Here is a 67356-nt window from a genome sequence, read left to right on the forward strand (position 1 = left end):
AAACCCCCCAGTTCCTGCCATCAGATCTTGTTTGAGAGATGGCAGCTCATAAAAAGGTATTGGGATAGAAAGTGGTTAAAATATCTGGGGGAAGAAATAACTCAAATTTAGAGGAAAAGGTTGAGCTTCTCCAGGACAATGAGGAAAGAAGGTACTAGACTTCCAGGGAGTAATGAAAAAAGAAAAAGAAAGAAAGTGAAAAGACAACTCACAGAATGGGAGAAAAATATTTGCAAATCATATATATGTTAAGGGACTTATATCAAAAATATATAAATTCTTACAACTTAATACTAAAACAAATAATCCAATTAAAAATTGACAGAGGAGCCTTCCAATTTCTAGTCTGGCATATAAGGAGAAGTCACCACTCCATCTTAACAAGTAAAAAGCTGAACAAACTAAAAAAATCAACAACTCTTCTAGATCTGTCAGTGAGGTAACAAGGCAAACACTGCCCCCAAAATTGCAAAGACAAACAGGCAGATACAGAGAATCACAACTTGCCAGAACAGAAACCCATGAGCAGAAACCTCCATGGGAACCAGTACTGGGGTAGAAAATTCTGAACTACTGATGAAATGCTGGAGTATCAGAGTCGACAAGCCTGAGAGATTAAAAAAAAAGCCAGGGAGACCCAGTCATGGGGAACCCCCAACTCTCAGGATTCCAGTAGGAGGAGGAGAAAGTAATCATTTTGAAATATGCTAGACCATTCTGTTCTACCCTTAAGAGAAACTACTTCACCAGAGCCTAATCTATTGCGGTCTCATCAGAGCCTAACCAACTTAGAGGAAGGGAAATACCCAACTCTTGCCCCCTCTAAACACCCTGTACCATCTAAGTGGGGAGAAAAAAACTGAGAGACACATAAAGTTCACAGCCCAGGGAAACAGGCTCACTAAAAGACAAAGACTTAATCAGAGGATCATAAAACACTTCTCCTCCCACCATACCTTACCAGTACATTACTACAGTCCTATTTACCAAAGTTCCTTTTACCTCATACACCATGTCTGGCTTCCAGTGAAAAATTACAGGGCATGCCAAAAGGCAAAATACAGTTTGAAGTGAAAGAGCAAACATCAGAACCAGACTCAGACATACCAGATGCTAGAATTATCAGGCCATGAATTTAAAACAACTATGATAAATATGCTAGGGGCTGTAATGGAAAAAGCAGATAATGTGCAAGAACAGATGAGTAATTTAAGCAGAGAGATGAAAATTCTAAGAAAGAATCAAAAAGATTTTCTAGAGATCAAAAACACTGTAACAGAAATTAAGAATGCCTTTGACAGGCTCATTAGTAGACTGCACATGGCTGAGGAAAGGATCTCTGAGCTTGAGGATATATCAATAGAATCCTCCAGAAATAAAAAGCAGACAAAAAAAGACTTTAAAAAAAAAAAGGAAAAGACTATCTAAGAACTGTGGGTCAACAAAAATAAAAGTGTAATATATGCATAATGGGAATACCAGAAGGAGAAGAAATAAAAAAAGGAACAGAAGAAATTTTTCTTATTCTAAATTGCTCTTAAATACCAGTTTGCTCAAATAGCAACAGTGTATTCAATTATGTATGCTTGTGTGTGTGTGTGTGTTTATAATGAAGCAAAATGAGTGACAGCAATGATACAAAGAATGGGAGGGAGGAATTAGGATTATTTTGTTATTATAAGGCACTCATGCTACCTGTGAAGCAGTATACAGTCATCCCTAGGTATCCACAGGGGATTGTTTCCAGGAGCCCCCAATCCATGGATGCTCAAGTCCCTTATATAAAATGGCATAGTACAGTTGCCCCTCCATATCTGCGGGTTTCACATCTGTAGATTCAACCAACCGCAGATGGAAATTTCAATATGCAGTTAGTTGAATCCACAGATGCAAAACCCGTGAATACAGAGGGCTAACTGTATATTTATTGGAAAAAAATCTGCATATAAGTGGACGTGTGCATGTTGTTCAAAGGTCTACTGTAGTGTTATTTGAAAAGTAGACTTGGACTAGCTATAAATGTATATGGAAAACTCTAGGGCAACTACTAAAAAGGGAAAAAAAAGTATAATTGACATACTAAGAAAGGAGACAAAAAGGAACCATAAAAAATGTTCAGTTAAAACCACAGAAGACAGAAAAAGAATGGAAGATGAAAATGGGAACAAAGAACAAGGGCAGCAAGCAGAAAACACTAATGAGTATGATAAATATTATCACTATGAATGTTAATGGTCTAAATGTACCAATTAAAAGACAGAGGTTGTCAGAGTGAATAAAAAAACAAGACCCAGCTATATGCTGTCTACAAGAAGCCCATTTTAAATATAGACACACATAGATTAAAAGTAAATGGATGGAATAAAATACACTATGCTAACACTAACCAAAAAAAAAAAAAAAAAGAAGTAGTAGCTATACTAATTTCATACAGAGTGGACTCTGAAGCAAGAAAAGTTATCTGGGATAAAGAAGAGCATTACATAATGATAAAAGGGTCACTTCTCCAGGAAGACTTAACAATCCTTAATGTATAGACAACCTAACAACAGAGCATCAAATTATGAGGCAAAAACTAATAGCATTGTAAAGAGAAATAGATAAATCCAATATCTTGGTTGGAGACTTCAACATCCCTCTGTCAGGAATGGACAGATCCAGCAGACACAAAATCAGTGAGGATCTAGTTGAACTCAACAATACCATCAATCAACTGGATATAACTGACATCTATAGACTACTTCATACAACAACAGCAGAATACACATTCTTCTCAAGCTCACATGGACCATGCACCAGGATAAAACACACCTTAACAATTTAAAGAACAGAATTTAAAAGAATAGAAATCATACAATTTCTGCTGTCAGGCCACAGTAGAATGAAACCAGAAATCATAACAGAAAGATGACTGAAAAAATCCCAAAATATATGGAGATTAAACAACACACTTCTAAATAACACAGGGGTCAAAGGAGAAATCTCAAGAGAAATTTAAAAATATTTTGACTAGATGAAAATGAAAACATAACTTGGGGATTTCCCTGGTGGTCCAGAGGTAAAGAATCCACCTTACAATGCAGGGGACGCAGGTTCGATCCCTGGTCAGGGAACTAAGGTCCCACATGCTGCGGGGCAACTAAGCCCACGTGCCACAACTACTGAGCTCGTGCGCCTCAACTAGAGAGGCCACGTGCTGCAAACTACAGAGCCCACAGACTCTGGAACCTGCACGCCACAACTACAGAGACCATGTGCCCTGGAGCCTGCATGCCACGACTAGAGAAGAGAAAACCCACACGCCACAACTAGAGAGAAGCCCATGTGCCACAACGAAAGATCCTGCGTACCTCAATGAAGATCCTGTGTGCCGTGACTAAGACCTAACACAGCCAAAAATAAATTAAATAAATAAATAAATAATAAATAAATCTTAAAAAAAAAGAAAACATAACATATCAAAATGTGTGGGATACCACAAAAGCAGTGCTTAGAGAGAAAGTCATAGCATCAAATGCATGAAAGAAGAACAATCTAAAATCAGTAATCTAAGTTTCCACCTTAGGAAACTAGAAAAAGAAGAGCAAATTAAATTCTAAGTAAGCAGAAGAAAAGAAATAATAAGAATTAGAGCAGAAATCAATGAAACTGAAAATAGAAATCAGTAGAGAAAAATCAATGAAACTAAAAGCTGTTTCTTTGAAAAGATCAATATACTAAATTATACATTGGATTGTACACTTTAAATGGGTGACTTCTGTGGTGTGTGAATTATACCTCAATAAAGCTATTTTTAAAAATCAGATCAAAACTATAGAAACAGTAAAAAGACCAGTGGTTGCCAGGGGTTAGGAGAGAGGGATAAATAGGAAGAACACAGAAGATTTTTAGGGTGGTGGAACTATTCTGTATGATACTATAATGGTGGCTATATGTCATCATACACATTTGTCAAAACCCACTGAATGTACAATACCAGGAATGAACCCTAATATAAACTATGGACTTTGGGTGATAATAATGTGTCATTGCAGGTTCATTGATTATAAGAGATGCACCACTCTGGTGCAGAATGTTGATTGTGGGGGAGGCTGTGCATGCATGGGGTCAGGAGGTACACAGGAACTCAGTACTTTTAGCTCAGTTTTGCTGTGAACATAAAACTGCTCTAAAAATAAAGGATATTTAAAAAGAAAAAAAAATTTTTAAATCAGAGACTCTTCAAATAGAACATGAAATAACAACACAAAAAGTCCTGTACCTTTATACTTTCTCTTGCATGGCTCCTTTTTAGGCCTAGCAAAACTAGGTCCATAAAAAGCACAGTCCATGTCCTCCTTTGCTATCTAGACTGAGAAGCCTAACTCCTCCTCCTTAACTTGAACAGGCTGGCCAGAGAGCCTCATTAGGACCTCTGTTTTAGACTCCCTGTGACACTTCAACTCCAGGCATTCTGTTTCACTCTACCCAGACAAGTGACCTAACGAGTTCAATCCAAAAGGTGATCTGTACTAACTATGGAGAAATCTTTACCTTTTATACTCTTACCATCTTCTCTGTTTTCAACTAGCATGGTCTATCTACCTGACCTGTCCTTCATTTTGCCATCTTCCCCAAAATTCAAGATCTAAGTCAAACAAACAAAAATATTAAAAACACTAATGACAAATCTAACTAAAAATACTAATGTTAAAAGCACTGTTCTGGAAGGAAAGTGTAGAAGACCTAATTTGTTACAAACTCAGGAAACAAAGGAAGCTACCCTCCTTCAAACTGGCCTAATTAGCACCCACTAGCCTGATCTCCAAGATGTTCTGACCCTGAAACTTCTTGCTGCAAACTGTTCTGACAAGAAATAACTGATTGCATGCCTACCTATGAAAAATCATTTATCACAGTATTGAACTTCCATCTCATATACTCTCCCTTCCAATGCCTGATAATGGTGACTGTATATTGAGCTCTACATATGTGCTAGGCATCATGTTTATGCTTTATATATTTTTTCATTTAATTTGTACAATAACCATATAAGTATAAATAATCTATTTGATAGGTAAAGAAACTGAAGTTTGAGAAGGTTAACTAATTTTCCCATGATCACACAGCTAGTAAGTGAAAGAGCTGGGATTCATTCTCTTAACTATTAAATATTAAAGAAATCTTTAAAATATGATTATCATCTATATAGAGCTAATGTTTCTTTAGAAAAAGATACTTCATAACTGAATCACTTTACTGTACACCTGAAACTAACACAACATTGTAAATCAACTGTAGTCCAATATAAAATAAAAATTTTAAAAAACAAACAAAAAACTAAAATATTGGTATAAAAAGAAAGAAAGAAAAAGATACTTCATTAAAATTAAACTTCTATCCATCTTAACTTCAAAGCATGCTTCCTTCTTATTTAACCTTGCCTTCATAGGTATTTTTATTGCAGTTCAATCTAGGTTTCTTCATTCTTGAAGTCAAGCCAGGTCTCAAAACAGACGTAATTCTCCCAGCGTTTTTTTCATGAATACCACTCTAGTGAACTTGTACATAACCCCCAGGGTCATCTCCACCTGTTTTGCTGCTTATGGCCCAAGGCTTAACTGCTACTCTAGGGCCTAAGATTCATATCTAGATTTTTCCATACTCCCCTCCTTTGCTTTTTTTCTTGCTTGTTCTTTTCAGAGAACAAGGAATTAGTCCATAGGGACTACTCACCTGGCTAGACCAGAATGACATAGATTGCCTCATGAACTGGAATTCTGACAGCCCAAGAGCTCAATATCCCAGGTCACAAATGATGAAGAGGACTGTACAGGCAATCGCTTTTTTGTGATCTCTTTTCTGATGGCTACTGGAATGACAAAAAAAAAGAAATATTACATCTATAAGAGTAACCATTAAACTCTTTCATATTATTACAGAGTAGAATCAATATAACAAGTCCCAAGCATAATCATAAATAATTTTTCTGCTGTTATCAACCAATGCCAAATATACAGTATTAATATGAAAACAGCTATAAGGCTTCTTGCCAGCTAACCAACTCCCCTCCTCCATCCCATTGCCAGCAATTATGCACCTCAGTATCCAATTATTTCAATGTTCTTTCAGTTCATAACAAACGATAGCTAGAATTGAAAATACACCAGATTATCATCACAGCAGTTAATCTTCTTAAAGTTTTAATAGCTGGAGCTCTACATCTACAATTCAGTCTCATTTTTGCTTTACATTTTCTCTTCTCCTACGCTCCTATGTTTCTTATACATAGACACAATCACATCAAATAGAGTTAGTCAGGGCAACTGAGATCAAAACCCTCACACTAAAGCAGATCCTACACAGTCTTCTATATATAGTGAATTACATATGGTTCTGGAAAAGAATAGATTATTCCAAAAAGTCAATACAGTTTTTTTTACATCTTTATTGGAGTATAATTGTTTTACAATGGTGTGTTAGTTTCTGCTTTATAACAAAGTGAATCAGTTATACATATACATATATCCCCATATCTCTTCCTTCTTGCGTCTCCCTCCCTCCTACCCTCCTTATCCCACCTGTCTAGGTGGTCACAAAGCATCGAGCTGATCTCCCTGTGCTATGCGGCTGCTTCCCACTAGCTATCAGTTTTACATTTGGTAGTGTATATATGTCCATGCCACTCTCTCACTTTGTCCCAGCTTACCCTTCCCCATCCCCATGTCCTCAAGTCCATTCTCTAGTAGGTCTGCGTCTTTATTCCCATCTTGCCCCTAGGTTCTTCATGACCAATTTTTTTTTTTTAGATTCCATATATATGTGTTAGCATACGGTATTTGTTTTTCTCTTTCTGACTTACTTCACTCTGTATGACAGACTCTAGGTCCATCCACCTCACTACAAATAACTCCATTTCGTTTCTTTTTATGGCTGAGTAGTATTCCATTGTATATATGTGCCACATCTTCTTTACCCATTCATCTGTTGATGGACACTTAGGTTGCTTCCATGTCCTGGCTATTGTAAATACAGCTGCAATGAACATTGTGGTACATGACTCTCAAAAAGTCAATACATTTTTAAAGCTCCATTTTTTTTTTTGATAGATGGCAAACTTTTTTTTAAAAAACTTATTTATTTTTGGCTGTGCTGAGTCTTCATTGCTGCGCATGGGGTTTCTCTAGTTGCGGTGAGTGGGGGCTTCTCTTGTTGCAGAGCACAGGCTCTCTGCTCGCAGGCTCAGTAGTTGTGGCACGTAGGCTTAGTGACTCCACAGTATGTGGGATCTTCCTGGACCAGGGCTCAAAACCATGTTCCCTGCATTGGCTGGTGTATTCTTAACCACTGCGCCACCAGGGAAGCCCTACAGCTTCAATTTTCTAATTACAAAAGACCCAAACTCATCAGTCTACTGGATATATTCCTATCAAAATTATGATTTACAGTCACCATCAATTCCAATGGTGGCATTAATAACTTATCAAACGTACACCAGTTCACATTTGTCACAAAGTATTCCAAAGCTGTCAAATTGTTTCCCAGCTACCAATACCAGTTCCAGAATTTCCCTAAGATCTAAACAAAATAATTTCAAAAAGTTTCCTTAGTGTACCATCTAACTAATATTTTTAAAAATAACCCTAGTTATATTCTAGATTCAAACTAACCACATAGATTCCAATATTATCTTCTAATATACTCCTAATTACACCTATGCTTAAGCAAAAAAAAGAACTATCCACCATTTCCTAAAACCTTCTTGCTTTTGGTCTTGTTCATCCATTCAGCCTCCATCTCTTCTCCTTAACTCTGGGTAACGAAAATTCTGTTTCCCTTGCAAAGTTCATAATTGGAAGCTATTCATTTTCCTTTATTCATCCCTCCACATAAGTCAAGACCAAGTTAGCATCTTCTCATGTCTTGTTCACTGGATCCCCAAAGTATTATTTTACCATATTCTCTCAACAGCCCTTCTTTCTTCAAAATTTATACTACTCAGTTTTATCATCCTGTTAATGTTAAATGTCAACTTCCAGATCTCTCCCTGACATTCACTGAGGACTTTGGTACCAACTGTTTTCTTTCCCCTTTTCATCCTGAAAGCCTTCACTATCCCCCCTTGATGATCTAACATCCAAACTTTGCAGCTCTGACATATCCTATTTTAATTTCTTCAGCTCAATTCCATTTCAGTCATCCATTTCTGTAGTGACACCTGGAATGGCTCTACCTCCAAAACCAGAGTCCACACTCAGAACTACCGGTTTTTCTACCTGTCCTACATCTTACGCTATTTGAATTTACCCTTCAACTTTCCCAAGGCCTTTGATTCATCAACCCTCTTACCTATTCTCCAAGGCCTCAATGTCCCTTTGGACTTCACTTCCTTCTCTACCTAGGAAAGATTCCATGGACAGTGGGACTTCAATGACAGTAACCAGCACTCTCAATTCTCCTATCCCCTTGATTTTCCACCATACCTATCCTGCCAATCCCCACCCACAAATCAACCCAACTATCTCTATTTGCTATTCCTGTTTATAGATTACAAACTACTACTGAGTAAAATCCTCTACTCCTGACCACTAGTTTTCCCTCCACCCAAGTGATCTTCCATTGCTATCAGAATGATTTTATAAAACATAAATTAAGCAGGACTTCAGGAATGGCAGAATGAGGGGCTCAGCTAATTGTCTCCCCCCAAAACAATGATACAACTGTACAGATTTGTCAAAAACAACCATTTCAGGATTCTGGAAATAGACCAAAATTAAATAATAAATTAAGAAGTATTTAAGAAAACCTATTGAACCTTGGGTAAGAACAGTGGGAATCTATGCTGTTTTAGCCTGAGGCTGTTCACATTCCCACCTCCCTCTCCAGCTCTACTGGAGCTGATTTTACAAGGGTAGGCCAAGTCAAGCCATAAAAACCAACAACTTGGCTGCTGGAGGGGAATTACTTGTATAGGAATGAGCTCAAAAAAAGTTCTATGCCCAGAGGTGTTGAAAACAATAGCAAACTCCTTAGATCAGAGAAAATGAACATCACAGTTACCTGAGATTACAACATCGGCTGGGGCAAGCAACAGAACAGCAGGCCTGCTGAAAGTGTAGCAGAGAGATCCAGAGAACAAGACAGCCCTAGAAGGGCTTGATAAGCTCACTCATATCCCTGGGGTCTAGAAGGCTATACATATGTACATGGCTGCACTCAAGCTCAAGGTACTGGAGAGGGTCCTAGTTATCTACATTTCCCTATCTGAATGTGAAGCCTTACACAGGTACAGAGGAGACATGAGAAGGCCTAGCAGAAAGTAAAAATCAGGGAAGAGTTGTAAACTCCCTGAACTTCGACTATACTTCCCAACGTACACACAATTCCATCAACAAAGGGTGGAAGACAACACTGGCCCAAGGCATTTAGGGACAATCTCTAACAAATCACCGGCTGAACACTAAGCTATCCTGACCCAGGTATGACACCTAGGAAGTCAGGCTTATAAATAAAAAGAGTAGAAACATTAATAGGTTACAAACTGAAGAGGAGACAGAATCTACAGAATTAGTCGAGGCAAGTCACCACAGCAACCTCAGAGGAGGGGTGGGTAGGGATCAGAACCCGAAATTAACCTTTTGAGGAACTGCCAAGTGTTTTCCAAAGTGGCTACACCCACTAGGATGGCTATGATCAAAAAGATGGACAATAAACAAGTGTTGGCAAGGATGTGGAAAAAACTGGAACTCTCATACACTATTGCTGGGAATGTAAAATGGTGCAACTGCTTTGGAAAACAGTGTGACAGTTCCTCAAAAGGTTAAACTTAGAGTTACCTACCATATGTCCCAAACAACCCAAAATATCCAACAACTGATAAATGGATAAACAAAATATGGTATATTCATACAGTGGAATACTATTCAGACATAAAAGGAATAAAGTAAGTTCTGATACATGTTATAACACGGATGAACCTTGAAAACACTATGATAGGTGAAAGAAGCCAGACCAAAAGGTCATATATTGTATGACTCCACTTATATGAAATGTTCAGAGTGGACAAATTCATAGAGACAGAAAGTAGATTGTTGGTTGCCAGGGCCTGGGGGGAGGGGGAAAAAGGGAACTGACTGCTAACCAGTACAGAGTTTCTTTTTGGCGAGATGAAAATGTTCTGGAATTAGATGGTAGTGATGTTTGCACAACCTTGTGAATACACTAAAAACCACTGAGTTATATTCTTTGAAATGGTGAATTTTATGGTATGTGAATTACATCTTAATTTTTAAAAAAAAAAACTAATGCTAAGTGAAAGCAGCAAGATGCGAAAGGTTATATAGTGTATGATTCCAATTATATGAATTCTATAGAAAAGGCAAATCTATAGAGACAGAAAGTAGATTGGAGGTTGGCTAGGGGTGAGAAAGGGAATTGATGGGAAAAGGGTACAAAAGATCTTGTAGTCTGATGGAAATGTTCTAAAGTCAGATGTGGTCATAGTTGTACAATTATATAATTAACTAAAAATCATAGAATTGTATACTTCAGATAGGTGAATTTTATGGTATGTAAATTACACCTCAATAAAGCTATTGTTAAAAAAGAAAACATAAATAAACTAAGGCTCCTTAGAGAAATGGCAGGTCTCAGGCAGGAAATATACATGATAATCTTTGTGCCAAAAATCAAGCAAGCTATAGAAACCTAATGAGTAGTGTGGAAAGGATACAGGAGGTAACATTTTGGCAAGATATGGGTCAATTTGAGCATTAACAAGGATAATGAATGCAATCAATTGAAACCCACTGAATGTATTTTTAAAAACACCAACTCATAATGATAAAGAGAGAACAGACACATACAACTCATTGGATATCATTGAAAGTAAGTAACCAGGGCACAAAGCCTTTATTCTAAAAATTGGCAATAAAGTCCAAGATGAAGAATTAAGCATCTTTCCTGTCCTGTCTGTACAGGTTACTCGATAGCCATAACTGATGAGGGAAAGTTTATTTTCCGAAGAATTCCAGCTAACTAATGTAGAAGATAAAATTAGGAAATCACCATTTTGAAATTCCTAGTGAAATAATTAATTCTGGTAATGATCATCAATGGATTAAACCATTAGATGAAAGGTTAATGGGAAATATCATAAAGAAGGAATCAGACTGTCACCTGCTCATTAAAGATGGAGCAGACATGAGCTTCCAGATGTGATTCAAAGTGCATTACACACCAACTCCCGTGAAATATTCTTGACAAAAAAAAAATAATTGAACCTGAATATCATCAAGCCTCTAAAGCTAACTTCCATTATAGAAAAATATGGGGTATATAGAAGAATAAAGTAAATGACAGTGTAAGAAAGATAACAGACAAATCCAAAATGCAGGATTTTCTAGGACAACTGACCCACTTTCTGCAACAAGTCGATGGCTTGAAAAAGAAAAAGTGAGGTGCAGACTTCTCTAGATTAAGAGAGACTTAAGAAATAATAACCATCTTGCATAACTGAAACTTTGTACCCCTTTACCAACATTTCTCCCTTTAATGCCTACTCTCCTTGGTCGTGGTAAATATCTCCCAATGGATACCTATATCAAATCAAGTTGTACACCTTAAGTATATGCATTTTTTTTTTTTGGCCGTGCTGAGCGGCTTGCAGGATCTTAGTTCCCCAACCAGGGATCAAACACGGGTCCCCTGCAGTGGAAGCGCAGCGTCCTAACAACTGGACCACCAGGGAATTCCCTAAATATACGCAATTTTTATTTGTCAATGACACCTTGTCTTAGTCTGTTCATCCAGGCTGCTATAACAAAATACCATATACTTGGTAGCGTATAAACAACAGAAATTTATTTCTCACAGTTCTAGAGGCAGGGAAGTCCAAGATCAAAGTGCTGGCAGATTAAGTGTCTGGTAAGAGCCCGCTTCTTGTTCATAGACAACCCTCTTTTCGCTGTGTCCTCACACGGTGGAATGGGTGAGGGATCTCTCTGGAGTCTCTTTTATAAGGGCACTAATCCCATTCATGAGGGCTCTGTCCTCATGACCTAATCACCTCCCAAAGGCCCCATCTCCTAACACCATCACACTGTGGGTTAGGTTTCAACATATGAATTATGGGGGGCGGCACAAACATTTAATCTATAGCAATCTCAATAAGCTGATAAAAAGAGATAATAACCAATTGTAATATAAGAACATTGTTTGGATCTTTATATGAACAAACCAACCGTTAGAGAATCTTTTGAGATAATCTGAGAAATTTTATAATGGACAGGGTATTAGACACTATTAAGGAATTATTAATTTTGTAAGATAGCCTAACGACAGCATGGTTATATAAGAAAATGTTTGTACTTTTTAGACATGCCTACTGAATATGCACAGGTGAAATAACATGATGTCTGGGATTGGCTTTAAAATACTTCAGCAAATTTTAAGAAAGAAGGAAAGAGAAAGAAAAAAAGAGATAGCTGAAACAAGATCGGCAAAATCTTGATAATTATTGAATGTAGTTAATGGGTACATGAAGGTCCATTATACAATTTTCTTTACTTATGAGTACATGTGAAAACATTTAATAATTTTTTAAAGTCACAAATCTGACCATGTAACTTCCAAGTATAAAAACAACTTCAATAGTTCCCCAAGGTCCACAGAGATAAAGTTCAAATCTACAGCATGGTCTATAAAGCCCTCCATAATGTGGTCCCCAACCTCATCTCCTACCGCTCCCTAAATTCCAGCCACTAAACCTATTTCATACCTCCATGCCTTTGCATCTACTGTTTCTTCTGTCCTTTGTTATCACACTTCTTCCCAAACCTTTCTGACCTGAGGAGAGCTTTCTGATTCCAACACAGGTCTCTGTGAAGCCTTTCTTGACCTCCAATATTCAGTCTACTTTGGTTTTGAACCTTATTCTCCTATCACATAATGTCTGGGTTCTTATCTGTAGCCTTAGAGTCTTTGCTCAGGTTCGAACTCCTGTACCCAGGAACTCTTGCACCTAGTCCTTCCATGGCTCTCACTGGTCTGTTTCCCACTGACAGAGCTCAAAGTCACTGTCCTACAGCACAACATTTAAGGAAGCACTCACTCTCAGGGTCAAGCAAGTGTAGCATTGGCACTACAGGCACCTCATTTGCTTCACCCTCGTTCTGGCCCTGGTCCCTCCCCACACCTAAGTCCAAGCATTAAAGTCCTTCCTCTTATATTTTACCACTCTGGTCTCAGGTGCACTCCCTCACATTCACCTCTTTAACTCCCTTCTAATACTTGGCATATGGGAAAATGTGCCTCTCTCCATTTGTAAGCTGAAAATTTCCCCTGATTGTGGGCCCTGGTTGCTGAGTATAACAGAAGTGTTGGTATTACACCAGTCACAGAAATGGAAATAGCTTAAATCCTTAGTGAAATTAAACATAAGAACCAGTGCCATCAAATTCTAAAAGCTCTTGAAAATACTCAGCGGACCCCTTCAAATCACCATAAGTATGCATCTACATCTTCTTCCTCTAAGTGAAACTGCCTTTCTCTCAAGTACTAGCACTCAAGTTAAACTTCAAAAACTCATTCAATTTTCATTTGTTTAATAACTAATATTACAAAAATATTTTCTATTTTTCATTGCTTATGTGTAATGTTTAATTTACCGTGTGGATTAAGTAGGCTTTTATCTGCTATTCTGGAAACACAACCACTACTCAAAAATGGTTTCTCTGGTAAAATTGTCCAAAACTTCAAGTCACTAATTTAAATAAATGTTTAAAAATATAATCACAAAAGAATTAAACATTTACCTCCCCAATCATGTACAAACTGTATTTTAGTATACCAAATAGACCTAGTTGGTAAGGGAAAATTCTTTATGAAAGAATTCCACCTAACAGATGTAGAAAGAATGATAGAACTAGAAAAATCACCAGTTTGAAGCCCCTTATGAAATAACTGATTCAGATAATGATCACCACTGGATGCTAAAACTAATAGAAGACAAATAGGGAACTTTAGAGTGGGAGGATCAAGTGGTCACCAATCTGCACTCACTGCTCAATCACAGCATCACTAAAAGTGGAACAACCAGACACTGGAATAGTATGTGTGAAGGTTTGGATTCGAGAGCAAGAGAGCATGGAGTTGTCCAAGAATGGAAGAAGGAGTTTAGAATGACTGAGATAGAGTTTGAGATGGAAAGTTTTGATAAATGAAGCGGATGCAGGAGCAAGATGTAGGGCCTTGGAAGCTACTCAAAGAATTGTGGACTTTCTCTTATGGGGACTAGGAAGCCACGGAAGGGTTGTGTTTTAGAAAGTGTTCTCTGGCTACAGTGTGGAGAATGATTTGGGAGTAGGAAAGAGTGGGAGCAGGGAGATGAATTAAGAGACAGTTGCAGTAGTTCAGGTGAGAGGTGATGGTGGCCTGGACCAGAATAGTGGCAGTAGGAGTAGAGAGAAGTATATGGATTCAACAGCTATTTAGCAAATAGAACTAAAATGATTTAGTGGTAGAATAACTAGAGGGAGGATGGTATGAAGGTTTCAGGCTTAGGCGACTGAGTTGACAGTGGTGCCATTCTCTGAGATAAGGAACACAAGAGGAGGAACAGGTTTAGAAGGAGAGGGGAAGAACAAGCTCAATATGGGAAATGGTGAATTTGAGATGCCTATCCACATAGGCAGATGGATACACGGGGTCTGAAGCTCAGGAAAGAGGTCTGGGTTGGACATACACTTGTGTGAAGTGAGTGTATAGTAAGCAGTTGAAGCCATGGGAATGGATAAGATAACCCTATTTTTTTTAAAAAAAGTGGGAGTTCCCTGGTGGACTAGCGGTTAGGATTCCAGGCTTTCACTGCTGTGGCCTGGGTTCAATCCCTGGTTAGGGAACTGAGATCCCACAAGCTGCACGGTGCGGCCAAAAAACAAAACAAAACCACAAAGCATAACACATTGCCTGTGGCCTCATATCTTTAACCACTAGCAATTCCAGGCCAATGGCAGAAGAGAAGCCAGATGAATTGAAGAGCAAGAGGTGAGGAAATAAAAGGTGACTGAAGGTAAAGAAGGAGAGATGACAGGAACTGAAAGAGAATATGAATTTGTATAGCATTCATCCATGCTGCCCAATTAACCCTTTACTATATACTGTCCTATGTTATAAATATATAGTGTTATCTTCTTCAAGAAATGCCTTAAATGCATGTCTAGTCTTCCCAGTAAAACTATAAGCTCCTCATGGAGCTTTTTAAAATTTCTTTGCATCCCCCACTATACGTACAGAAGTCAAAGAGCTGTTTAAGGTCAGGAGGCTTGTTGCCAACGACAGAAGAATGACCTCCTAGGTAGGCAATATCTTTGTGGCATCTCAGTGGTCCAAGGTATGGTGCTTAGGAAGCCAAATTAGTCAATCCCACAATTAGCCAGATTATATGCCAAAGTGTTAATTTACAAAGGGAAGCAGAATTACTTTAAGAACCAGCACCAGGTCATCTGTACAGGACAGTCCCTCTAAGGGGGGCAGGCATATTCAGCAGTCCAGACCATATATTAAAAGGTGGATTGTGAGCACAATTTTAAAACAAAAGGAGTTTATATCCACAAAGGATATATACCCATCAAATTATAAGAGCCTGATAAAATACCCTTCTCTACTCAAGATATTTCTATAAAAAACCTACCTAGTATGCAGAAAACTATAAGACACTGATGAAAGAAATTAAAAATGATACAAAAAGATGGAGAGATATACCATGTTCTTGGATTGGAAGAAGCAACATTGTGAAAATGACTATACTACCCAAAGCAATCTACAGATTCAATGCAATCCCTATCAAACTACCAATGGCATTTTTCACAGAACTAGAACAAAAAATTTCACAATTTTTATGGAAACACAAAAGACCCAGAATAGCCAAAGCAATCTTGAGAAAGAAAAATGGAGCTGGAGGAATCAGGCTCCCGGACTTCAGACTATACTACAAAGCTACAGTAATCAAGACAGTATGGCACTGGCACAAAAACAGAAATATAGATCAACGGAACAGGATAGAAAGCCCAGAGATAAACCCACGCACATATAGTCAACTTATTTTTGATAAAGGAGGCAAGAATATACAATGGAGAAAAGACAGCCTCTTCAATAAGTGGCACTGGGAAAACTGGACAGCTACAGGTAAAAGAATGAAATTAGAACACTCCTTAACACCATACACAAAAATAAACTCAAAATGGATTAAAGACCTAAATGTAAGGCCAGACACTATCAAACTCTTAGAGGAAAACAAAGGCAGAACACTCTATGACAAAAATCACAGCAAGATCCTTTTCGACCTGCCTCCTAGAGAAATGGAAATAAAAAACAAAAATAAATAAATGGGACCTAATGAAACTTAAAAGCTTTTGCACAGCAAAGGAAGCCATAAACAAGATGAAAAGACAACCCTCAGAATGGGAGAAAATATTTGCAAATGAAGCAACTGACAAAGGATTAACCTCCAAAATTTACAAACACCTCATGCAACTCAATATCAAAAAGACAAACAACCCAATCCAAAAAGGGGCAGAAGACCTAAACAGACATTTCTCCAAAGAAGATATACAGATTGCCAACAAACACATGAAAGGATGCTCAACATCACTAATCATTAGAGAAATGCAAATCAAAACCACAATGAGGTATCACCTCACACCAGTCAGAATGGCTATCAATAAAAAATCTACAAACAGGGGCTTCCCTGGTGGCACATTGGTTGAGAGTCCGCCTGCCAATGTGGGGGACGCGGGTTCGAGCCCTGGTCTGGGAGGATCCCACATGCCGCCGAGCAGCTGGGCCCGTGAGCCACAATTACTGAGTCTGCACGTCTGGAGCCTGTGCTCCGCAACAAGAGAGGTTGCGATAGTGAAAGGACCGTGCACCGCGATGAAGAGTGGTCCCCGCTTGCCACAACTAGAGAGAGCCCTCGCACAGAAACGAAGACCCAACACAGCCAAAAATAAATAAATAAATAAATAATTAATTAAAAAAAAATTTAAAAAAATCTACAAACAATAAATGCTGGAGAGGGTGTGGAGAAAAGGGAACCCTCTTGCCCTGTTGGTGGGAATGTAAATTGATACAGCCACTAAGGAGAACAGTATGGAGGTCCCTTAAAAAACTAAAAATAGAACTACCATACGACTCAGCAATCCCACTACTGGGCATATACCCTGAGAAAACCATAATTCAAAAAGAGTCATGTACCACAAGGTTCACTGCAGCTCTATTTACTATAGCCAGGACATGGAAGCAACCTAAGTGTCCGTCGACAGATGAATGGATAAAGAAGATGTGGCACATATATATAATGGAATATTACTCAGCCATAAAAAGAAATGAAATTGAGTTATTTGTAGTGAGGTGGATGGACCTAGAGTCTGTCATAGAGAGTGAAGTAAGTCAGAAAGAGAAAAACAAATACCGTATGCTAACAAATATATACGGAATCTAAAAAAAAAAAGGTTCTGAAGAACCTAGGGGCAGGACAGGAATAAAGACGCAGACATAGAGAATGGACTTTAGGACACGGGGACGGGGAAGGGTAAGCTGGGACGAAGTGAGAGAGTGGCATGGACTTAAAAATACTACCAAATGTAAAATAGATAGCTAGTGGGAAGCAGCCACATAGCACAGGGAGATCAGCTCGGTGCTTTGTGACCATCTAGAGGGGTGGGATAGGGACGGTGGGAGGGAGACGCAAGAGGGAGGAGATATGGGGATATATGTATACGTATAGCTGTTTCACTTTGTTATAAAGCAGAAACTAACACACCATTGTAAAGTAATTATACTCCAATAAAGATGTTAAAAAAAAAAAGCCTACCTAACCAGAACGAGGGGCAAGAGAATTGGTGAAAGGACACTTATTCTTACCTGTAATGTTTTAATATTATTTACAGGAAGAAGTATTCACATATTATCGGTGTAGTTAAAAACAAATAACAGAAAGAACCCTCAGAAAAGGCTAAAGAAACAAAATATCACTCTTCTGCTTTCCAGGCTCCTTGCTGATAACCACCCTTCCCCTTCTATGCATGGATCACTATCTCAGATGGCCCAAGTTATAAGGCAGTTGAGTAAGTTAGGATTTCTTTGCATTATTACATTTCATTCTCTTCTTCCTAAGACTACACTCTGGTCTTTGATGGAAACTTGAAAGATACTCTAGTCTCATTAAAAGAAAACCTAGAAGCTCTCTCTAGGTAGGTTATTCCGTTAGATGTATGCTTTCAGATAGCTGCTTTTATCCTTCATATTTAATTTTAAGACAATGACCTTTCCCTATCCTTATTTGAAATTCTGAGAGCACCTTATAGAATAAGGCATATTTCCTCCTTTTTAATAAGGTGTATAAGTACTTGTTGACTGATTTAGCAGATTAAAAGAGAAGGGCACATTAATAGGAGGTTTTGTCAGTCAAATTTTTGAAGCTTGAACTAGATGACCCTTAAAGCTCCTTAGATTCAGTGAAGATTCTATGATTAAAGTAGAATAGTCTTGGCTCCCTGAAACATTTCTCTTTGCCTCTGTCACCAAGGAGGACAGAGAATGAGCCAGACCAGGTCAATTTCCACTCAAGAATAAGTTTGGACTATGTGAAAGGCCTCCATTTTACAGGAAATAAGCCTTCCTATGACCTTGAAGCACTGATCCTATGAAAAAAACTTAAAAATTGGACCTATTTTGTGTGCTGTGATAGGTCTGTTAGCTCAGATCCTATATACAACAGTAACTGAAGGTAGATGAACAGCAGTAACCCTTATTTGATGGATTGATTTCAACATGGGAGAAAGTCTCTAGTAAGGCTGAAAAGACTTGAGCTTCACCCTGCCCTTCTTGATATTTTTAAATAGTTACTTGTATGAACACACTAATGGCATACTAATCAAATTTGCAGATGATAGCTAGAAAGAAAGCTAGTACAACTGGATGACATTTGGGATTCAAAATAAGCTTGACAAGCAGGAATAATAGGCTAAATTTAACAAGGTGAAGAGAAAGAGATCAACTTAAAGACATGTACTGGGTCCTAAAACACAACTGTGCCAGTACCAAATGGATGAACACAGCAGCATAATTAGTCTTAGGGATTTCAACTAACTTCCTCAACATAAGTCAACAGAGTGATTGACGTGATTGCCAAGAAAAAAAAAAAGAAAAGAAAAAGGAAAAAGCTAAATTAATCTTGGCCTGCATGAGTAGTAGCATAGGGTTTAGAACAAAAAAAGTCATTGAACCACTCCTCTGTAGTGATCAGAACATTACTTGAAATAGTACGTTTCATTCTAGATGCCAATCTTTAAAGAGAGATATTAATGAACTGACATATGAAGAGAACAGAATAACCAGAATGATGAGTAAATCTTAAAATTCTGCCATGAGAATAATGGCAGTAAAGGAATTGCAGATGTTTAGCACAAAGAAGACAAGACTTAGTAGAGGAAACCAATGACCACTGTTTTCAAATGTAAAGGGCCGTCAAGTATCAGAGCTGACCAACAATGGAAGAGACTACCTCTGGGGCAGTATCCTCAAATAATGAAGTGTTCAAGCACAGACCTAGACAATCACTTGGTGGGAATATTGAGAGAGATTCAAAAGCCTAGGATAATTCCTAGGTCTCTCTGCTTTTAGCCAAAAGCCATGACACTTCAGTAGCAATAAATATACCTAGCACCCAGATCTTGGTTTCTAAATATCATTCCTCATTTAACTGAGCCAAAGCTCCTTGAAGAAATAGCTGATTCCAGGACTACAGCAGGGAAAATATAAGATAAGCCTGAAATATTCTTGTTGTCCCAGAAAGTAAGGAAGTGCTAAAGAATGGTGGGGACATGTAAATGGACACAGAAATCAGCTTGAAAGGGCTCCTACTGGCCAAGTCTGGGCCAATTTAAGCATCAAACTGAATAATGACAGTAAAAACATTATAACCCATGCAAAAAATAAGAATCCATGTGTCCATACTGATAATCAATCAATCAATCAATCAATACATGGGATAAAGGGAAAGCTCTTCGTTACAGTAGAATGCCAACTAATAAATGTAGAAATAGAGATGTATTTAGAAAACCACCATTTTTCAAACAACACAGTAGTAACTGATTCAGGCAAGAATCATCAATGAATGTTAAAAACTATTGGGTGAAAGTTTGATGAGGAACAAGACATTTATACAGTCTCAAATTATACCTCGACAAATTGGATATTAATTACAAAGGGAAAATAGTAAATTTACAATGGAGAAACCTGGCAGACTACACTTTAACCGAATAGCCAAACTTAACATCAGCGATCGTGGGACAAACTGACATCATGTACCTCCTGTTGTAATGCATTAAGAACATACCACTTCTGCTATATTCCTCTAAAAAAATGCATAACCTGAAGCTAATCATTAGGAAGCATAAGATAAACCCAAACTAAGGGACATTCTACAAAATAACTGGCCTGAACTCTTCAAAAATGGCAACATAATGAAAGAAAAAAAGACAGAGGAACCATTTTAGATTAAAGGAGACTAGGGATTTCCCTGGTGGTCCAGTGGTTAGGACTCGGTGCTTCCACTGCAGGGGGGCATGGGTCTGATTATACATTTATTTATTGTACATAACAGTTTGTACCTCTTAATCCCATACCCCTCTCCTGCCTCTCCCCCTTCCCTCTCCCCACTGGTAACCACTAGTTTGTTCTTTATATCTGTGAGTCTGTTTCTGTTTCATTATATTCATTTATTTGTTTATTCTTTTTTAAGGTCTCACATATAAGTGATAACATACAGTATTTGTCTATCTCTGACTTATTTCACTAAGCATAACAGCCGCCAGGTCCATCCATATTGTTGTAATGGCAAAATTTCATTCTTTCTTATGGCTGAGTAATATTCCATTATATATATATGTATGTATACACACACACACACACACGTCTTCTTTATCCATTCATTTCTTGATGGACACATAGGTTGCTTACATATCTTGGCTATTGTAAATAATGCTGCTATGAACAATGGGGTGCATGTATCTTTTCAAATTAGTGTTTTCGCTGTCTTTGGATATACACCCTGGAGTGGAATTGCTGGATCATATGGTAGTTCTATTTTTAGTTTTTTGAGGAACCTCCATACTGTTTCCATAGTGGCTGTACTGCATTCCCACCAACAGTGTACTACGGTTCCCTTTTCTCCACAGCCTTGCCAACATTTGTCATTTGTGGCCTTTTTGACGATAGCCATTCTAACAGGTGTGAGGTGATATCTCATTGTGGTTTTGATTTACATTTGTCTAATGATTAGCAATGTTGAGCATCTTTTCATGTGCCTGTTGGCCAACTGCATTTCCTCCTTGGAAAAATGTCTATTCAAGTCTTCTGCCCATTTTAAAATCAGGTTGTTTGTTTTTGATACTGAGTTGTATGAGCTGTTTATATATTTTGGATTATTAATCCCTTATTGGTCATACCACTTGCAAATACTTTCTCCCACTCAGTTGTGTTTTCATTTTATCAATGGTTTCCTTTGCTGTGCAAAAGCTTTTAAGTTTAATTACATCCCATATTTTATTTTTGCTTCTGTTTCCTTTGCCTTAGAAGACAGATCCATAAAAATATTGCTACTATTTATGTCAAAGAGTGTTCTGCCTGTGTTTTCTCCTAGGAGTTTTATGGTTTCCGGTTTTACATTTAGGCCTTTAATCCATTTTGAGTTTATTTTTGTATGAGGTGTGAGAAAATGTTCTAATTTCATTCTTTTACATATAGCTGTCCAGTTTTCCCAGCACCACTTACTAAAGAGATTGCCTTTTCCCCCATTATATATTCTTGCCTACCTTGTCATAGATTAATTGACCGTAAGTGTATGAGTTTACTTCTGTGCTCTCTATTTTATTCCATTGACCTGTGTCTATTTTTGTGCCAAGAAATCAGTGAGCATGATACCTCCAGCTTTGTTCTTTTTCTCAAGGTTGCTTTGGCTACTGGGCGGGGGTGGGGTCTTTTCTGATTTCCATATAAGTTTTAGGATTATTTATTCTGGTTCTGTGCAAAATGTCATGGATATTTTAATAGGGATTGCATTAAATCTGTACATTGCTTTGGGTAGTATGGCCATTTTAACAACGTTAATACTTCCAATCCATGAACATGGGATATCTTTCCATTTCTTTGTATCATTTTCAATTCCCTTCACCGGTGTTTTATAGTTTTCAGGGTATAGGTCTTTCACCTCCTTGGTTAAGTTTACTCCTAGGTATTTTATTCTTTGTGATGCAATTTTAAGCAGGATTGTTTTCTTGCTTTCTCTTGCTGATAGTTCATTATAACTGTATAGAAAAGCAACAGATTTCTGTATATTAATCTTGTATCCTGCAACTTTACTGAATTCATTTATTAGTTCTAGTAGTTTTCTGATGGAGACTTTAGAGTCTTCTATATATAGTATCATGTCATCTGTAAATAGTGAGAGTTTTACTTCTTCCCTCCCAATTTAAATGCCTTTTATTTCTTTGTCTTGTCTGATTGCTGTGGCTAGGACTTCCAGTACTATGTTAAATATATGTGGTGAGAGTGGGCATCCTTGTCTTTTTCCCAATTTAAGAGGAAAAGCTTTCAGTGTTTCACCATTGAGTGTGATGTTAGCTGTGGGTATTTCATATATGGCCTTTATTATGTTGAGATTTGTTCCCTCTATATCCACTTTGATGAGTTTTTATTATGAATGAATGTTGAATTTTGTCAAATGCTTTTTATGCATCTATTGAGATGATCATGTGATTTTTATCCTTCCTTTTGTTAATGTGGTGTATCACATTGATTGATTTGCGAATGTTGAACCATCCCTGCATCCCTGGAATAGATCCCACTTGTTCATGATGTATGATCCTTTTTATATATTGTTGAATTCAGTTTGCTTATATTTTGTTGAGGATTTTTGCATCTACATTCATCAGAGATACTGGCCTGTAATCTCTTCTTTTGTAGTGTCTTTGTCTGGTTTTGGTATCAGGGTAATGGTGGCCTCGTAAAATGAATTTGGGAGTGTTCCATCCTCTTCAGTTTTTCGGAAGAGTTTGAGAAGGATAGGATTCTTTACATGTTTGGTAGAACTCCCCTATGAAGTCATCCACTACTGGACTTTAGTTTGCTGGGATTCTTTTTAATTACTAATTCAATTAGTATACTGTACACTCTCCTCAGCAACAGCAGCCCTCACCCTAGTGGGGAGCTGTGCTGGAGCAAGAGAAGCCATAGTGGGTGCTTGGTGTGGGCCAGGGCACATGTTGGGGAGCTCGTGGGATACTGGCCAGAGTCCCAGGCAGTTTTGATCTGCTTCCTCTGCCTTGTTTTTTTTTTTTTTTTTTTTTTTAAAGATAAGTTTTTTTTTTTTTAATTTTTATTTATTTATTTATTATTTTTGGCTGTGTTGGGTCTTCGTTTCTGTGCAAGGGCTTTCTCTATTTGCGGCGAGTGGGGGCCACTCTTCATCGCGGTGCGCGGGCCTCTCACTGTCGCGGCCTCTCTTGTTGCGGAGCACAGGCTCCAGACGCGCAGGCTCAGTAGGTGTGGCGCACGGGTCCAGTTGCTCCGCGGCATGTGGGATCTTCCCAGACCAGGGCTCGAACCCGTGTCCCCTGCACTGGCAGGCAGATTCTCAACCACTGCACCACCAGGGAAGGCCCTCTGCCTTGTTTTGGGAGTACGCAAGTGTGTGCATGCTCTTCAGGGGCACAGTCTATGTTTCTTACAGCCCTCCTGTTAGTCCCACTAGTTTTCAAACCAGCTAAGAGGACTTGTCTTCCCAGTGTCTGACCCCAGGGCTGGGGTGCCCAATATGTGGTTTGAACTGCTCACTCCCCAGGGAGGATCTCTAAGTCCACATAATCCCTCTCCTCTTCTGTGTCCCCTCCAAGGTGCGCAGGTCCCGACCAGATCACTTCTCCTCCCTTTCTACGCAACTTCATTTGGATCTTTCTTTACAGCCTTGGTTGCAGCAGAGTCTTTCTGCCTCTCTCCAGTTTGTTTTCAGTGAGAACTGCTCCACAAGTAGATGTATTTTTGATGTGTTTATAGGGGTAGGTGAGCTCAGTGTCCTCATACTCCACCATTTTGATCTCTTACCCAAAGAGACAATAATCTTAAAGAATTTTTACAAGTCTTTTTTTAAAATAAATGTATTTATTTAATTATTATTATTTTTTATTTTTGGCTGTGTTGGGTCATCGTTGCTGCGCGGGCTTTCTCTAGTTGTGGTGATCGTGGGCTTCTCATTGCGATGGCTTCTCTTGTTGTGGAGCACTGGCTCTAGGCATGTGGGCTTCAGTAGTTGTGGCTCGTGGGCTCTAGAGCACAGGCTCAGTAGTTGTGGTGCACGGGCTTAGTTGCTCCGCAGCATGTGGGATCTTCCTGGACCAGGGCTCGAACCCGTGTCCCCTGCATTGGCAGACGGATTCTTAACCACTGTGCCACCAGGGAAGCCCTACAAGTCTTGAAAAAGTTATTAAGAGACTAAAAATAGTCTTTATGTAAAAGAAGGAACATGGTATTTTGTGTCACACAGGCTAGGATTCAAATCCTTGCTCTGCCACTTATTATTTGCATGACCTTGGGCTTAGCTTTTCTCAGCCTCAATTTCTTCATGTTGTAAAGACAATACCACTTACTTCTCTAGTTACACTTACACACACAGACACACACACACATCCCTCCCTAACTGACAAAGAGCTTTCACAAATCATTACGAATCAACATGAAAATGATGAACTCCTCCCAAAAGAAAAATGGGCAAAGAATAAGAACAGGCAATTCATGAAAAATTATATACAGATAATCAATAAATAGAGTTTGTGAAAAAATGTTTAACCTCACCATTAGTCAAAGACATGCCAATAAAAATGAAATATAATTTTTAACCTATGCGACTGGCAAGGAATAAAAACATTCATAAAATCCAGTGTTGATGAAAGTATGAGAAAATGTACTATTGGTGATAATGCAAACTGGTACAACATTTCTATAAGGCATTTGATAACATCCATTAAAACTGATCTAGAAACTTCTACACTGAAAGCTGTAAAACATTCTAACGAGAAATTTTTAAAGGCCTAAATAAATGGATATACCATGTTCCTAGACTGAATGACTCAATATTGTTAAGGTGCTAAACCTCCCAAAATTCATCTATAGATTTAATAAAATTGTAATCATAATCCCACCAGGTTTTAAAAATAGAAATTGACAAGCTGATTTTTAAATGTCCATGGAAATGCAAAAGACCTAAAATATCCAAAGGAATCTCGAAAAAGAATAACAAAAGTTGGAGGATCTATATTCCTGACTTTAAGACTTACTACAAAGCTACAATATTTGACAGACAAATAGGTCAATGGAACAGAATAGCGAGTCCTATACATATAAAGTAATTTGATTTTTGACAAAGCAATATTGAACTGGGGAAAGGAAGTCTTTCAACAAATGGTGCTGGAATAACTGGATATCAATACAGAGAAAATAAACCTCAACCCCAACCCTACACCATTCACAAAAAACTAACTGAATGTCAATTATACCTCAATAAAGCTAAAATTTTTAGAAAACTAATTGAAGATGGATCATGGAACTAGTCATAAAAGATGACTGTTAAAACTATAAAGTTTCTAGAAGAAAACTCAGGAAAGGATCTTTGAGACTTGGGGATAGACAAAGCTTTCTTAGAAAGGACACAGAAGGCAATAATCATAAAAGAAAAAAATTATAAATTAGATTTCACCAAATTAAAAAAACCTGTTCATCAAAAATCACCACACAAAAAAAATCACCACTAAGAAAATGAATAGGTAAGTGACAGACTAGGAGAAAATATTTGCAAAACATATACCTGACAAAGAACTTGTAACCAGAGTATAGAAAGAACTCCTATCTTAGAAAATGATGTCAAAATATATGGAATGTGTTGAAAGTCACAATCTAGGAGAAAGATAAATGGCATCTCTGTTTACTGGATGGTCTGTGGTCATAGCAACCAGACCTGTAGGTACAACAGGAGGAGGCGCCTTCCGCACAGTCTTAACAGGAGCTAAAGGAACCACTTCCACAGGCACTGCATGAGTATACTCGTTTCCCTACCTCCCTGCCAGCAACAGGTATAAAAACTTCATTTGTATGCATAGGTACAGGGAGTATATGGGAAATCTCTGCCCCTTCCCCTCAATTTTGTTGTGAACCTAAAAATTTCCCAAGAAATTAAAGTCTTAATTTAAAAATACAGAAAAAAGAACTCTTACAATTTAATAATTTAAAAAGTCAAGCAATCCAATTTGAAAAATGGAGAAAATATTTGAATAGACACTTCACAAAGAAAGATGTATGAATAGTCAATAAGCACGTGAAAAAGTGCTTGACATCACTAGTCATCAGAGAAACGCATATTAAAACTATAATGAGATACTACTACACACCAAAATGGCTAAAATTTAAAAGACTGACCATATCAAATGTTGGACAGGATGAAGAGCAAGTGGAATTCCTATACATTGTCAATATGAATATAAAATGGTACAACCACTTAAGAGAATTGTTCTAAAGTGTCTTATAAATTTAAATTTACATCTACCCTACAGTCTAGAAATGCCACTTCTAGATACTTACCAAAAACAAAAAACAAACAAACAAAAACAACAAAAGCATATGTTTACAAAAAGACTTGTACTAGAATGTTCATTGCAGCTTTAGTCATAATAGCTAAAAAACGTAAACAATTCAAATGTCCATCAATAATAGAAAGGACAAACTGTGGTATATTCATACAATGGAATGTCACTCAATAATGAAAAGGAGAAAACTTGATATGCACGATTAACATGGGAAAATCTCAGAAAAATTATGTTGAGCAAAAGAAGCATTACACAAAAACTGTTCCTTAGAAGCTATAGATTTTGGAGTAAATGTTGGTTAATAAATGCATTAATAAGTAATACATTTTACTTTAAAGAGAGAACCAGACAAGTACACAAAGATGCATGGGTAAGAATGTTCATCACAAGAGCTTATAATAGCAAGAAGACAATCTAAATGTCCATTAAGAGAAAGTTAAATAAAATTATGTTACATCCATACAATGCAATGCTACACAGCCACTTAAAATGATGATATAATCTATATTCATTGACACAGAAAGAAGTTCAGAACATACTGCTGAGTGCAAACAAAATGGATTACAAACAACATGAAAGAAAGAACAAGAAATTTCTCATCTATCATATTGGTAAGGATGAAAAATGATTGATAATACCCAATATTGACAAATATGTGAGAAAAACATATCAATACTTTCATATCCTATTGGTAAAGAGTGTAAAATGGTAGACTCTAGAAGGCTACATGACTGTAATTAAAATTCTAAATGTGCATACTATTTCACATAGCAATACATTTCTAAAACTTCATCCTACATAAATACTCACATAGGCACACAGATATGTGTACAAAGAATGTAGCAGTACTTGTAATAGTCAAACATTATAACAACCCAAATGTCTATCAGTGGATTTGGCTAAATAAAATGATGGTCCATATATACAATGGAACACTATGCAGCTATTAAAATTAATTAGTTGGCATTGAATCAGAAAGTGGAATGGTGGTTACCACAGGCTGGGGGTGGAGAGGAAAGAGAAGATAATTTTTTTTTGTATCAAAGGGTACAAACTTTCAGTTATAAGATAAATAAGTTCTGGAAACCTAATGTACAGCATGGTGACTGTAGTTAATAAAAATGTATTACATTGCTAAGAGAGTAGATCTCAAGTGTTCTCACCACACACACCAGAAAAAGATAACTATGGGAGGTATGTTAATTAGTTTGGTTGTGGTAGTCATATCACAATGTATACATTTATCAAAACATCACATTTTATACCTTAAATATATACAATTTTTAAAAATACATATGTATATACAATTTTTATTCATCTAAATAAACAAATAAAATATTTTTTAAATGAATGAATTAACACCCCAAATAGGCAAAGCAATCTTGAGAAAGAAGAACATAGTATCTCACTTCCCAATTTCAAACTATATCACAAAGCTAGAGTAATCAAAAGAGTATGGTACTGGCATAAAAACAGACACATAGATTAATGGAATAGAATAAATAGCCCAAAAATAAACCCACGCACTTACGGTCAATTAATCTATGACAAAGGAGACAAGAATATACAATGGAGAAAGGGCAGTCTCTTCAACAAATGGTGCTGGGAAAACTGGACAGCTACATGTAAAAGAATGAAATTAGAACATTCTCTAACACCATATACAAAAACAAACTCAAAATGGATTAAAGACCTAAATGTAAGATTGGATACTATAAAACTCCTAGAGGAAAACATAGGTGGTAAGTTCCTTGACTTGGGTCTTGGTGATGATTTTTTGTATTTGACATCAAAAGCAAAGGCAACAAAAACAAACATGTAGGACTACATCAAACTAAAAAGCTTCTGACAGCAAAGGAAACCATCAATAAAATGAAAAGACAACCTAATGAATGGGAGAACATATGTGCAACTCATATATCTGCTAAGGAGTAAATATTCAAAATATATAAAGAACTTATACACTCAACAGTAAAAAACAAACAAACAAACAAAACAGAAACCTGATTTAAAAATGAGCAGAGGGGGACTTCCCTGGTGGCGCAGTGGTTAAGAATCCCCCTGCCAATGCAGGGGACACCGGTTCAAGCCCTGGTCCGGGAAGATCCCACATGCCTAGGAGCAACTAAGCCCATGTGCCACAACTACTGAGCCTGCGCTCTAGAGCCTGCGAGACACAACTACTGAGCCTGCATGCCACAACTACTGAAGCCCACAAGCCTAGAGCCTGTGCTCCTCAACAAGAGAAGCCACCGCAATGAGAAAAGTCTGCACACCGCAATGAAGAGCAGCCCCCGCTCGCCGCAACTAGAGAAGGCCCACGCACAGCAACGAAGACCCAACACAGCCAAAAATTAATTAATTAATTAATTAATTTTTAAAAAATGAGCAGAGGATCTGAATAGATATTTTTTCAAAGATATACAAATGGCCAGAGGCACACAAAAAGATGCTCAACATCACTAATCATCAGGGAAATGCAAATCAAAACCACAATGAGATATCAACTCACAATTGTTAGAATGGCCATTATCAAAAAGACAAGAAATGGCAAGTGTTGGCAAGGATGTGGAGAAAAGGGAACACTTGTGCACCATTGGTGGGAATGTAAATTGGTGTAGCCACGAGGGAAAAGTTTGGAGGTTCCTCAAAAAATTAAAAATAGAACTACCATATGATCCAGCAATTCCACTTTTTGGTATTTTTCTGAAGAAAATGAAAACGCTGGACTTCCCTGGTGGCACAGTGGTTAAGAATCTGCCTGTCAATGCAGGGAACACAGGTTCGAGCCCTGGTCCGGGAAGATCCCACATGCCTCGGAGTAACTAAGCCCGTGCACCATAACTACTGAGCCTGCGCTCTAGAGCCCGCGAGCCACAACTACTGAGCCCGCACGCCCTAGAGCCCATGATCTGCAACAAAAGAAGCCACTGCAATGAGAAGCCCGTGCACCACAATGAAGAATAGCTCCCTCTCGCCACAACTAGAGAAAGCCCGCGTGTAGCAACAAAGACCCAACGCAGCCAAAAATAAAATAAAGATATATAAATAAAAAAGAAAATGAAAACACTAACTCAAAAAGGTATATGCACCCCCATATTCAGTGCAGCATTATTTACAATAGTCAAGATATGGAAACAACCTAAATGTCCATCAATGATGCGGAACGAGCCTGTATATCTGGTAGCTCTCTCTTGCTTTGCTTTTCCTTACCAGTATTCTGCCCCACATTTGCTTCTGTGATGGTTATATTGCCTAGCAAGCACACCCATGGTTGTGAAAATAGTATAGCAAAAAAGAAAAAAACTTGGTTATTGATGTACTAGATTTGTGTGTCTTTTAAACATACATAGTTTCCACCTTACATGGAATAATCAGGAAAAGTGCAAAAACTCAAAAGTGAAATAAAAAATAAATGCCCATCAATGGATAAATGGATAAATATGATGTGGGAAATATACACAGTGGAATATTATTCAGCCACAAAAAAGAATGAAATCTTGCCATCTGTGACAACATGGATGGACCTTGAAGGCATTATGCTAAGGGAAATAAGTCAGAAGAAAACAAATACCATATGATCTCACTTGTATGTGGAATCTAAAAACAAACAAACAAAAAACAAAACAAACGAAGCTCATAGACATGAGAGAACAAATTAGTGGTCGCCAGAGGTGGGGGGCAATATGAGTGAAGGGAGTCAAAAGGTACAAACATCCAGTTATAAAATAAATAAACCATGGAGATGTAATGTAAAGCATGGTGACTGTAATTAATAATACTGTATTGCATATTTGAAAGTTGCTAAGAGAGTAAATCTTTTTTTCAAAAAAATAATCAACAAGGACCTACTGTATAGCACAGGGAACTACACTCAATACTCTATAATAACCTATATGGAAAAAGAATCTGAAAAAGAATAGATATATGAATATGTATAACTAAATCACTTTGCTGTACACCTGAAACTAATATTGTAATTCAACTATACTCCAATATAAAATAAATTTTTTTTAAAAAAACGAAAAAAAGGGACTTCCCTGGTGGTGCAGTGGTTAAGAATCCGCCTGCCAATGCAGTGGACAAGGGTTCGAGCCCTGGTCCGGGAAGATCCCACATGCCTCGGAGCAACCAAGCCCATGTGCCACACTACTGAGCCTGAGCTCTAGAGCCCATGAGCTGCAACTATTGAGCCTGTGCAGCACAATTACTGAGCCCACGTGCTGCAACTACTGAAGCCCATGTGCCTAGAGCCTGTGCTCCGCAACAAGAGAAGCCACCGCAATGAGAAGCCCGTGCACCACAACGAAGAGTAGCCCCAGCTCACCGCAACTAGAGAAAGCCCATGTGAGCAATGAAGACCCAACGCAGGAAAAAAAAAAAAGAGAGTAAATCTTAAAAAGTTCTCACCACAAGAAAAAAAGTTTGTAGCTATGTATAGTGATGGATGTTAACTAGACTTATTTTGGTGATCATTTCTCAATATACACAAATGTTGAATCATTATGTTGTACACCTGAAACTATTATAATGTTATATGTCCATTTATACCTCAATAAAAAATTAAATTTGAATTTAAAAAACATGAATGCATTGATGCTGTATGTATAAAAAAACAAAAATGTCCAAAATATATTATGCAAAAAGGAAGTTGCAGAATGGTGTATAAAATATAGCATGCGGGGACTTCCCTGGTGGTCCAGCGGTTAAGAATCCACCTTCTAATTCAGGGGACATGGGTTCAATCCCTGGTGGGGGAACTAAGATCCTACGTGCTGCGGGGCAGCTAAGCCTGCACGCTCTAGAGCCCTCGCGCCACAACTAGAGAGCCAGTGTGCCGCAACTACTGAGTCTGCGTGCTCTGGAGCCTGGACACCACAACTAGAGAGCCTGCCTGCCACGCACTCTAGAGCCCATGAGCCACAACTAGAGAGAAGCCTGTGCACCACAACGAAAGATCCCGCATGCCACAACAAAGATCCTGTGTGCTGCAACTAAGACCCGATACAGCCAAATAAATAAATAAATATTAAAATAAAATAAAATATAGCGTGTACCCATTTATTATAAAAATCATCTAAAAGTATATGTGTAGATGAAACTCTGGAAGACTTACACTAAATTCTTAACAGGGGTTATCTCAGAGTGATAGAATTACCAGAGACTTATACTGTCTAGGTTGTAGGTTTATGTTATTAAGCAAATCTTTTATAATACATATTATGTTTAAAATAATAATAACACTTTTGAAAAATAAAGTGGAGGGGTTATGGATCTGAAGGGCAATTACAAAAGGATTAAGGTCGTGAGAAAGCTGGAACAAACCAAAGTCGAGGACAAAGAATGAGATAATGGAATTTTACATTTTCAGTAGAGTAATTCTGGGAAATGACCAAATCCAGGAGCAGGCGGAGAGATTTTTGTCACAGAAGTAGAGTGGAGAAGAACACTAGCTGTGGCCAGGGAACTGTGAAGCTAGGGTGTTGCTTGGCCAGTCCAATCTCGGAGCACTGTGATCAGCTAGCAGGTGAAGAGCTGGAGTTTGGGAAGAGGGGAGAATAAGAACCAGATGCCCGAGTTCTCAAAGAATATAAGGAAATATAAAAGAAGTTAATAAATGACTACATCAAGAAGGAATAAAGAATTCCCACCAGGAATTCCCTGGTGGTCCAGTGGTTGGGACTCCACGCTCTGACTGACAGGGGCCCGGGTTCAATCCCTGCTCAGGGAACTAAGATACCACAAGGTGTGGGACGTGACCAAAAAAAACAAAGAAGGAATAAAAAGTAATACTACCAGAAGGCATGAGCCTCAAAGGAGAAACTTTTAATCTGAGGGTTGAAAGCAATGGTCTGAAAACAGTGAAGAATAAGAATGATAACTTTTCCTGTGAAACAAATAAAAATGACTAATGACTAAAATGACTGAAAAAGATAAATAACTCTCCAGTAATGGTGAGGTGTAAGAATATGGGCACTCTCATGTATGGCTGGTAAGAATGTACATCAGAACAAACTTTCTGGATAAAATTTGGCAGTATTTATTGAATTTTTTAATTCTCATGCCATCTAATTCAGCAGTTCCAGTTCCATAAATCTATCCTACAAATACATTCACATGTACTCAAACATAGATGTAAGGATGTTCACTGTGGCATTGTAATAGCAAAAACAAAACAAAGCTGGAAATAACCTAAATGTTCATCAGTAAGGACACTGGTTAAACAAATAACGTGAGGCTTTTACTCAGGAGCTATAGCAATAAGGGAGGTATACCCTTGGGGAGAAGCAAGGCTTCAGTTAAAGCAACTGAAAAGAGAATTGGGGGAGGAAATTTAGTGTACACTTGAGTTTGTTTACAATGAAATCAGTTTTGCAGAAAACACCGTGCAAAGAATTGGCAAGAGAGGCAACAGTGGGTGGATGAACGGGGTAAGGGAAGGTGTGGAAGGGTAGCTGGAAGCTCGAAAAAGAGTGAACAAAAAGACAAATGATCAAGGAGGCTTGCAGGATAAACTGGCTTTCAGGTTAACGGGATCCTTCAGTGTAAGATGTCCTTAAACCACCCTTGAAAGTCCAGGAAACTCCTACTCATCCTTTAAGTCTTAGACCAAAGATTATTTTTTGATGAGGCTTTCCCTGATACCCTGTGGTAGAGATACAAAATCCTTCCCTCAAATCCTATAGCAGTTTATACAACCACTATTATAGGATTTATCACTTTTGATGAGGGATACTTAACATGAGGTTTATGAATGGCAGCAGGGAGAGTATCCATGTATCCCTTGAAACTTTATGCAAAATTCTGTATATATTTGTGCTTTTTTTCTTGGGAAAAAGTCTATAGTTTTTAAATCAAATTTTGAACAATTACTGTAATGTAACTTGTTCATCAAACATTTATTGAGCAACCTACTATATGCCAGGCACTATAAATACAGAGATGAAACAAAAAGTTTCCTACACTCAAAAAGTTCACAGATAAGAAAAAGAGAGAAGTAAACAAAGGATTACAAAATAGTATAAAACATAAATGAAGACCTAAATAAATGGAAAGATATACCACATTCCTGGTTGGGAAAACTCAATAACGTAAAGATATCAACTCCCCCTCAATTAAGCTGAAAATTCAATGTAATTGCAACTAAAATCTCAGCAAGATATTTTGTGGAATTTATTGGCTGATTCTAAAAATTCTCATGGAAGGAAAAATGAGCTAGATTAGTCAAGAAATATTTTAAATACAACAGAGGAAAACTTGCCCTATCAGGTATCAAAATTTGTGATAAAGCCTTAGCAGTAATTTTCATATTGATATTGATATTGACATTAATATTGGCATAAGAACAAACAAATACATCAGTAAAACAAAAAGATGGTCCAGAAACAGACTGATGTGTATAAGGGAATTTAGTATATGATAAAGGTGGCATTTCAAATCATTGGAGAAAGTCAATAAGTAGTGCTGGGACAATTAGCTACCTGTTTGGAAAAAAACTAAGTTATAGCAATATCTCACACCACTCACAAAAATAAATTCTAAACAGTTTAAAGAATAAAACCTAAAAAACAAACTCAGAAACAACCTATGTTGGACAAAAATTCCTTAGATATGAAACCAAAAACATGAGTCATAAAAGAAAAAATCAATATACTGACCTTCAACAAAATGATGAATTTCTGCTCTTCAGAAGATACTGCTAAGAGAATGAAAAGACAAGCTACAGACTGAGAGGAAATGTTTGCAAATCACATATCTGATAAAGGACTTGTACCAAAAAATATATAAGAACTCTCAAAACTCAATAATAAGAAAACAATCCAGTTTTTTTTTAAATGGGCAAAAGATTTGAACAGACATTATACCAAAGATGGGCAATATCATTAAGTCATCAGGAATATACAAATTAAGACCACAGTGAAAAACCATTACATAGGGCTTCCCTGGTGGCGCAGTGGTTGGGAGTCCACCTGCCAATGCAGGGGGCATGGGTTCGCGCCCTGGTCCAGGAAGATCCCGCATGCCGCGGAGCAGCTGGGCCCGTGTGCCACAACTACTGAGCCTGTGCTCTAGGGCCCGCGAGCCACAACTACTGAGCCCACGTGCCACAACTACTGAAGCCTGTGCGCCTGGAGCCCGTGCTCCACAACAAGAGAGGCCACCGCAATGAGGGGCCCGTGCACTGCAAGGAGGAGTGGCCCTGCTCGCCGCAACTGGAGAAGGCACGCGTGCAGCAACAGGGACCCAATGCAGCCAAAAATAAAATAAATAAATTTATTTTTTTTAAAAAAACAAAAAACCATTACATACCTATTAGAACATCTTAAAAAAAAAAACCCAAAAACTGACACTACCAAATGCTGGGGAACTAGAAGTAACTGGAACTCTTATACATTACTGAAAGGAATACAAAATTGTATAGCCAATTTGGAAAACAGTTTGGTAGTTTCTTACAAAGTTAAACATACACTGACTACACAACCTAGCAGTCCCACTCTTAGGCATTCACCAAAGTAAAATGAAAACTTGTGTTCACACAAAAACCTGATGCTAATGTTTACAGTGACTGCATTTGTAATCACCAAACGCTGGAAACAACCCAAACGTCCCTCAGCTGGGGAATGGAAAAACAAACTGTGGTATATCCATACATTGGAATCTACTTAGCAATAAAAAGGAACAAAGTACTGATGATACAAGGAATGACATGGATACAATTTAAAGGCAGTGTGTGGATTGGAATAAGCCAGTTTCAAAAGGTTATATTCGGGGCTTCCATGGTGGCGCAGTGGTTGAGAATCTGCCTGCCAATGCAGGGGACACGGGTTCGAGCCCTGGTCTGGGAAGATCCCACATGCCATGGAGCAACTGGGCCCGTGAGCCACAATTACTGAGCCTGCGCATCTGGAGCCTGTGCTCCGCAACAAGAGAGGCCACGATAGTGAGAGGCCCGCGCACCGCGATGAAGAGTGGCCCCCGTTTGCCACAACTAGAGAAAGCCCTCACACAGAAATGAAGACCCAACACAGCCAAAAAATAAATAAAAAATAAATAAATTTAAACAGCCCTGCCAATGATCTTAAAAAAAAAAAGGTTATATTCTGTATGATTTCATTTATATGACAGTTTTGAAAACGTAAAACTATAATGACAGAAAATAGGTAGTGAGTACTAGGAAGTAGGGAGAAGGAGTTTACCATAAAGGGGAACTGGGGAATTTTTTGAAGTGATGGATCTATTCCATATCTTGATTATGGTGGTTGTTACACAACTGTATGCATTTGTCAAAACATGCAGAAATGCACACTAAAAAGAGCGAATTTTACTGTACGTAAATTATACCTTAATTAAAAATGAAAAAAAAATAATCCTAGCACACACATGCATACACAAACATACACACTTAGAAATGTATGAGAACAAAGGAACAAGGAGATTTTGGGGGGTGATGGACATGTTCGTTGTGGTGATAGTTTAAGGGCGTGTACATATGTCAAAACTCATCAAATTATATCCTTTATGTACAGTTTATTGTACATCAATCATACCTCAGTAAAGCTGTTTAAAAAAGGAGGAAGATATGTATGAGAAGAAAATATAAGTGACTATGTTTAAAACCTTGGAATAGGGACAGCCTTCTTTTTTTTTTTTTTTTAACATCTTTATTGAAGTATAATTGCCTTACCATGGTGTGTTAGCTTCTGCTTTATAACAAAGTGAATCAGTTATACATATACAATATGTTCCCATTTCTCTTCCCTCTTGCATCTCCCTCCCTCCCACCCTCCCCATCCCATCCCTCTAGGTGGTCACAAAGCACCGAGCTGATCTCCCTGTGCTATGCGGCTGCTTCCCACTAGTTATCTATTTTACATTTGGTAGTGTATATATGTCCATGACACTCTCTTACCCTGTCACATCTCACCCCACCCCCTCCCCATATCCTCAAGTCCATTCTCTAGTAGGTCTGTGTCTTTATTCCCGTCTTGCCACTAGGTTCTTCATGGCCTTTTTTTTTTTTTCCCTTAGATTCCGTATATATGTGTTAGCATACTGTATTTGTTTTTCTCTTTCTGACTTACTTCACTCTGTATGACAGACTCTAACTCCATCCACCTCATTACAAATACCTCCATTTCATTTCTTTTTATGGCTGAGTAATATTCCATTGTATATATGTGCCACATCTTCTTTATCCATTCATCTGTCGATGGACAGTTAGATTGCTTCCATGTCCTGGCTATTGTAAATAGAGCTGCAATGAACATTTTGGTACATGACTCTTTTTGACCTATGGTTTTCTCAGGGTATATGCCCAGTAGTGGGATTGCTGGGTCGTATGGTAGTTCTATTTGTAGTTTTTTAAGGAACCTCCATACTGTTCTCCATAGTGGCTGTATCAATTTACATTCCCACCAACAGTGCAAGAGTGTTCCCTTTCCTCCACACCCTCTCCAGCATTTATTGTTTCTAGATTTTTTGATGATGGCCATTCTGACCGGTGTGAGATGATATCTCATTGTAGTTTTGATTTGCATTTCTCTAATGATTAATGATGTTGAGCATTCTTTCATGTGTCTGTAGGCCATCTGTATATCTTCTTTGGAGAAATGTCTATTTAGGTCTTCGGCCCATTTTTGGATTGGGTTGTTCGTTTTTTTGTTATTGAGCTGCATGAGCTGCTTGTAAATCTTGGAGATTAATCCTTTGTCAGTTGCTTCATTTGCAAATATTTTCTCCCATTCTGATGGTTGTCTTTTGGTCTTGTTTATGGTTTCCTTTGCTGTGCAAAAGCTTTTAAGTTTCATTAGGTCCCATTTGTTTATTTGTGTTCTTATTTCCATTTCTCTGGGAGCTGGGTCAAAAAGAATCTTGCTGTGATGTATGTCATAGAGTGTTCTGCCTATGTTTTCCTCTAAGAGTTTGATAGTGTCTGCCCTTACACTTAGGTCTTTAATCCATTTTGAGTTTATTTTTGTGCATGGTGTCAGGGAGTGTTCTAATTTCATACTTTTACATGTACCTGTCCAATTTTCCCAGCACCACTTATTGAAGAGGCTGTCTTTTCTCCACTGTATATGCTTGCCTCCTTTATCAAAAATAAGGTGCCCATATGTGTGTGGGTTTATCTCTGGGCTTTCTATCCTGTTCCATTGATCTATATTTCTGTTTGTGTGCCAGTACCAAACTGTCTTGATTACTGAAGCTTTGTAATATAGTCTGAAGTCAGGGAGCCTGATTCCCCCAGCTCCATTTTTCGTTCTCAAGATTGCTTTGGCTATTCGGGGTCTTTTGTGTTTCCATACAAATTGTGAAATTTTTTGTTCTAGTTCTGTGAAAAATGCCAGTGGTAGTTTGATAGGGATTGCATTGAATCTGTAGATTGCTTTGGGTAGTAGAGTCATTTTCACAATGTTGATTCTTCCAATCCAGGAACATGGTATATCTCTCCATCTATTTGTATCATCTTTAATTTCTTTCATCAGTGTCTTATAATTTTCTGCATACAGGTCTTTTGTCTCCTTAGGTAGGTTTATTCCTAGATATTTTATTCTTTTTGTTGCAATGGTAAATGGGAGTGTTTTCTTAATTTCACTTTCAGATTTTTCGTCATTAGTGTATAGAAATGAAAGAGATTTCTGTGCATTAATTTTGTATCCTGCTACTTTACCAAATTCATTGATTAGCTCTAGGAGTTTTCTGGTAGCATCTTTAGGATTCTCTATGTATAGTATCATGTCATCTGCAAATAGTGACAGCTTTACTTCTTCTTTTCCGATTTGGATTCCTTTTATTTCTTTGTCTTCTCTGATTGCTGTGGCTAACACTTCCAAAACTATGTTGAATAATAGTGGTGAGAGTGGGCAACCTTGTCTTGTTCCTGATCTTAGTGGAAATGGTTTCAGTTTTTCACCACTGAGGACAATGTTGGCTGTGGGTTTGTCATATATGGCCTTTACTATGTTGAGGAAAGTTCCCTCTATGCCTACTTTCTGCAGGGCTTTTATCATAAATGGGTGTTGAATTTTGGGACAGCCTTCTTAAACAGACAAAAAAAGCAAAAGCTATAAAGGAAAAGAATGATATATATTTGACTACATCAAAATTTAAAGTTTCTATTCTAAAGACGTAAAAAATAAATACAAAAGAAGGGTAGATTGGGGGAAATGTTTGCAACATATATAGACAACAGATAACTAATATCCCCAAAATAAAGAACTCCTGGGACTTCCCTGGTGGCGCAGTGGTTAAGAATCCGCCTGCCAATGCAGGGGACACGGGTTCGAGCCCTGGTCCAGGAAGATCCCACATGTCGTGGAGCAACTAAGCCCATGCACCACAACTACTGAGCCTGCGCTCTAGAGCCCACGAGCCACAACTACTGAAGCCCAAGTGCCTAGAGCCTAAGCCACCGCAATGAGAAGCTGACACACTGCAACAAAGAGTACACCTGCTCACCACAACTAGAGAAAGCACGTGCACAGCAATGAAGCCTCAACGCAGCCAAAAATAAATAAATAAAGTAAATAAATTTTTAAAAAAATTTTTAAAAGTTAAAAAAAAGAACTCCTACAAATCAATAAGAAAAAACAACTCAATAGAAACATGAGCAAAAGATATAACAAGCAAATAATAAAAGAGGAAATACAAATATTAATAAACATATGAAAGGAAGATATATAATTTGGTTAATAATCAGAACTATGAATCAAAACATCAGTTTTTGCCTTACAGATTTTTAAGTTTAAAAAGATTGATATCAATTGCTGGCAGGGGTATGGGGAAATAGGTGCTCTCATACACTGTTGTTGGAAATATTCAGCCTTTTGGTGAGCAATTTTGTACTATCTATTAAAATGTAAAACGTGCATACCCTCCAACCCAGTAATTCTATTCTTCATTACCTACCCTAGAGAAACACTTGCATATGTCCACAAAAAGATAAATTAGGAGTTTGGGATTAACATATACACAATACAATATATAAAATAAACAACAAGGACCTACTGTATAGCACAGGGAACTACACTCAATATCTTGTACTAACCTATAACGGAAAAGAATCTGAAAAATTATATACATATATATGTATGTATATACATATATATGTATAATATATGTATTATACATATATGTATGTATATACATACATATATGTATGCATATACATACATGTATGTATATGTATTATACACGTATATGTATGTATGTATAACTGAATCACTTTACTGTGCACTTGAAACTAACACTTTACAAATTAACTATACTTCAATAAAAAAATGTTTTTTAAAGCCTTAAAAATGCAATATGCTTTGACTCACCAATAGCAGTTCTAGGAACTAATTCTAACAAAATAATCAGAGATGCAAAAAAAAAAAAAAAAAAAAAAAGATCAGGCTTCCCTGGCGGCGCAGTGGTTAAGAATCTGCCTGCCAATGTGGGAGTCACGGGTTCGAGCCCTGGTCCGGGAAGATCCCACATGCCACGGAGCAACTAAGCCCGTGCGCCACAACTACTGAGCCTCCGCTCTAGAGACCGCGAGCCACAACTACGGAGCCCATGTGCCGCAACTACTGAAGCCCACGCACCTAGAGCCCAGTGCTCCGCAACAAGACAAGCCACCGCAATGAGAAGTCCGCACACCGCAACAAAGAGTAGCCCCCGCTTGCCGCAACTAGAGAAAGCCTGTGCGCAGCAACAAAGACCCAACGCAGCCAAAAATATAAATTAATTAATTAATTAATTTAAAAAAAAAGATCAACACACAGGGTGTTTATTACAGTATTGTTTATAATAACAAAAAATTCAAGTGTACATCAATAGGAGACCATGAGATAAATTTTAGACATGGATAGAAAAAAGATTGACATCTACATAATGACATGTTGTGTTGCTATTTCTTTTATTTGTATTTTCTTATTTTCTGCAATAAAGATGTGTTACACTTCCATAAGAAAACAATATAAAAATTTTAGTAGTAAAATTTTTTAAAAAGAGTTAATGGGAAAAACCCCAGAAAACTAGAAACTATCTCTCAGTGATTCTCAAACTGCATGTGGTAAAGGACCAGTAACACCTGTAACTTACGTAATATTGCACATCAACTATATTTCAATTTAAAAAATGAAAATAATTATTAAATGGTAAATTTTATGTTATGTTTATTTTACCACAATTAAAAAAAGAGAAGTGGGAAATTGCTACATGCATACTATAGAATACTATGCAGCATGTCTTGTATCAGAACCACTGATTTACCTCATTCCCTTAGGTATATTGCCAAGTGAAAAATCAAGCTGTGGAACAGTGTGGAGTATATCACTTATACAGGAAAAAATAAACAAAAAATATATTTCAAGTTTTAAATACACAGAAGATGATCTGGAAGAACAAACACCAACCTGGTAACATGGGTTTCCTCTGGGACAGGGACCTGCATTGCGGGGGCTGGAAAGAAGAACTATCTATAATGTTTGACTTAATAAAAATATATTCATGTATTACTTGAAGAATCAAAATGCTTTTCATAAAAAATTAAAAGAATAGGTCAACTACAGAAAATATATAGTATGGTAAGGAAAAAAGGCACAGGTGCTGTGGGGATACAGAGAGACCTAAGTTCCCAGCCTGGGAAAACCAAGGAAGGCCTCCAAAAGGAAGCTGAAAGGAAAGCCTGAAATGAGCCTTGAAAGATGAGTAGAAACTAGCCAAGAAAAATGTGAATGGGAACAAAAAGATGGAAAAGGTATTATAAGCAGAGGGAATTGTATGTGTGAAGGCATGGAGGCATGAAAGAACTATAGCTTTCTCTGGGAACTGGAAATAGTTCATCAGGCTTGAAGCATAGAATCTATGTAGATGAATATAGGATTTGGCTTTTACACTGAGAACAATAGGGAATTTTTAAAGCTTACTGGAATCACCTACCTGTTTTAGAAAGATCACTCTAGGGCTTCCCTGGTGGCGCAGTGGTTGAGAGTCTGCGTGCTAATGCAGGGAACACGGGTTCGAGCCCAGGTCTGGGAAAATCCCACATGCCGCAGAGCAACTGGGCCCGTGAGCCACAGCTGCTGAGCCTGCGCGTCTGGAGCCTGTGCTCCGCAACGGGAGAGGCCGCGATAGTGAAGAGGCCCGTGCACCGCGATGAGGAGTGGCCCCCACTTGCCGCAACTAGAGGAAGCCCTCGCACAGAAACGAAGACCCAACACAGCCAAAAATAAATATATAAATAAATAAATAAATAAAATATTTTTTAAAAAAGATCACTCTAGGTGCTGTGCAGAAAATAGATTGGACAGTAGTTGTAGACACAAAAAGGCCACTTTTAAAGCTACTTTAGCAATCCAGAAGAGAAATGATAAAAGGGAGTGGGAGTTGATGAAGGGGGGCAGGCAAGGAGCAACAAAGTGTTATTTAATATTGGACATTTTAAGTTTGAGAAGGATTTCCAAGTGGATATGTTCAGTAGGAAGTTGGATTATACAGGTCTGGAACTTGAGAGAGAGGTCTGATTAGAACCACACATTCGGGAATCAGGTTACTGAAACCATGAGAATTCAGTCCCTTCTATATCATTAAACCTTACCCTCTCAACTGGGTCCTTTCCATCATCATTTATAAGTAGACACAAGTCACTCACCTTTAAGAGGGGAAAAAAATCCTTTCTCAACTCCATCCTGCCATTCTCTACTGCTTCATAAAAAATTTTTGAAAACTTTTTTTATGTATAATTTTTTAACTTTATTAATTTTAATGATTTTTTTTTCTTTTTTTTTTGGCCACACCGCACGGCATTCAGGATCTTAGTTCCCTGACCAGGGATAGAACCCGTGCCCCCTGCAATGGAGGCACGGAGTCTTAACCACTGGACCACCTGGCAAGTCCCTGAAAACTCTTAAATGAGCTCTGTACTCAATGCTCTTCCCACTTCCCATCACTCCACAGAAATAGCTATTGCAAAGGTCACTAAATCTAACAGATGCTTTTCAGTCCTCATCTTACTTTACTCTCTCAGCAGCATTTAATACAGTATTAAATGTAACCCCTTCCTTCCTTCCTTCCTTCCTTTCTTCCTTCCTTCCTTCCTTCCAATAATACTCTATTCCCTTGGCTTTCATGACAACTCACCCTCCTGGTTTTCCTCCTACATCTCTTCCCATTCCTCAGCTTCCTTTGTGAGCTTCTCCCTTCTACCTCGTACTTCCTCTATAATCCAACCAAAGGCAGATAGAATATGACTGGGAAATTATTATGGAAGGGTTACAAATTCTGTTGCATATAATCCTGCAAGCCTAAAAGATGCTTCTCTACCCACTATGAATCAATATCAAATGAATAAACATAGCCTTCTGCTGAAGTAACCCACTGTGGTAGGCTAAATAGCCAAAGATGTCCATGTCCTAATCCCCAAAACCTGTGAATATTTTACCTTACATGGCAAAAGAGACTTTGCAGAAGAAAAAAGACTTTGATGATGTGATTAAGTTAAAGATTTCAGTGATTTAAGTTAAAGTTAGGGAAATTATCCTGGTGGCCTCTACATAATCACAAGGGTCCCTATAAGTGAAAGAAGGAGGCAGGAGAGTCAGAGAAGGAGATGAAAAGACAGAAGTAGAAGTTGAAGTGGAGATTGCTGGCTTTGAAGATGGAACGGAACCATGAGCCAAGGAATGCAGATATCCTCTAGAAGCTGGAAAAGACAAGGAACGGATTCTCCCGGAAAGCTTCCAAAAGGAACAAAGCCCTGCCAACACGTTGATTTTAGCCCCGTAACACCTATTTGGACTTCTGACATCTAGAGCTGTAAGACAATAAATCTGTGTTGTTTTAAGCCATTGAGTTTGTGGTAATTTGTAACAGCAATAGGAAACTAATACACCCACTTTAAAAGGAAAAAAAATAGAGGAACAAACTGAATCCTAAGGAAAAGGTGGCGACCCAAAGAAACCTCTTAGGACTTTCTATCATGACAAGAAAAAACTCAAGGAACCTCTTCTCCAGAGTAAGTCTAGAGAGACCACCTGGTGGTTTTTCTTCTATCTTGCCTTAAGGGCTGTTTGTCTGGATGGGCTTGGTACTCTCCCACTCCCACCCTCCAAAAGATACCTGGAACTAGGCTGCTTATTCCCTTCCCTTCCTTTCATCCCAGATGAGGATTTCTCTAGGAAGATGTTAGCTCACCTATAGACTACCTCTTTCCCAGCATGAGGGTGGAGGCCAGGAAAGAGCCACTGCCATATAGGAAGTTCCCACTGATTGGCAGTTGAGAGCTGGGTGTGGGGATGCTGGACTCTGAATGGGATCCTTCTTTACAGGAAATGGCCCCCTCATCAGGTGTCCCATTGAATGCAGCCAACTACTAAGGTCAGAAAACATCATGGACAAGACTTCAATTGAGGAACCCTGGAGATTCACAATCCTAAATTCCCTTTATTCTTTGCTGTATTCTCTGCTGTATTCTCATCTATTTTCAAAGATGGTCCTTTGAAAACAAAGAACAAAAATATATAAGTCACTCACACCATCCACAAAAATAAATCCTAGCTGTATCAAAGATGTAATCAAACACATGGAAACCCCTGTACAAGAAAACACAGAGGAATGTTTATGACCTTGGCATATGGAAGACCTTATTAAACAAAACACAAAAATCAAAAGCCAAAAACCAAAAGATAAATCTGACCTTGAAATTTAAAACTTCTACTCAGTAAAAGATACCATAAAGTTAAAAGGCAAGAGATTGACTGAGAGAAAATATTTGCAATATATATAAAACAAAGGACTAATATTTTTCTTTATTTATCCTGGATAAGAAAAAGACAAACAATACAGAAAAACAGGTAAAGGATATGAGCAGGCACATCACAGAAAAAATACAAATTGCCAATAAACATATGAATGGATGTTCAACTTCCCTCTTAATCAGAGTACTACAAATAAGCAATGAGATTCTATTTTCTACCTATCATATTGGCAAAATTTAAAGATTGATAATATTCAGTGTTGGGAAGAGTAAAAAGAATTGAGACCTCTTACACCCTGCTGGGGGGAGCATAGACTAGTACAGCCACGTTGAAGGGGCATTTGGTAATACCTACTAAGATTACAAATGCATATAGTTTACGATACCACTCTTAGGTATATGCCCTAGAGTAGGTGTTCAGATGTTCTCAAAAGGTGGTCCACAGATACCTGGAAGCTCCCAAGATCCTTTCAGGCGGTCTATGAGATTCAAAACTATTTTCATAAAAGTATTAAGATGTATTTGCCTTTTTTACTGTGTTGACATTTGCACTGATGGTGCAAAAGCAAAGGTGGGAGAAAAAGAAAAAGCAAAGGTAGGTAAAAGGCAGTGGCACCAAACTGTACTAGTAGTCACCGTATTTTTTCACCACTGCACACTTAAGAATGTCCTTGATGAAGCAGTAAAAATTATTAAATCTCCATTGCTGAGTACATGGCTTTCTAATATTTTACCATGGCTATTCGGACTTGGGTGCTTGGCAGGCATTTTCTCAAAATGGACAAAGTGAGCCTGTCGCTTCAAGAAAAACAACTGACAATATCCAGTGCTGATAAAATTTGAGCTTTCAAGCAAAAATTAGAATTTTGGAAAACTTGCACCTCCACCATAGGTTTGGCAGCTTTCCAATACTTAAAGACTTCTAATGAGAGCAGTGGTGATATGAATGAATGTGATTTTTTGACACTGTGTCAACACTGGAAAGACCTGCATAACTCAGTGAAACCAACATTTTCTAAATTGCCAGTGCAGGGCTTCCCTGGTGGTGCAGTGGTTAAGAATCCGCCTGCCAATGCAGTGGACAAGGGTTGGAGCCCTGGTCGGGAAGATCCCACATGCCACGGAGCAACTAAGCCTGTGCACCACAACTACTGAGCCTGTGCTCTAGAGCCCATGAGCCACAACTACTGAGCCTGCGCTCTAGAGCCCATGAGCCACAACTACTGAGCTCTAGAGCCCATGCTCCGCAACAAGGGAAGCCACCACAATGAGAAGCCCGCACACCACAATGAAGAGTAGCCCCCGCTCGCAGCAACCAGAGAAAGCCCGCGCACAGCAATGAAGACCCAACGCAGCCAAAAATAAATACATAAATAAATTAATTAATTTTTAAAAAAAAACTCTTCAGCAAAAATAAATAAATAAATAAATAAATAAATAAATTGCCAGTGCATGATGTTATAAAATCATGCACCCGATAAAAGATCTATTAAAGTACAGGGTAGACTAATGGATTTTAATGCAACAAAATACGAAAAGTTGACTGATATGGTTTCAAAATCCACATTAAAGTAATCTTTAAAAAAGTAATCTTTAAGAAACTACCACTTGTTGAGGATTGATGTAGTATTAAAGAATATCCACAACTATCTGAAAAGGCTATTAAAATGCTGCTTGTTTTTCTAATTACATCTGTGTGATATACTTCAACCAAAACATCATATCATAATAGATCAAATACAGAAGCAGATATGAGAATCCAGATGTTTCATATTAACCCTATTAAAGAGACTTGCAAAAAATGTAGCACAATTTTACTGTTCTAATTGTTTTTTTGCTTTGGCAAAGTTATTTTTCATCTAAAAATATTTATGCTAACATGTAATGGGCTTATTGCTGTTATTTTTAATGAAAATTTTTAAATTCTCACTATTAATTTCTAATACATGGAATAGTGATAGATATAAACCCACATAAATTCTCTTAGGAGTGTAAAGGGGTCCTGACATCAAAAAGTTTGAGAACCACTTCCCGAGAGAAACTCTGACAAAAAAGTCATGTCTGGAATGTTCATAGCAGGACTGCTTGTAAAAGCAAAAAAATTGGGAAAATCTAGTAGTCTATCGATAAGGAATGGTTAAATAAACCATTTAGTAGGCATTCTATGGCATATTATGCCAAATTTTTTTAAAGTGAAGTAAATCTTGATGTAGTGAAATTAAAATGTTTCCAAAACATTTAATGAAAAATTTTCAGGATATGTACAGTATGGTATACTTTTTGTAGAAATAAAGACACGACACATTTTCTTAAAGAAAAAAAAAAAGCTGGAAGGCTACCAGGATACATACCAAACTGTTGACCTTTGGGAAGGGGAAGAGGACTAGGATTGTGGGTTATGGCCAACGTGTACTTTAGCACTATCCTTGTATAATGTTTTGAGGGTTTTTCCCCCCCCAAGGAAAATGTACTAGTGTAATTAAAAATAACTGGGGAAAAGGAGTAAAGCAACGAGGTCAGGTCCATTGACACTGAGAAAGAAAGGGCACTGGCTCTGAATCCAGGCTGAGAGGGCCAATGTATTTGCTGCAGTCCTTCTGGAGCTGATGAGTCTAGGAAGAAGCGACGAGGGGTGAAATCAGGCGACGGAGGGAATGGATGGCTCAAACGGTGGTGACCGCCTGGATGGTGGAACTTTCTGAGTCAGGCACCTCCTGCTCCCTTCCTGGGATTAATTCAAAGGCTTTCACCGCCACACAGCCCAGCCTCTCCCGCTTCCGGCGTCACAAACCTCTTCCTGTTGCCAGCAAATTCTTGCCCCATTCCAGGTCCCCGACCCCCACTCCCCGAACCGCATCAGAGGAAGAGCTCCGGGCTGGCGGTGGTGGAAGGAGCCCTGCAGGCTAAGGCATGGCCCCGCTAAGTGCTAGACAAGGAGACTACAGCCAGAGTCGCGGCGGCACACCCGGAGACACTCTAAGACGCCGAAGCGTGACAGGACCTGGGGTGATGGGGTGGGGGTGGGGGATTAGAGGGTAGCTAGGTTGCGGGGTGCAGGCAGTTACCAAACAAGCCGAAGGAGCTCCGAGGCAACCCCGCTGACTCTTCCAAGTGCCGTGACGAAGGCTTTCCTTTTGAAAGCAGCGCCACAGGGTCCCCATTGGTCTTCCATTCCAGCCAACCAGCAGGTCTCCCTATGGCCCACCCCCTCGATTAAGAAGCCAATCAGAGGAGAATATGTGCTTCCCGTTGCGTAAGACCAACTACAAGTTTGCTCATTTCTGACTGACGTGTGCATAGCCAACCAGAAGAGCCGAGGCCTGGTAAGTCGGCTTCCTATATCAGTCGCCGTCTCGATCTACGTCACTGTCCTTGTCCCGTCCCTACCTGTAATCAAAGGTTTGGATCTGGGAGAAATAACCGAAAAGGAGATCCAAGCTGGAGGAATCGTGGCCCAAGAGGCAAAGTGATATCTCCCCGAGTTTCCAAGGAGGTTGGCCCTGAGGTCAGATGAGCCTGTGGTTGAGCTGTCAGTGCTGCTCTGGGATTGGCCTCAACGAGTGCCAACCTGAGAAAAGTATTGGTCATGAGAGCGCCTCAGATATGTTGCTTTGCCACTAGGCTAGTTGTTTCATTTTCCCCCAAATTTAGGTGGGAAGAAGGCTAGGAACATCCTGGGCCTTTAATTGAGATTATTGGTTTTTCTATAGCGAGGAGTGTAGGGATAATTAGCAGTAATAAATACTGCTTCTAGAACAACTAAAATGAAATGTGTGGAGAAATTTTTGAAAACCTGATAGTGGTATCATTACAACTAAATATGCCAGAAAATGCAAATTAAAACTAAGAAATACCACTTCCACCAACTAGTTTGGATAATTATGAATTGTTTAATATTTTTCCACGTTTGGCAAAAAAACTATTTGTAGGGAAACAGGAATTTCTCCACTTTTGGGAAGAAACAGAAATTCTCATTTGCTGTAAGTGGGAATCTAAACGGCACTTTTTAAGAAAGTAGCTTAGTAGTACCTATCAAAATCTAAAATGCACACATCCTTTGACCCAGGAATTCCTTCTCTCAAAATCTATCCTACAGAAACACGTAAAACACACGAGCAAGGTTATATGCAGCGTTACTTATAATAGTGGATGATTGGAGACAAATTTCCACCAATAAGTGAATCATTAAATGATGATACAACTACACTATGAAATGTTACTTAAAAAATGAGGTAAATTTCCATGTACTAATGTGAGAGGAAGTCCACACTATATTACAAAGTGATAAAGTTGCAAAATAATACATAAAATATCCCATTTTGTTTTCAAAAAACTATATACAAGGGTGTGGGTATTCGATGATTGTATATGTGTGTATGAATATACGTATATATTCATATACATATATTTGTGCATAGAAAAAAGTCTAGGAAGACACATACCAAATTAAGTTATTCTTGAGGAATGGGAATAGGGTTAGGGAATAAGGAGAAATCTCACTTTCTACATATTTATGTTTTGTTTCAATTTTGTCAACTAGCATTAATTACTTTTGAACTTTATCACAATAAAACATTTTAACAAAATAGGCACTTTTATAATCAGATCAAGTTATAATTTATAATATTGTAATTTTTTGTAATCAGATAAGTTATCATTTTGTAATCAGATCAGGTTATAGTTTATATATTTTAAATCAGATCAAGTTATAATCAGATCAAGTTATAATTTATATATTTTGTAATCAGATCAAGTTATAATTTATATATTTTAAATAAGAATAATTACATATAGTTATGAGGTGACTATTTCATTTAAAAATTTCGGCTAGGGACTTCCCTGGTGGTCCAGTGGTTAAGACTCTGCCCTTCTACTGCAGGGGGCGCAGGTTCGATCCCTGGTTGGGGAACTAAGATCCTGCATGCTGCGGTGCCAAAAAATATTTTTTTTAATTTTTAAAAAAATAATAAATAAAAATTTCGGCTAGAAGACCTATGATAAAATTAGGGCAGCTGTAAATCAAATCACCACTGAGATTCAATGGGGGTACTCATGATTTGACACAACAGGATATAGGCAAACAAAATCTAATGAGGATAAGTGAAGAGTCATTCATTGCTGGGAGAGAAAACTAACTGCACTACAGCAAACTCCATCACACAGGGAAACTGTGCTTTCACCTTTTTGGTGGCATCACCTCCAGGGTTTCTCAATTCCTTGGCAAGGGTTGGAAATCATAAGCATTAGAGATTTAAGATACCTCAGATATCATTTAGTCAAATCCCCTCACTTTAAAGCTGAGAAAACAGGCCCAGAGTGGTGAAGCAATTTGCCTAAGGTGCTATAGCCAGCTAATAGCATAGCCAGCTCCAGAACCCAGGTTTCTATTCCAGGCCTATTACTCTTTCTACTACTTTTCAGATTTTCCTGAGTCTTTATTCTGATGACATATTAGGGAATATTTTTTAAGTCTTATGAATATTAGACATCCCTATATTTAAATTTTAGAAAATGCATAACAAAATAAAAAAGTATATCCCTCTACTAGCACAGATGATCAAAAGCTGACTGTATCTGGATGAAAGAAATTATTGGTATAATAAATAACATTTTCTTGAAAAGTAATGCATTAATTTCTGTGAATCTAACTGTATTTTACTGTTCACTTAAGAACTACTGTTTTATCCAATTTCTGATTGTTCTTCAATTGGCAGTACCTCTTAATCCTTTACCTTCAGTTTCTCTATATTAAGTAGTTGTTGATCTATATACAAACACTTAAAACCACCATAGGAAGCACCTATTTAAAGAAACCCTGTTATGATTTAAAGAAACCTTGTCATGATTTAAAGAATCCTTTATTCTGTATAATGTGAATAATTACCCCCATTTTGTATGTTTTGTAAGGAATGACTTTTCTGTTCTCAATAGCAGAGACAGACAGATAGAGAGATAGACAGACAGACAGGAGGGAGAGAGAAAATAAAAGTAAATTAGGGAATAATTTTTTTTTGTACAAGGCAAAAAAACAGATAAGAAGAATGAGGGGTGGTGGGTGATCGGGAAGGGAGTGGCAGAGAACCACAAGCTAAATTAGTCACAAAGTGTTTACATTTTAAAAGTAAACTTGAACACTGCGAAGTATAAATGGACTAACAACCACCTAAACTTCAGGCTATAATTAAAGTGGTGTCCAGTTTTAGACTCTATGACTTAGGGACATATGAGGACCTTGGAGAGATTTCAGAATAATAAAGATAAAAGGGTTAAAAATGAGTGAAGTGAGAAAAACTTAGAACTGTTATTGTGTCTAAGAAGAGAAGACCAGAGGTGACTCAACAGTCCTCAAGGATGGGAAGAAATATCCATTTCAGTGAGCAGCTGGTTTGCATTTCCAAAGCAAAAAAGTAATTTTACTTAAATTATTACAGCATGTATTTGAAGATGGAAGTGTCTTAAATAGGACACCTCATCCAACAAAAACTCCAGAGAAGCCTGAATGCTGTCCACCTCTCCCACCCTTTACTAGCTCAACTCATCTCAAAGAATGGTTCAAAGGGTGGATAAGGCATCTGTGGAATGTGAGGATTTAGACTTCTTTTGGTTGTATCTACTATGTTCAAAAATTTTTGTTAGCCTCTGTCCCCCAGGTCCCAGTGAAAGGTTGAGCTGCTTTCTGTGCTATGGATAAAGGGGATTAATTAGTAGTAAATACCTAGATGTATGCATAAACTTGAATTCCTTATAAAAGTATGCTTCTCCTTCTCAGTGTTGATGGGCTTATATTTGGGGTTCTTTCAGAACCCAGTTACATTTGACTCCAAAGAGGGAATTTACCTGATATTTAAAAAGTTTGGACAACTAACTAGATGTGTCTGGACCTCTTATTTTGTCTCTAGCATTTTTTTGTCTTGTTTAGATATCTCCTGAACTAAAGTATAAGAAGTATAAGGTCTTTGAAGAAAGAGAATGTAATCATTTTATTTTACCTCAAGCACCCCGCCCCATCACAGCCCAGCTTAATATTTTGTTTTACAGCTGCTTTTTCTAGTTATTCTCTATTCATTCTCCAACACTGCTGCCTGTGAAGGTTGCATTTCTCTTATTACTCTTCCTTTCTCTTATCTCACAGAAACAGCTAGTCTTCCCTGTCCCCTCAGATATCTTTAGTCATCTAATTCCTGAACTACCAAAACCTCTTAACTTCTTCAGTTCAGCCCCCACTCTTCTACTTGGACCCAAATACCATTGTTAAGTCATCTTAATTCATAATGTTTTGACCACATCACTTTCTATACCTTCTTTCCACGCTCAACTACATGATTAAAACTACCTTTGACTCCCCAAATGCCAAGATTCCTACCTAACCTCTCATCCCAAACCTTTCCCAAAACCCACTTTGTGTATGAAGCCATTTCAGAACCCACTGGTCAAGTGAAAATATCCATCCATCAAAAATTCTCAGAGTTCACTCACCTTTCTGCCTCCATCAAATCTATGTGAAAGAAAAACATCTCAATTGAGGTAAAAAGCCTATGAAAGAAATAGTGTTTGTAAGGGGTGTGAGGGTGTGTCGGAGGATGAGCGTATGTACAAACGTCTTTATGTACACAGATAGCATATACATACACACACACAATAAATATATTTTGCCCAAATTAGCACACACCCACAAGCTTAAAAACCAAATCTGCTAAATCTGACCCAAACCACAGTTACTGAGACCTATGGCTACTTCCTGCAAGCAGATGCATTACCCCTGTGACAAAGTCAATTGCGTGTTGCAAGGAAGATAGGTAAATACTGCTACAGGCAGCTAGGATTCTGCTTTTTTTTAAATTTAAATGTAAAAATTACTTATCACTTCAGGACATTGACCATGTTGTATAATTTCTGCACAATACCCAGAATATCCTAGAAACTAAAAAGTACTAAATTTACAACTTAAGCAGGAAAACAGAGGCTTACTTCACAGTGGTTTAATATGAACAGAGTTGAATATGACATTGTCTGACAGAAGAATGAACATTTTGCTGAATAAAAGCCCCGAGTCAGGATATATACACAGCAGAAATGGGGCCTCAGGCTCTCAGCACTTGTGCACAATGAAAGGAGGAATCTTTTTTTAAAAAAAGTCAATAACAGAGGATACAAATGAAAAAGGCAGCAACAACACCAACACTGGGAAGGTGGGAAAGGGAGCAGAGCCTCACTCTAGGGGCTGCTCAGCCCCTGGCACAGGCCCGGCAGCTGAAGAGCTGATCTGTGTCAGGGAACTTCAACATTTAGATGGACTCCAAACCCCATATCAAAATCCAATCCTAATCTCTCCGATCAGGGTCTTGTCAGAATCAGTAATCCTTTCCCTCAAGACCCTATATAAAGAATTCCAGTCCTTCCATGATAGGGTGACTAAGCAAAGAGCCCCCACTTTTGACCTGACACCAGAGTTAACCTGCTCCCATCCCACCACTTGGGACAGATATCGGGCCCCAGCAAACAAACCACTACATCCCAGACAGAAGCCCAGGAAAGTCGCCAGCCTCAAGAAGCTGCCTCAGACTCCAAGTTTTAGGAAATCTATACCCAGCTGCTAAACCTAGCTCAGCTTCCGGGGAGAATGCTGGGGTTCCATGGGAAACAAGTGCAGGCAGTTCAATAACCCTGTGACCAAGCTGGGGAGGGCAGCGACAACTCTTGCCCCTAAGCCCCATCAATAGCTCAAAGTGCTTAGGAGAAGTCAGAGACTGTGTGGTTTGTTCATGTGTTTTCTGTCTTGTGGCAGCACTAAATGGGATGGGGGAAAGGGAGAATGGAAGGAAGAGAGTGGTGATGCCCTTCCCTACCACCGGGAGGTACCTAGAAAATGATCCACTCCCACCCTTCAGGGAGTTACCTGGCAGTGGTGAGTTTCCCCTAGCCCTCAAGCCTCCAAATCTGCAAAGCTAACCCATAAAAGTAGCAAGGGCTTGGGGAGGGAAAACTGCTGGCCCAGCCCATTCTGACTCACCTGCTGGTAAGCGAGAACAGGCAGCCAGAGCGGGGAGCCACAAAGGAAAGGGGCTAGGCAACAGGAGCTCCCCAACTGCCCTATGGCTTTCTTCTGACTCTGAAGCAGCCATGATGATGGGCCCAGAAAACCCACACACCTTGCTCCACACAACAGACTGCTTAGACTCTAGAATTACTGCCATGAAAAGCAACAAGGGAGACAGAAAGTACAACAAAAGAAACTCTTGAGAAAACTAGGAACGGGCCTAGAGAAAACGAGAGCTTTTCAGTCTCTGCCACCTTCCCCACAAGGAAAAAAGTTCATGCAGGTAGGAAAGGCAGGGTCTTTCCCTGCTCAGTATTCCTGGTTAAACCTAAGAGTAAGAAAAATCCCCTGGACTTGCAGCATCAGTATGTACCCAAGTGCCCCACCAGCACAAGACCCGCCCCCCGCAAGGTTAGCCTTCTGGCATGGGTAAATGCCCAAGAAATTGCCTTCCAGTCCAATCCCCCCACCCACCCCCCAACCCCAAGCAAAGGGCATCTGCCTGTGGTTTCCCACCTCTCCTCAGAGGAGAGGATCCTAGCAGAGTGCCCATGGTATAGTCAGGTACCAAGGAACACAATGCCAGACAGTCTATCGGGCCAGGGGATGGAGAGCCAACTTCAGATCAAAGAGAGAGAGAGAGGCTTAGTGTAAAAACCAATGTCACTTCAGCAGGAAAGTAGAGGGCAAGTGGTGAGAGGGACTCCTACTGGCGCACCTTCCCAGGGACGTAGTTCCTGTCAATTGCCTCCTCCTGCAGGAACATGTGTAGGCAGCGTTCGTTCTGAGCCAGTGGGTGCCCAGCAATTCTATAAAGAGACCAAGATGGTTATCAGTATTATCTGGGATAAGAGAGAATTCGCAGAGGGATAGGGCTGTGGATGTGGACAGGGGAAGAAGGGCAAAGTCAGCCCTGAAGTTCAAGCAAGTAGAGGACAGCAGCAGGGTACCACTTCAACCCTAATATTGCAGAAGGGAAGGGGACAGAGGCGTAAGGTGGGGGAAATCCCTAGACACATCCAACATGCAGTGCTTTCTCAGGCCCTGAGGCACAGGATCAGAATTCTGCTCAAAGGAATGGAGTTTTACTGTCCAGTGAGCCCAGCACACAATCGGCACCACATCATATTACCCATTACAAAAGAGGAAAGAGACGAAACATATAGAAAGACCAAAATGGCAAAAGTAGCAAAAGGAATCCCCAGGAACTTGGCTTACTTGTTAATAAACTGTTCGAGGCCCTGCCTCCTTTCTTCAATAAAGGACTCCTCAAAGATCCCTTCGTCTCCTCGAAAAGGGAGCTGCCGCTTCAAGGCTTTCCCAGGCAGTGGTGGTACTACAATCTGTAGGCAGACGCAAAATATCAGTCACACGGGAGAGGACAGAGACGGAATAAGGTGGTAAAGCACTGTACACTTCATTTCCTATTAGGCATAGGGTCCATCCTATGCCATAGTTCAGCAACTTGCAAGAACTGAGGTCATAAGAACAGTCAGGGGGTGGCTCAGGTCAAAAATTAATCCAGCTCTGTTTCTGTGGGAGGACAGGTTTACCATCTCAAAAGAAAGGAAGTAAACTTCAAATATTCTTCACTTTCTTTGACAGTCCACTACCATCCAAAAATTTAGCTACACTTTCCATTTTTAGCACCTAAAGGAATTAAGTTGTATGACTTTTCTAGCCACTAAGTCAACTAATAGTTTTTCTTTACAATTTCTCCTGAACTTACCACTTTCAAGTTTCAAAGGGTATCACCCAGATCCAATATATTGGGATTTGGTAGACAGAGTGTGTTCACCCTCTCTGTTGCCTTCAAGATTTTATAAACCTATGCAGATCTCCTCTCTCAAGGATGCCACACAGGAAACAGGGCCATACCTTACTATCTCGCTCCAGCTCATTTTTTAGCCACTCGAAGTCACTGTAGCGCCGTCGTACACAGGACTCCTTCAGCTTGAAGATAGGTAGGTTTGTCTACAGGAAAGAAAGAATGTGAGAGAAGAGAGATGGTAAGAAATGTCAGCCTGTGATGGCCACCTATCACAACCACTTGGACAGGTCTTAAGAAAGAAACAGCTCCTATGGACCATGTTCCTAGAACCCTTTCAAAGCACCACCGGGTGAATACCAATTCTTACCACATCCAGCCTTGTCACAGGTGGTGATTAGAAGTCCCTTGCTGCTTAGAATTTATCCTATGAATAGACTTGAAGCTGTACATAAATATGTATGTACAAGGGTTTTCACTGAATTTTCTCATTTGTAATAATAATATATGTCATCAACAGATAACTGGTTAAATAAATTATGATACACTTGTACAGTGGAATACAACTATGAAAAGAATGCGAAAGATATATATGTCCCAGTATGGAAAGATATTAAGCATTAAAATCAAGGCACACAACAGTATATACAGCCTGCCTCTATTTGTTTTTAAAAGGGATAGATATGTATACGTGTATATATTTATATTTATGAATTAAATATTTATGAAAAGATACTGATAACAATGATTGACTTTGGAGAATAAGACTAGACAACTGGAGTGGGTAGGTCACATTTTTCATTGTGCAAATTTGAATTTATCATATGCATGCATTACATTTTCAGTTGAAAAGTGAATTTAAGTTCCCTGGAAAGAACAAGAGATAAGCACCTCCAAAGTATGCTTTCCTCTGCTTTTCCTGTCCAAATCCTCTCCATTCTACAAGCCCAGCTCAAGTCCCACTTCATCCAGGAAATCTGTCCTGACAACACCAGCTTAATTTATTGGTCTCCCTCTCCTCTGAACTCCTATGACACACAGACTTTGGTACTGCCTGACACACCACTGTTTTAAGCATTATGTTAGTCTTGCTACCTAACTAAATTATAATTTCATTGAAATCAGGAGCCATGACTACTGCTGCATCTCCCTAAATGTAGATTATGCAAGTTACTCAGTAAATACTCAATTGATTAATAGTGGCCCTATGTATCTGTTTACCCTCTCCTTATCCAGAAAGTGCAGCAGAAATAGCACTTACATTAAGTTGGCTTACCATAGCTTGCTCCCTGATATAAATCGGCTTATTCCCACATCTTAATCACTGAGAATTTTCCCAAGGCTCCAATGGCAACAGGAACCTCCAACAAACAAAAAGCCCTGATCCTCACTCCTATCTACAAGTTCTAAGTAGAAATGGCCAAACAAATGTATTAATACTGACTATATTTCCCACCAGTCAATTCAAATCAGTAGATGGAAAAAAAAGGAGCTAGTTTCTCTCCTTTCTCCACAGCTAACTCAGAGCAGGTAAAGAGCATTGGAGCTATGCTAGAGGTTCACACATTCCTCACTATGTCATGCTTTGTAGTCCTCAAGTCTGAAAACTGTCTTTTCAGGATCTAGCTCTAGGTATAGGGCATCAAAAGCCAAATAACTGCCCAACTTACATTAGTTACAACTCTACTCAGGATCAAGGTCCCAGGAATGTCAATGGGTTGAAGTGGAGTGGGATATACGTAAAGTAATATCTTATTACCGAAACTATTTTTTAGAAGAATAAATAAGAAAATGGAAACAGCGGTTTCTTCAGAAAGGGGAACCTCTGGAAGGCAGAGGGAGAGAGGGAGACTTCATCTTTACAGTACAGTTGACACTTGAACAACACGGGTTTGAACCGCATGGGTCCACTTATACACAGATTTTTTTCAATAACTATAGTATATCATTTTTGTACCTTTTGAATTTTGTACCATGTGCATGTATTACCTATTCACAATCAGCCATTATAGAGAACATTCTCAGAATCCTGCACAAAATATATATGTGTATCAAATCATCACATTCTACACCTCAAACCTACACAAAGTTATCTGTCAATTATATCTCAATAAAACTGGGAGTAAAAATAATCATTCAAGAAAAAAAGCCCTTCAGTATCATGAGATTCCAGGTTTCCACCAGAGTTCAAGACAAATACTGTGATCCCCAAACAGTAGAACCTTAACCAGTAGGCCTTTACAGAAGCCAACAGAAGAATCTAAGAAAAGAAAAAAAGTGCTGAGTAGATTCTTCCAAGACACAGCGAAACCACCCACTGCCATTTTGTGAACTTCCTCCTTCGACTTACAAAAATGCTATTCTTTCCCCACCCCCACAGGATGGTGACAGTAACGGCCTTTCATCTCAGCACCTAGCCATCTAAGGAAGGGGATACTATGTACTAGGATACTCTCTCAGCTCCAACCTACAAATTATATGAGGGAGAGACGATTGTGTAGTACAGCATATAGAGTCCTTTGGCTCTGATCAACACAAAATCAAGGGAAAGGGGAGAAAGAAGCAAAGTTCAAGTCCACAGGACAACTGACATTTGAAAAGTTCCATACATATCTTGTTAAGCCACCAGAATACCTCTCCAGACTCCTTATTTCTTGGGGTGGGTATTCCTTCCCTGAGCTATTATACAAAGAAACAAGTCAGTGCCATCTGCTTCTACCATACACAATGCTTAACTCCCAAAGCCCATTCTCCTGAGTCTCATGCTCCCTATAATGCCTACCGTGATCAGTCACTTAAATTAGCAATTTCAAACCAAATGATTTCACCAATTTTCCCCAAAACAGAGTTCAACAAAAATATTAAAAGCCTATATAGCCATATAAATTAACATAAATACAAATTAACTCAAACCCACAGAAGTAGGAACTGCCATCAACCCTCTCATCAATCACTATACAATTAGTAATTGTGGAAAAGACTGATGAAAATCTTAGTGGGTAAAAAAAAATCTTGCACACTAAAGTTTTGCAACTAAGCATAGCCGAAGAGACTAAAGTGTAGTGGAAAGAGTATGGTGGGCTTTGGAGTCAGACGGACCTGGGTTCAAATCTCAACCCTGCCACTTATTAGCTATGTGTACTTGGGCAAATTACTTAAACTGCATTCCTCCTCAGTTTTCTATCTGTAAAATGGTGTTTTGTAAGGACTTAGAAACTAAAACCTAGTTCAGTGCCTGGCACACAGTAGGCACTAGATGAACAGTTCCTGTTTTATTAGAATGCCTGAAGTAGAGAACAATTCCATTCATAATCCCTACAGCTCTTGGGTAATACATCAAGACAATGTCTCCAAGACCCCACAGCAGAGAGTTCTTACACTGAACAAGTTATGCCCAGGATTCCTCAGGTAATTAAGTTCTCTGCCATTAACAGTTCCCAGCTTTTATCATATTTTGAGGGCTCTAACGTCCATTCTTCCCCAAAGAGATGATTTCAAACAGTTCTTATATAGACAAGTTTTTCTCATTTTTTTCTATTCGCGTTTCTTTCTTCAGTTTGGACTTTGCCAAACTTGGAATTTGGAGATCATCGCTTCTTAATTAGGTTTCAAAGCCCAGGTGGGAGAGAGCACACTCTCTCATTCAATTCATTCATTCAAAAATAAAAGCACATACACTCTTTTAGGTCTTCAAATGCTGTTTGAGCAGCATGCTGTCCATAGAGAATATTCTGGCCCTCTAGTCTGAGAAGAAAACATAAGGAAAATTAGAAAATGGCTCTCAAACTTTTTTGCCTGTAACCACTTCAATGGGGCCAAAGACACTGCAAACCATGTACTCTGCACATTCCATCCTTGCATCGTGGACTAAGAACTAGAGAATAAAGTCCTCTGTAGTGCACACTGGAAGAAACCACTCCTGGGGCAGTCCTGAAATGTCATATATTAAAGTTAACTACAGACTAGGAACTAATATAATGAATCCAAAAGGTTAATCTAGGGCAGAAAGGGCAAATGGCCATTCATATACAGAAATGCCAAATGAGAGCCAGTAAATATTGAAATAAATATTCTGGATACTTCAAATCTAAAGGGTCAGCCCAGGATGAGGGCAGCGACTGACAATGCGCCAATCCGAGTGCAAGGTCAGGTTTTCCAGTGAGCATGCAGTACCTGAGAAAACTTAAGCATTAAACACTTCTCTCCTTCAGATGTTAATTCTACACAAGTCTGGGAAGCACTCAGTCTCAAGGAGACTCCCCTTCTTATTTCTGCTCCACCAAGCCCACTGTCCTGTCTCCCGTTCCTGGAATCTCTCTTCCCTTTAATCTAGGCTTTGCTCAACTCCATCATCCACGGAGACCTCATTAAGAAGAAGCTCCTCTGGGCCTTCCTGTCCCCCTTCTTCAGACTGACTTCCCACAACCTAGTTTAGTTATGGGACCCCGCAGCATATCGCCTTGGCTCTCCATCCCCCGGCCCTCTTCCACTCCTCCTTCCCTCCTTCTGTCGCTACAGTCCTGATTCCTATTTCCTGTAATTCCTCACTCTAATCCTCTCCATCCTTCCCCACCGTCTCCAGCCATGCTTCACTTCTTGCTCATGGGTACTTGTTTTCCCTCACGCCGGTCCAATGTCCCCCCTCAGGAGTTTTCTGTATCCTCGGGCCACAACCGAGTGGGCAGACCTCTCTGCAAACCTATTAAGCCCCTAACCCCCAAATGACCCCTCCAGCGTCTTCTCCACCGTTGGCCGTCCCTATGGCAGCCTCACCCCCCGCCCACCCCCGCCCTCCCCGCCCAGCCGCCCGGTCCTCCCTGCCCAGCCGCCCGGTCCTCCCTCAGCTGTCTCCCTCACCCCGTGACTCACCCGCATGCGAACCTCATAGGTGGTGAAGCGCGCGCGGCCCACGCCCACCGTCTGTGGGTTAAAGATGTCGATCTCCAGGAAGTTACTTGGCGGCCCGTAAGCGTCAGTCAGGTCCTGCGGCTTCGAGTTAAGGCGCCGAGTGTCAGCTACTGCCGTGTCCGACATCTTTCCGAAGGAGAGACCGGGACCGGGGAAGGGGGGATGGGGACAGAGGCCGAAGGCAGGAGCGCGCACGGCCCCTCCCGCTTGCAAAATAACCAGCCAACCCACAGAGTACGGCGCCGCGCACGCGCGCCCACGCACGCACGCACGCACGCACGCACGCGCACGCCGCCGCGACCCGGGGCCCGGCACCCTGAATAGCGGCGAAGCGGACGGCTGGAAGTCCTGTACCGAGGAGGCGTCATTCAGACTTCCGGGCAGTGTTTGTGGCCGCCCCGGAACCTGCGTCTTCAAAACGCACCCCCAGTATCCTAGGAAGCACTACAGGGGAGATCCGCCAATCGCTGCTCCTCAAGCCAAGAAATTGTCTTATACTGTGCATCAATCAGCAGTGGGCACTGCCCCGCGAGCTAGGATCGTACAGTGATAGGCTGAAGCCCCGTGACCTGAATTAGTCCTGGTTTTGCGCGAAAATAGAAGGGTGGTTTCCCGATGGTGGGGTTTCAACAATGGTACTAAGAACCTAAAACGCAGCCCGGCCACTTGTGCCACTAATAGTTTCAATTCATTTCACACACAATTGAGCACTCAGTGAGCGCTACTTATGGTGCCAGGAAAGCAGCGAGGATGGGGTATACAAAGATGATTTCTCATTCTCACTTTTCAGGAAAATTTGGGCATATCTTCATCCTCCACTTGTTGCCACATAAAAGCTAATTTCAGGTGTACTCGGATATTACATTTCTCAGCAAACTGAGGGCATTTATTTCAACACCTATCGCTACTCTGCGAAACTCCAAATTTGGCGCTGCTCTGAGGTTGCTTACAGCCCATAATGGAGATAGAATATGTGTCTACATGAGAATATCTATAGAAATACTAATATTTGTATGACTAATTTACACATGGCGCACATGAAGAGGGTAGTGCCCACAGTAAAGGTGGTGATTTTAGGTCATCCTTTCTCCTCCTTGCACCAGCCCTCTTCTGCTCAAAAAAAATTTCCCATATCATTGATGCCTGAAATTCTTTCAACGGAGTACAAGGCCCTATAATTTCACAGTTAAGTTATTTAAGTCAATTTAAGTGATATCTCCTAAGCAACTACTTATGCGTCAGGCACCATGCTAAACACTAAAGACCTAGAGTTCAATAAGAGAGTCCCCGCCTTCAAGGAGTTAGCATTCTAGAAAAGGAGACGAGTAAATAAAATTAATAAAATGTGACAAATACAAAATAAGTGAATATTCCAAGCAACACATAGGACATGAGTAACTGGAGGAATTAAGGAAGGCTTCCTGGAGGAGGAAACATCTGAGTTTGACAAACATGAAAAGACAAACAGGAATGGAAATGGGGAAAGGTAATTTCTTGCAGAGGGAATAGCATATGCAAAGTCATCCAGATAAGAAACAGCATGATATTTTTAGGCAATTATCACCAATTCAGGTTGTGTAGTGGAAGTGCTTAGAGAGGTAGCCTGGCTGGGGATGGGCAGATGAGGGTGATCCTTCTATATTAAGCAAAGGATCTTTGGTTTTATGATGCAGACAATAAGAAGCCACTGAAGGATCTTCAACACACACACACACACACACACACACACACACACACACACAAAGACATGATCAGATTCGTGTTTTAGAAGGATTATTTTGCAGGCAACATGGAAGATATATCTGAGTTGAGTGTGACCAATTATGAGTATCTATTGATACAGTAGTACTTGGAATCAGATGATGGTGGTGGGAATGGAGAAAAGGGAAGAGAGAAGGCTGAGACTGAGGAAATAAAATGATAGGAGTTGTATCTGATAGATATGGTGGTAGTATAGTATAGGGCTTAAATGTGTGAGCTATGGACTTAGGCTGCCTGGGCTTAGATCATTGCTTCCTAGCTGTATAACCTTGAGCATGTTATCCAACAAGTTTTCCTCCTCTGTAAAATTGAAATAAGACTAAAAGCTACCCCTGGGGCTTTTGTGAGAATTCAATGAAATAAAATATGTGCAAATAGTAAGTCCTCAGTAACTATTAGCTATTATTACTATTTGACGGGAGAGAGAGAAAATAGATAAAATGACTCCTAGGTTTCTGAGGTAGGTAACTATGTGGATTGCTGGTACCACCAATCGAAATTGGAATTACAGAAAGAAGAGTGAGCTTGGGAGGGAAGACAGTGAGTTCAATTTAGATAAATCTGGGGTGTCTGTAGGACATCCAAATGTCCAAGAGGCAGCTGGAAATACTGGCCTGGAGCTCGAGGGTGTGACTAGAATTAGAGATTTGGGAATTATTAGCATACAGTGTAGAAAGAAAAATGTGAAGAGGCAAGGACAGAATATTTAAAAATTGATGAAGGCATGCAATGTTGATGAGACTGTAAATCTGTACAATCTTTCTGGGAGGCTAATTGGCAGTATGTATTAAAAAAAAAAACCCTTTGACCTCAGGAAGCTTGTAATACTGGTTGTCTCTGGAGAGCAGAACTGGAGAACAGGAGTCAGGGACAGCAGGGAGAGTTGTTTTTCATTTTCATTTCATTTATGTTTAAGTGCTTTTGTATTGTAAAAATATTTTAAGTGGGAATTCCCTGGCGGTCCAGTGGTTAGGACTCAACTCTTTCACTGCCAGGGCCCGGGTTCAATCCCTGATGGGGGAACTGAGATCCTGCAATCCATGGGGCGCCGCCAAAAAAAAAAATTAATATTATTTATCAAAACTTTTGGCTCAAAATTTTCACCTCGATCATAAAACTCAGTGTCTTGTGTAAATGGCCAAATTCAGGGTTCTCCTATGTATCCATGTAAAATAATGTTCTTATATTCGTTGATATGGAATGATGCCCACGAAAAAAGTGAAAAAAAGCTGGTAAAAAAATACTGTAGACCATGGCGGTCAGCAAGAACAAGCGCCTTACAAAAGGCAGCAAAAAAGGAGCCAAGAAGAAAGTACCATGATTGAAGCTCACGTTGATGTCAAGACTACCGATGGTTATTTGCTTCATCTATTCTGTGTGGGTTTTACTAAAAACCGCAACAATCAGATTCAGAAGACCTCTTATGCCCAGCACCAGCAGGTCCACCAAATTCGGAAGAAGATGATGGAAATCATGACCCAAGAGGTGCAGACAAGTGACTTGAAAGAGGTGGTCAATAAATTGATTCCAGACAGCACTGGAAAAGACATAGAAAAGACTTGCCAATCTATTTATCTGCTCCATGGTGTCTTTGTTAGAAAAGTAAAAATGCTGAACAAGCCCCAGTTTGAATTGGGAAAACTCATGGAGCAACATGGTGAAGGTAGTAGTTCTGGGACTTCCCTGGTGGCACAGTGGTTAAGAATCTGCCTGCCAATGCAGGGGACACGGGTTCAATCCCTGGTCCGGGAAGATTCCACATGCCGCGGAGCAACTAAGCCCGTGCGCCACAACTACTGAGCCTGCACTCTAGGGCCCGCATGTGGCAACTACTGAGCCCACGTGCCTAGAGCCCGTGCTCCACAATGAAGAGCAGCCCCCCACTCTCCGCAACTAGAGAAAGCCCGCGCGCAGCAACAAAGACCCAACACAGCCAAAAATAAATAAATTAATAAATAAAATAATTAATTAATTTAAAAAAGGGGAAAAATATAGTAGTTCTGGAAAAGCTACTGGGGATGAGGCAGGTGCTAAAGTTGAATGAGTTGATGGATATTAGCTGCCAGTCCAAGAATCTGTTTAAAATTCAGACTTTTAATGGTGACAAATAAAAGATCTTATTTGTGAAAAAAATATTGTAATATACCATTTGTATTACTGTATATGATATATATAATAATTTTTAAAGACTAGAAGGATATAAATGAAAATGTTAGTGGTAGTTACCTCTGTGTGGTGGTGGGGTTTCAGTTTTATGTTTTTATTTATAATTTTCTAAAGGACCTGATTTTTAACAATAAACATGTATCTTTTTTTAATCAGAAAAAATAAAACTATTTCCATCCCGGAAAAAAATTAAAGGACAGGCACAGGAAGAGAAGCTTGTGAAGGAAACCCAGGAAGGAATTTTCGGAGAGGTAGAAAGAGAACCAGGAGACAATAGTGATCTGAAGGAGAGGGATAAAAAATGTTTCCAAAAGGAAAGTAGATGGTTAACAGTGTTTAATACAGTAGAATGGTCAAATAAAACCTGGGAAATGTACACTCAATTTGACAATTACCTAAAGGTGAGAGGTTTGGTAGAGCACTGGGAGTAGAACCCAGATTGCAGCAGATTAAGAATTGAATTAAGAGGTGAAGTGGGGCTTCCCTGGTGGCGCAGTGGTTGAGAATCTGCCTGCTAATGCAGGGGACATGGGTTCGTGCCCTGGTCTGGGAAGATCCCACATGCCGCGGAGCGACTAGGCCCGTGAGCCACAACTACTGAGCCTGCGCGTCTGGAGCCTGTGCTCCACAACAAGAGAGGCCGCGATAGTGAGAGGCCCGCGCATCGCGATGAAGAGTGGCCCCCGCTTGCCACAACTAGAGAAAGCCCTCGCACAGAAACGAAGACCCAACACAGCCAAAAATAAATAAATAAATTAATTAATTAAAAAAAAAAACCGATGGTGCTTTTCTTTAAAAAAAAAAAAAAGAGGTGAAGTGGAAACATTTAGTACAGACTATTCTTTAAAGAAGCTTGCCCAAGATTTGAGGAATGTGGTAGCTAGAGAGCAATGCATTGACAAAGAAGGATTTGTTTGTTTGTTTAAAGAGAAAGGAGGCTTGAATATGTTTAACGACTGGTGTGGGGGGGGAAGAATTTCATAGAAAGAGAGAAGTTGAATATACAGGTAAGTAATAGGAAAAGGCTTAAAATCAAATAGCCCTTGGAGAATTGCGAAAGTTAAATTCACAATGAGGTGTAAATACACGGTTTTTTTTTTTTTTTTAAGAGAAAGATTTGATAGGGTGGAGAGGAGAGTAGCTGGGTACTGGGCTAATTAAATCTTTTGCAGTAATAATGCAATTGACAGCTGTTATCAGCTGGCTCCCATACACACACACACACACACACACACACACACACACACACACACACACACAGAGAATAGAATAGCCAAAGCAAATCTCTTGGCAAACAGGTGACATCAGAGCATGATGTGAGAGCAATGCGCATTTTCCTCTCACTGGGTTTCTTTGACTATGTTCATTCTTTGCCAAAAGGAGTCCAGAGTTGGGAGGGGAATGAGAGAGAGAGATTTAGGATCCTCAAATTGGAGGAATCTCATTAGTTCATCCTCCTGCCCACAGGCAATACTGGACCTTAATCAAGCATACATCTATCCATCTTTCTGCCTTTAAATTTTTCCCAAAGGAGATTGCACAATATCCGAATCAGTCATACGCAATCATACTGACAAGAACTTCCTTCTAGTCTCTATTCAGACTGTCCTGAGGAATTGGCAAATCAAGAGCCCCTATAATTTGGGGTGTTTGTGTTCTTGGGAGCAGGGGTCTGGAACTGCAGGGAGGGAGTAGGGGGAGGGTCTGAGTGTAAAAGAGGTCGTGCAGAGAGGAGATCCAGAGAGCAGGGCTCGTGACATACAGTCTACTCCAGGGAATGTTGATCCAGAGTTTACCTGCCTTTCTATGGAGCCCCCTCTCTTTCTGCACACATCCATCCAACTGCCTACTACTAGTAGTGACTTCTCCCCTTGAAGTTCCTTTAACCCTAATTTCACCTGGCGCCTCCCTAGGGATCGTCTCTACTTTAACTAAATCCCTTCTGAAAGTTGGATGAAATGGTGATGAAACATTTCCAATGTTGATGAAAAGTCCTTTAAATACTCAACTTGTCTACTTAAGTTGGTGACTGTATTTACTAAAGTATCTCTCGATCGCCTAGGGGTGAGGGCAATCTGAGGAAAAGTGGTGTGGCCTAAGTGTGTGAGTATCTATGCATGTTTATCAGGTGTTGCTAAAGACCTAACCCTTTAGCTGACAAGAGTTTGGCCTCCAGCTTCCATACAGGTAGGTGTTTGTTAATTATATAATGAATCATTTAGCAACAATAAGACCTGGAAAGATGATAATGTTGCAATTAGCCAGCTTTCTTCCCTTAATAAAAGCTAACATTTATTGAACACTTACTATCTGCCAGGCACTCTTTTAATCACTTTACGTATTTTAACTCAGTTAATCCTCAGAACAATCCTATGACACAGGTGCTATTTTTTTAAATTATTTATTTATTTATGGCTGTGTTGGGTCTTCGTTTCTCTGCAACGGCTTTCTCTAGTTGCGGCAAGTGGGGACCACTCTTCATCGCGGTGCGCGGGCCTCTCACTATCGCGACCTCTCTTGTTGCAGAGCACAGGCTCCAGACGCGCAGGCTCAGTAATTGTGGCTCACGGGCTTAGTTGCTCCGCGGCATGTGGGATCTTCCCAGACCAGGGCTCGAACCCGTGTCCCCTGCACTGGCAGGTAGATTCTCAAGCACTGCACCACCAGGGAAGCCCCACAGGTGCTATTTTTATAGCTGCATTTTACTAATGAGGCACAGACAGATTAAGCAATTTGCCCAAAATCACACAGCTAATAAGTGGTAAAGTCAGGATTTGAACCCAGCCAGTCTGGTTTTGGAGCCCAGGTTTTCAACCTGCCTCCCAGAGAAGATCCTTTTAGCTCATACAGGGCTAAAAAAGAGTCATCATACAGGGAGTAAGATGGAAAAAGAATTAGGAAAGGAAAAAGGAGAGAAATAAAGACCAAAAAAAATTGTTTAAGGGGTAGAATGTCACTAACAACAGCTTAGTAACATTCTGGTGTAAGTTGCCTGCTCCTGCCTAGATGTTCTTCATCTGGCCTTTAATCTGAAACTTTTTGTATTGAATTCTATCTTCTTAATACCTATGATAACTTCAAGCCTATTTAATTTCTGCCCATCCTTCAAAGCCCAGTGCAGGTCCCACCTCCTCCATAAAGCCTCCATATTCATCCAGTCTACAGTAATCTGTACTTTTAAAATTTTTTACAGACTTCTTGTCTGTAGTGTTCATTTGGCTCTGACTCGCATTTTTAATTAGTCTTGTGTACATTTATGTCTCATCTTACCAACCATACCGTAAACTCCCTAAGGGAAGAG

General features: G+C 39.2%; 1 protein-coding gene across 3 annotated transcripts; it reads right to left on the minus strand.

Moving 5' to 3' along the window:
- Positions 1-5715: 5715 nt before the first annotated feature.
- On the minus strand, positions 5716-60388 carry SNX12 (sorting nexin 12). 3 transcript variants are annotated; one of them, XM_082446069.1, is made up of 5 exons: positions 60090-60388; positions 55331-55426; positions 54671-54795; positions 54171-54261; positions 5716-8377 (listed from the first exon to the last, which is right to left on the minus strand). In XM_082446069.1, the coding sequence occupies exons 1-5, from the start codon at positions 60252-60254 to the stop codon at positions 8273-8275; spliced, it is 582 nt and encodes a 193-aa protein (XP_082302195.1). In that variant the 5' UTR covers positions 60255-60388; the 3' UTR covers positions 5716-8272. The 3 variants fall into 3 exon arrangements, with proteins under 3 accessions (XP_082302195.1, XP_082302194.1, XP_082302193.1); XM_082446068.1 differs by lacking the exon at positions 5716-8377 and having other exon boundaries at positions 52380-54261; positions 60102-60388; XM_082446067.1 differs by lacking the exon at positions 5716-8377 and having other exon boundaries at positions 52380-54261.
- Between the last annotated feature and the right edge of the window lie 6968 nt (positions 60389-67356).

Source organism: Balaenoptera physalus (assembly GCF_965194825.1).
Source record: "Balaenoptera physalus genome assembly, chromosome: X".
NCBI classification, from domain to species: Eukaryota; Metazoa; Chordata; class Mammalia; order Artiodactyla; family Balaenopteridae; genus Balaenoptera; species Balaenoptera physalus.

Excerpts from the sequence above, each read along its gene's own strand:
- SNX12 (XM_082446069.1), bottom strand. The coding sequence starts at position 60,254 with ATGTCGGACACGGCAGTAGCTGACACTCGGCGCCTTAACTCGAAGCCG. Across the intron at positions 54,796-55,330 it reads AGCTGGAGCGAGATAGTAAG|ATTGTAGTACCACCACTGCC; the intron begins GTATGGCCCTGT and ends GTCTGCCTACAG. Across the intron at positions 8,378-54,170 it reads GGAACTACGTCCCTGGGAAG|GTAGAGAAGGAAGTGAAGTC; the intron begins GTGCGCCAGTAG and ends AATCTTTCCTAG.